The following is a 60948-nucleotide window of genomic DNA, read 5'->3' on the forward strand; positions in this document are numbered from 1 at the left end:
TAAAAACAACAAAAACAAATTAAAAGTATCTAAGGTGATGCTTATGGGTTACTTCGTAGTTTGGAACTTTTAGCAGCCCAGTAATATTAGACCCTATAAGGCACTCAAAGGAATTATGGTTCAAACACACATTCTAATTGTCCACAAAGTGAATTTTGCTTTTATTATTGGTGTTGCAGCTCCAGGCAGTGCAGTACTGTAATAATGCAGATTGGAATCATCATTCTGTCCTTAACTGTAGCAGAGGAAGCCAACATACACATGTAATCTAACAATTTTACTTAAAAGGGATTTTTAAAAAATCTGTTAATGACAGATCAGTGACAACACAGTTCAATCAATGGTGTTCATATGAAATGTGATTGGCAATTAACTGATGTGTCTTTCAGCATTAAGGAGCACACTTAACAGTTAAGTGTTTATAATTATCACTTGACTGAAATTACCTTCTGGCAAAAAAGACAGAACTAGAATTGACAAAGCAAACTTTGTGTATCAGTGTGTTGCATGGATGTGCTTTTGTTAAACTGCAGCTGAGAATTAAATCTGTCACTGGGGCTGATAAAGCCGCAATCACATTAACCACAAGAGTTGGAAGAGAGTAAGATTTGCAGTTCAGGTTACTCAGGCGATTTCCAAATTATGTCAATAAAGATCCCCTGTTATGTGTGTTTCTCCTCTTCCCAAAACATGTTTGCATATAAAAGAGAAACTTTAATCAATGCAGTAAATGTTTGAATTCAGTCATTTTTGTTCAGAGCTTGAAGAAGAGAGAGGTCTCACTGGTCCGCTTTGGTTATGGGCAGAGTATCCTCCTATAAACACCACCTCTGGACGTAGGTTACGGTGCAGGACAAGGTGAGCCCTCAGCTGTATATTTAAGCCCTGGATGTTTCGACAGAACTCACCTGTGAAGCTGATAAATCACTGGCAGTGTACACTCAGAGGTGAGTGCGGACAGTAAATCTGAAAGTCAACAGCCTGCGAGCGCTTAACCAAACTGTTAGGAATTCTGTATTTGGCACACTTCCTGTCATGTATGCCCTATTTATTACATACCCTTAATGACTCCAATGAGAGGCATTTGGCTTGGCTTTCGAGAGACCATCACCAACTTACAAGACATACATTTTCTCTGAAAATAAAGCTTGAACCTTGTCCCTCTTGTGGCAATATATAAAAGAGCTCTATTATGTTGTATGTGTTTAGTTTGTTTATATAAATTAAATCTAATTTTAAGTCATTTAAGGTCTTTATAAAACTGTAAATCACTGAAATACTACTTATTGATGCTGTACTTAGAGGCACCTATTGCACTGAGATCATCTAATGACCACTGGGCCACATCTGACCTCGTGGACAACCTGTTTTAAGCTGATAATCAGTATTTTCAGAGGACAGAGGTCAGTGCTACTTTGCCCTGATGTGACCTCTGTAGTGTAGCAATTATCAGTTCATCATGACAATTATAATCCATAATGTTACATATGAATATCATTTGTCAGCCATGTCTTTTCCGTCCCTCCTCAGCACAGAGAAGCTCCTCTAATAGAGCTTTGATTTGCATTGCATTGATTACCCTCACGCTCCCCTCCAGTTAACAGCAGACAATCGTCCTTTGTGTGCCGCTTTGTGTTTTTGACAGTTTTATTATGAGGACTAAAACAGCTGAAATAAACTGCAGATGAACAGCCTCCATTGGCTAGCTTTTCAAAAGGTTAGTAAATTTCACCGTATGGATTTTTTGTGTCTCCCCCAAATGTCATGGCTTAATTATTAACTGTGGGGCCATTTTGGAGAGAGATTTGCACTTTTACAATATTGTTGTGCCTGGTGAGGTTAAGTGTTGAAAGTGCAGGGAAGGCCATTGTCCTTCCTTTGTGTTTAATGAAGATGGATTTAGAGATGAAATGTTGGGTGTAATAAAGACACAATGACCTTTAAGGCCTTACCACAGAAAACATGTTGATGGTCTTTGGACCAGACAAATTATATGCTTTGAGAATTTTAGATTAAAACAGGTTTCTGTGTGAAAGTGTTTCAACTAAGTAAAACTGAAACACACTTGATCAAATATGTACAGTATTTGTTCTATATTGTTTCCATAAATAAAAGTAAGAGACGTCTTCAGGATCCAGGAGCTCTAACTCAAGATTATAACCTGTCACAAACACCAAAGGTTGTGACCTCCCAGAGTGGCCGTTATGAGTAAATATTGATCACACCACCGTCAGTCAGTTAAGTGGAGCCACCGGAGCAGAACAGTCATGTACTGTGGTGTTTTTTGAAAGGAGTAATATCTGGCCTAATCCCAGCTTCAGCCCTGCCCTTGCCCCAGCCGGTGCACTTCTTTCTGCTGTGCATATCAGCATGTACGGCTCTGCTCCGGGCTCAGGTTTCCCAGAGCTCCTGCGTACAGCGTCTGAATAGGCTCCTGAATCTCAAAGTCCCCTCGCTCAGGCACTGACTGGCTGACTCCCAAGATGGTATGGCAGTATCTGAGTTCACAGGTTCCTCACCCCCACCTTCATACATGTCATCAGACTCGCTGTGTTTGTCTCAATGAAAGCTCTCTGTTGACTTCCTCTGCTGACAAGTGAGACCTGACCAACTCCATGGCGTTGAGCGCTAACCACTGAGCAGAGCCTTGAAATAGAATAAGTAAAACTCTGTTATGAAATGCTTTACGTTGCCAAATTCATCATATACTGCCGCTTTCTCTGTTTAAAAAGGAACTTTTTTGGGAGCTGGCAGTGATGTTTGTCCAAACCCACAAAGATCTTCATACGATTTAATGAGTTTGTTCTAAGGTTTTTATTTAGGCATACATCATATAAAAGAGTTCTATTATTTTATAACTTACAATAAAAAAGAATGGCTTGTGAAACGTGCAGCAGTGGTGTCAGCCTCAGGATTGACAGAATGGCCTGAATGTCTTCTTTGGGTTAGAGTTAGGGTTAGGGTTAGGGGAACAGGAGGCTCTTGAGGAGGCAGCAAGCCCTGACAGAGAGCTGCCATTGCACACAGCAGAAACCTACCCACAAACCCTTGCCTGTGGCTTGCCCTTTGAAGGTACATGTCTCTTCTTGATGTTTCTTGTCAACTTGCCTTGGGAACATTGGATTCCATCCTCTTGGTCCAAAGTTTGTGTTCAAACTGTCTGGGCTGATGCAGAGGATATAAACCACTCCGGTGGCTTTCAAAGGAGGCACAAAGTCATTAATCAGTCGGCATTAACCATTCCAAAATAAATGTGTCAGCCTGGCATCCCCGTGTACTGGTTTGACATCCAGAGGTGAAGCTCAGAGCGCAATGATGCAATGTCTTTTCAGTTCATACTACAAAACGTAAATGATGCAATGCAAAGCACTGAGCAGGCTTATTTACTCCTGTCATCACCTTCTCTCTTGTATGCTGCATGCATGAGCAAATAGATTCACACCAGGCCTGACGGGGAACATGGCATATTTGTGTCACTCCAGCAATTGGAACAGAACAACATTAATAGACCATGCAGGTTGTAATACAATTAAAACATAAATATGCAAAGTACGCAGGGGTGCCGCTGCTGTGCGGTATCTGCAGAGACAGGTGCCAGCCATCTTTAGTGTTTACAACAAAGATCCTCCAGCAAATGGCATCACAGTGATCAGACTGGATTAATGCAGGATGTCTGGGAGCTTGAATTTCAGCACGACTTCAGCTTAAAACTATCTAAAACAGTAAATGACCTCAGCAGGAGGAGCCCTGGTCTTCGATAGTGCACTTATCTGAAACGGATACACAGAAACAACTAGTGTTTCCAGATCTGAGTTAACCATCTTGTGCATTATTAATGTGGAACAAAACTGTAAATGAAAAGAAAGGTCCTAGGTTATTACACTGGATAGAAAAATTAAACATACACAGAATATCCTCCTTCATTCTTCCTCCAAATGAACAAATGATTGTTGTCTGTCCACTGTAATATTTCTTTGATATGAAAGGAGGTGTAAAAACCATGTCTGCATGTCTGAACAGAATGCTTTGTTTGCTCCGAGGCAACTGCAACAGAAAGTCAGCATGTTCCAGATAGCGAGAGCTGACAGAGTCCTGTCTGTTGACCTGATTCTGCCCCACTGACATATTCTGTCGTCTTGCAAAGTATTTACTTTCCCTCTCGCCGGCTTTACTCTTGCAGTGTTCCGCCGGTTCATTGAGTCGTTGGGTACAGTTGCCACTTGGCAATTTCCATGGTTGTAGAAAAAATGTCAGTCAAGAAGTGACTGTTCAATAATAAAGCCTTTACAGCTTATATACCTAAGAACCTGTAGGCCATTACAGGGCCATTACCAGTGAAATCCTTGTCTGGACAAGTGGAGGGAAACTAATGTGTTGCTGTGACGAAAGGTTCTCATTGTGAAGGGCTGCAGCCAGAGCCAAACTGGGGAGATGGGATCAATTGCAAATTAAGCAAGTAGCTGTAGGTGTAGTGAGTACTGTAGCATATAGTACCCATCATTAAAAAACAGAGGTGTAGGTCCACCAGTTCCAGCAAAAGCCACACACTGACATTAATCCTCTAGAAATGCTGCAGTGGCTCCCTCAAATTATGCTGACACTTGTATTTGTTCCCATTTGTATCAAAAGTCACTGTCTGCGAAACCATTTACAATAAGATAATGAACATCTCATGACTCACAGATTTGTTTTACATGCTCGACATTTCAGTATCGGCTGCTTGATGAATGCGTCTGACATTAGAGATTTACGGAGTAATTCATACACTCATACTAAGTTTGGTGAAGAAAAAGTGAGGCTTATGTTGACAGCTGCTGACAGCAGAAGAAGAATTATGATTTACATCATTATAATTCATTAAAAAAAAAAACTATGTTTGAACATGACAATGAATCTCAAACCTGATTTAGAAAACTATAGCTACTGTATAATTCTACTCATGCATGTTTCACAGATTGGGTTAATTTGTTTTTGAATCAACACGATGCATTCATGCAGTCAGTTTTTCATCATGAAAATTAGACATCTAGACGGCTTCATCACTGCCACTGTTTCTGACAACCTTAATTCTTGACTTCCACATCTGTCTTTATTTTCCTATGGGTTTGAACTGTCTATCACAATGTGGTTTCCAAATTTGCTGGGTGTTTCTCAACGTACCCGCACAAATCCTTCCAACTCCAATAATAAATTTACTTTAACTTTTTCTTTGTGGTTAACCATGTGTACTTCAGTTTTTCTTTGAGATATTTTCAATAAGCATTTAAAGTAAACACGCAAATGTATTCCAGTTATTTTATTGTAGAAACCATAAATTGCACTGACAGTAGATCAGTAATAACTTTGTGATCAACTAATAGAGGAATTACTTTTATAGCTTTAGAAAATACAGCCCAGTTCAACAAACTTTGAGTTACTAGAAAGGAAAAAGTAAAGCATTTTTCTGTTCTAAATCCTAAATGACCATGACACTAAAGTGTGTCAGCGTTCACTAGGGTGCAAAAAAAAAAAGAAAAAAGAAATGTTGGGGGAGGATCTTGTGTCTTGGATTAATTACGTGGAGGAACTCCCAGTTTGGGGAGCTTAGCATGTGCAGAGTAATGTTTTCTTCTGAGTCTTTTCCACAGGGATAGGTTTGCACTCATCTTTGATAGTTAACCCCATGTGACCCTTCCCTAGAGCCGGTCCCACTCCCACCTCACTGCTCCTGCTTCTCATTAGAGCCTGTCCACTAGTCCGCTTCGGTCTAAGTAGGCCGCCACCCAGGCCATTGACGCATTCGTCCCACCAAAAACAACTCTGGGACTGAGTTTTTCATCCACTTTTACCAGCAACTGACAAACTACTATCTAATCCAAATATGAAATAAATCTAAAAGTCCAATCGTGTATATTCCACTGAAATTATATCTACTTGTAAATATAGCTGAATATTGAAGAGTTAACACATAAACATACATAGACATAAGTAGAAGTGGTTTATTCTATTACATTAAATATCCTTATACACACAAATACACAACCTCTGTATATATGTAATTATACAATTCTGTTACTCTGATGCAGGAGCTGCATTTTCCAAAAGGTAACAAAGTAAAATGTGTACAAAGAAATGTACAAATAAGCTCATTTATCTTTTGCCTAAAAAGATCAATATTAACTGACTGAACCACAGGAGATAAGCTGTTTTGATGAGCATTTTTTACAGCAGAGGCGACGGCGTTGAAATTGCAGCTGAGTCATTACCCTGTATCATTGCTATCTCAGTGTATGATGAGACGTGAATTTGTCTGACCTCCCTGGGGCAGCACAAAGGGCTGAATTCAAAGCGGGGCACCCAGGGGCCAAGCTGGCGGCGGGCCCAGCTGAGGAGCACCAGCCAGCCACCACCTGCATACTGCTGCTGGCCCGGTCTCCCTGGATATGAACCACCCACCCACCACCACCACCACCACCGCCACCCTTCCCTCCAGCTACCACCCCCTCTAACCCCCTCTCACCCTGTCACCCCTCACCCCCTCCTCCTCAGCTCAGACAAACCTCATCTGCATCCCAGTCATATCCTACTCCCACTCCCAATATCTGCCCAGTCAATCTCATCTGTCCATCACACGGCCTGAATTCTATGTGACGGCAACACTATGGCCTCAGCTGTGAACACCCCTTTCATTCTGTCACCGCGCTGGTGTGAGCTGATTTTCAGATTTACTACTGACAATGACCACTGCTATCTTTTTTTTTTTTATCCCCTCTGACTACAAATTAAACAGTTGAGTTTTACCTTCATGTGCCAAATTCTTAACGTTCCCAGATTTTTTTGACTTATAGTTACTGTTCTTGTTATACAATCTATTGCTGTTTTTGGACTAAACATATGGCACCACCTTCATTTTTTGCTTCCTTTCTATTGTATTTTCTAAGTATTGAGGAGTTTTCACCGAATGTTCCTCTTCATGGTGTTGTCATGCTCGTTAGTTTAGCAATTAAATAATAATTATCTTAATATAATTATTTTGTTAAGCCAAAACTTAACTATGTGGCACTCAAATGTAATTTCCCAATAAATATATCTCATCAGATCCCAGAATCTGACAGAGACCTTTTATTCCAGGAACAAAAGGTGCAGTATGATGCAAAATAACCACTGACAAGTCAAGTTTCTACACCATATGATGGCTGCTATCTTGTGAAACTGTGAACATTAACACTACAGCTTCTGAACTATTATAAACATTCAGACAAAAAATCTCCAAGACTGAGAAAGTAAGTGATCAATAAAGGTTTGATTATTTGCATTTAACCTTCCATGTGTTCAAACTACACAGGGCTCAAGTGTTTCTTTCTGGCTCATCACTCTCCAATGTGTTTCTGTCTCAGTTCAATAGTGCCCCCTGGAAAGGAGCTTATGAACTGCAGTCGACATAACTGGATCAGGATGTAAAAAGATGGCAGCCCACTGGACCGATCATTTAGTCCTTGTATCTGCTGCCACTGAAATGGTAACATCTACACAGGAACAATTAAAAATGTGTGAATTTTTGTGAATCTGACAGCTTTACTCAATAAAGTCACACATAAAACCAGGAAAATAAATGAAACATTGAAGCTACTGTGGATATACTGTGAAAGTATTATTTTCCTCTAATGATATGCATACAAAACAAAGGCTCTCTATATCCACTCTGTTTTATTTCTTTGAGTTCCATATGGGATACATTTTCACCTTTATTATGATCAGTGTTTGCAATTCATTTCCCGTCAAACTCACATGTCACAACCCAGGTGACCCCTGCCCTTGAGAAAAATAATATGAAAACACAGAGTGGGGACGACAACGGAGCCAGACAGGGAACACTGGGATGCCAGTTCCAGACAATGAGAGGCAGAAACGGAGGATGGTAGAAATTCTCCTCCCAGCTGCAGACCTTGTCGGATCCCTATCCTGAATTCCTGAGCTGTCTGGAGGAGCCCTCGGGGCTGGCAGAATGGCAGGGTGCATTATGGGAGTCTGTCCTGTTTCTGTAAGCCCAGGCAGGAGGTCCGAGGTGTGGGGGGGGGGCTGTTTGATAACGTTGCATTTTTGACCCCCTCATGTTCCTGCTGTCTCTGCAGCAGTGTCTGAGTCACACAGAGGCATCGGCAGCCCTTTCGACCTGTCCCTTAGATTCATGCCAGGACTAATTCATGGGCTTGTTGTGGGCGACAGTGTCTGACACCCAGCATCAGCTTCCAAGGTGGACTAATGGGAGAGTTCATGGAAGGTTAAAGGGTTAGTGTGCTTTACTACTGCTCTAACCTTGATCACTAAAGTAATTATGAGGAGGGAGGGACTGAGAGCATGTGAATGCCTGAGGCTATGTACACGGAAGAGAAGAATAACACATGTATGTGTGTGTGAGAATGTGCAGCTGTGTGTAAATATTATATGTGAATGATTATTTAAGCATAGTGGGTGCGTGCTCATAATCGCAACACTCAAACAACAACCACCCAATCACTTTTCACACTAATTCAGATTATGCTGACTGTGTGTGTTGTACAGTTATGCCACACCATGAATTTTGTAGGAGCGTCACTGGAAGTTCAAATAAAAGAAAGGCACTGTGACGTAAACCACTAATGGATGCAAATATTTGGATTTTTTTCTTGTCTTGCAAGCAGAAGAAATGGTACTGATGTAAACCAAATCTTGTGGACTGCTGCTTCAGCAGAAATACTGAACAACTGTGAGAAATTATTTTGAACTCACCAAAACCTGTTTTTTTATCTTAAGGTGTCACTTTTCCAGTTCTCAATAAATGCACTTTTGTAAAAAGAGAGCAGTGATGGAAGAAAATATTAATATTCTTTACACAATAGAAAGTTCTAATACTATACTGAAAATACTCCACTACAAGTAAAACCTTTACTGAAGCAAAAGTATGAAGGTATATTCAGCCAAAGGTAAAAACCTGTTGGTCTTGAACTATTAGTTATGATCATTTGGATTGTATGACTGCTGCATTAATGTGTCTCATGCGTTTTACTTTTAACTATTTTATATATTGTTAGGTGTTATGATCTATAGAAATGCATAATATATGTATACATATTGCATATATATATGCAATATGTACATAGAATTTATGACCTGTGAGAGCCACATTTCTCTAAATACTCAACTTTCCATGATCTCTGGGGAAAAAGGGGGCTGTTTTCAGCTTTCAGTTTTCAGTAAGTTCAAGAATGTTTTCATAGAGTTTATTTAAGTTGAAATGGATTTTTGTTGTTGTTGTTTTTTCAAAAGATAAAAGAAACACATAATAATTAAATGTATTCCAAATATTTGCTATCTACACATTTGAAAAATGAATGAAAAAAATTCAGTCTGAAATATAACTAAAGTGGTTAAAAATGTAGTGGAGTTCTAACTACAATGTTTCCCACTTAGATGTGGCGGAGTAGGAATATGAAGTTGCATCAATTGGAAATTCTGCAAGTGCCTGATATTTGTAGAAAATTGTAGTGTTTGTATAGAAGTACTTTCCTTTCCACCACTGACAAAGAATGACTAGAGGGTTTGTTGCAAAGGCAAAATACATGTAAAGCATCATTCCTAGAGGTCTAACAGCCACATTCTTGGCCGTAGACAGTCTTCTTAATCAGTTTGAGGCTGTCACACTGCATGAAAGTTGACATTTCATATCATGTGTGTTCATCAGTACACTGCAGCTCTCCTCTGAGCGCAGACTGCGGCTCTGTGCAGAACCAGCTCGGCCTCTGAGGGGGCGGTTCTGGAGGCGATCCATTATCAGTAATGGGTCAGGGTCACACAATGGGGGCACTTTGTCAGATCTGCTGGGGATGCACTGCGGTAGGCAAAGGGGCTGCTTTGATCTCTAAGAGTATGTTCACCGGAGTGTGCCATGTCTGAAAACCGATCCGCCCTCTGACATTTCCCTCCCATAACCATCTCAGGATCTGTATCTCTTCACTGGGAAACAAATCACGTAGAAAAAAGATGAATATTGCTCCGAATTGACTATGATTTTCAAGGGAAAATTATAGCCCTGTGCTACTAACAACTGATGCAGATAATATCTCTGTCTATGTTATTGTCTCTCCATTGTATCAAAGATAAATGGGCTGTTAACATTTTTGTGTGTGCATGTGTGCATGCAAGTGTGCATCTGTGTGTCTAAGATAGGAGCCTGGACAGCCCAGTGTTTGTAGTTTTTGTAGTCCTGAGCGCCCCTGGTGGGTGTGCTCACTTTAAAGGGCCCAGTGAACTGTGAGGACTTGAGACATGAGACTGTGCCGCCCAACTGGCCCCAAGACACGGGTTCACCCAGAGAATGTGAGCTGTGCAGGGGAACTGGGCCGAGACGGGCTCCCACAAACCTCCACTCCATCCCGACAGACAGCAATCCCATCTGAAAGACTTGGATCTCGCTTGTCAGAGGGAAACTCTACCTTACCATGGTTACTTGTTGAGTTCTGATTTACATCTAAATCTAAGATCTTTGTCACAGTTGCTGCCTTTTGTGCTAGTTTCAGGGCATTTTAGGTGCCTGTTGAATCAGTCATGACATGGTAATATTTCATCCAGTTCTGTGCAAAACATTTTGTCTGCAAATATAAACTTTATAATACTCCAAACATGTATTAACTAGATAATGACTGTAAATAGTGCGGGTCTATTTGGTCCAGGCCTATTTAAAAACTGTACACAGTCTCCTCATTTATTGATAAGCTTTAAATGAAATTGATCTTAGATTCTTCTTTTTTTGTCCATGTTTCAAAGTGATGATTTCTAAACTAGTGACACCAGTCTAATGTATGTGTGATTTATTTTTAGCCATAGAGAGATTTTAAGGAAGCCCTATAGATTGCTCCCTCTCAGGAGAGAAAAACAGAGACTGCAGAAGTAAAGCGAACCCCAGCTGAGTGTCGATATCAGGTTATGATGTTTGCTGTTTTAACATGAGCCTCTTTTCTCTTTTCTCCTGTTGTTTCTTCTCCTCTTCAAGGGTAGACAGGCAGACAGAGCCTGGGGGTTGTATCTCCCCAGCTGGGATCTTAGGTTAAGCTCTGAAGAGAAAAATACCGCAGTTGTTGACTTTTTGGTGCATTTCCTCCGATGCAACTCCACTTCACGGTATCCACCCGGCCAATTCCCATCCCATTGCTGTGTTGCTGTAATTTGGACTGAGGTCACTTTAATTTAACCAGTTCTTTTTTTTTTTTTTTTTTCAAGCAGGTTCATTCTGCGGTCAGGGGTTATAAAAACAGTTCAGTGCAGGGAGCTCAGCTATTGTGGATAATACACAGTTTGTATCATTCACAAGTTGACATTCATCTGTCGGAAAGAGAAGAAACGTATATTTGTTGTTAAAATTCTGACTTTGTGTATTGGCTTTATGTTGTGAAAAGAGCATTTTAATCGAACCTCTATAGGACAATGATGTAGTGAGTAAAAAAACACCAACCTCAGTATCTTCCTTTATGAGCAGCTTTTAAGATGTGCTCTGGGTGAGGTCTGACGGATGTCAATTAAAGGACACTTTAAATATTTAAGAAACAAAGTTTTCAAGTTGTCCCCTGGGTGCAGTTATGGTGTGTGTGTGTGTGAGGGGTGGGGGTAATGCAGACTCAGCTCTCCAAGGAGCAGCTGAATGCCAGGCAGGCAGCGTGGATAGTTGGGGAGGCATCACAGCTAGGGTTACAGTGTGAATTAAAGCTGACACTAAGAAGCGCTCCTCACAATGACCTGCAGAAAACAGCAGACAAAAGAGCCTATTTTAAAGCAGGACAAAGGGGAGGTTAGTGGAGATACCTGAGCCCAGCCCGGCCTAGTCAGCGTGTCTGTGGAAGGACGAATGGCTGGTGCCGAGGGACCACCACAGCTAGAAGAAACACACTCAAAGGTACATTCCTGTACAGCCATAACACCAAGAGAGATATACGACACAGACACACACATGCACACACAGGAATATCAGGCTGCAATTTGTAAGGCATCAATTTTAGTATTAATATCATTGTTGTCAGTGGCTTGACGGGAGAGTTACTGGATTTTTGCTCACACACACACACACACACACACACACACACACACACACACACACACACACACACACACACAAACACACACAATCACAGCCCTACACAATTTCATAAGAGTTTAAAACTGAGAGAGTCTGTCAGCAGTCTGTTATGCTCCCTAGAGGACGTTGTCATCTGAAAAGCATATTTAACCTTTCAGATCTCTTCACAAATATAGTTTTCTGTACAGCCAAACTCAGTCAATCATTACTATAGACATTTTGTGATGAAATTTACATTACCAAAACAACCTCTGAGAAAGCTCCAGCGCTCTCATAGCAACCCTCCGCTCCCCTAACTCTGCCTTTGAATGCTTGTGAATTCCACGGGAGTTTGTGCTATCTCCCTTCATCTGCTGTCACCATGGTCCTCAGCATGCTTTCACCTCCATCCTAATCCCCCACTTCATCTGAAAGTCAGGATGACAGCTCTGGCTCTTGTCCTCTCTTTGTGTGTTTGTGTTCACGCATTCAGTTTCAACAGCATCCACCTGTTCTGTGGGTGCACAGGCTGCAGGTACAAGTAGGTAGTAGTGCTTGATTACAACAACTACAGGTTTGTAAGGATGAAGCACTACCAGTATCCCTCTCCTTCTAAACAGCATTTTTTTTTGTAAATTAATATAATAATAGTAGCATTTGTTTTGTTTGCTTTTTTCCCAGACAATATCATTTGCCTCTGGCTGAGCGACAGCATCCTGGTTGAAGTAATTACTTTCTGCAGACATCTCCTGAGGTACAAAGTGTCCAGATGACAGCTATTCTTAAGCTGACACTCTGAGGGTCACAGCTCTGCAACCAAACCGCACTGCCCAGAATACCATCTGAAACACTGTTTTTATATTCAACACCTTGCTTTCTCTATTAAAGCATCCCACATATACGCCTGACAGTTTTTGGAACATGAAGGTGGAGCTGCACTCAGGATGTTTACAATGTCTACCAAATGCTAACGCTTAGCACTTAGGAAAGTTTGTTTACGCCTTGTGAAAATAACAAGACCATGACACAACTTGCCACAACCTAGACAGATAATTATACCAAATGTGCAGTCGAGTCACTAAAACACCATTTTTATTTAAATGCAGCATTAAATTGGATTTAAAGCAACTAATGCAACCAACAATTGTATGCTTAAAAGATGCGTAAATAAATGTTATGTAATGGAGTGACAAAATGGTTGGAATTATGACACACGATGATCCTATGGAGTCAAAATTAGCACGAAAATGTAAATCTGTACATGCAGTAAATTATTTATCTCTCACTACTACTACTACTGATAATAACAACAACAACAACAACAATAATAATAATAATAATAATAATAATAATAATAATAGTAATAATAATAATAAAGAAAATTCTATCAAAGGTACAAATGAAAAATGTCTACCTAATTAATGACCAATTTATTGAATCCATCAAATTACCGACATTTTTCATTTCCTTGGAAAATTACACAGATGTATTATAGGAAAAAACAAAGTGACCGAAATTATTGCAAATAGTAGTAATGCTTGTTAATTCAGTTTTCTTTATAATTTACAGATGACCACAAACTCATAATAATGGAACTAATAATGGATGAAGTTATATTTGCATGCAGTAAATGCTGTTTGTTATATTTCATGTGCTTTTTTAATATTTTGAAGCCAATAATTCCATCAAATTAGACAAAAATATTAGTGTAGTTGACATTTTAATTTTTTTTTACATTTTAATTTAAAGGAGAAAATATCAACAGTTAGTATTCAGCATCTCAACATTGACTTAACTGATAATGCTTTATTTGAACAGTTAATATTATAGTGATTGATGCATGCCATCTGAGATTTTAAATGTACAGATTCTTAATAACTTCTAGCAACTTTGTATTGACGTGAGTTGCGATATTAAGTAGAAAGCACGCTACGACTGCGCAGTCAGACAGAGGAGGCCCAGCAGGAAACCAGCAGCTTATATGTCTCCGGTCTCTCCTGATTAACATGGATAACTTTGACCCACAGAACGGCTGAGGATTCCTGTCTAATTGAATTACTGTCAGTCTCCTAGCTTCCAAATATTGTCTTGAACTTATACCCCTCTCTGTTGCGAGAGACTATTTACGTTACATATATATGTATGTACTGAAGCCCCCCCCCCACTTTTCTACTTAACTATAATTAAGTCCTAGGCTGTGTTACTGGGAATTGTTGTAAGTTTGTCAACAATGACAATGTGGTATTATTGATCAAGGATTATAAATGATCATGTTACATAATAGGATTGTCTTGAATTTAACACCAAAATATACAGATTTCATAGAATATCATTTATGTAGTTTGGGGAAGAAAAATAAAAGAATAAGAAAGAATAAAAAGTCAGTTTGGCTTTGAACAGTTGGTATCTTCTCAATTCTCTATAAATAAAAAAAAAACAAATGAAAAAAAACAAAAAAAAAACACCTGCTCTGTTTTAGCCAGAAGAAGCAATAAATAAATAAATAAATAAAATAAAAAATGCACTGATTGTGTGTGTCCGAACGGTTTAGAGAACTGCAATGTAGAACGGTGGTCCAGTAGACGAATGTTTGTCCTGAGTGTTGGTCTCGTTCTTATGTTAAGGCCAAAGTTACATATTGCATTGCTCAGAAATGAGCTTCAAACTCCCTCCAAGTCCTTCAAAACCCCAAGGCAGGACATATGTGCAACTTTAGGTATGCAATCCATTTTGCCCCATAGGAAAACACAGATAACAATCCTTCAGCAGTAGAGATCCCCAATGAACAAACAGCTTTGGTCTCACTTGTTAGTATCTAGCAACTGTTCCCTTTTACAAAATGCTTTTGACTTGGACATTCAAGTCACACCAACATGAACATTCTATTAAATATGCATATCTCAAGTGTCCAAGCTGGATTCCAAAGTGGACAGTCTAAGATTTATGGCACCATTGACCCTCATTGCTTTGCTGCTTCCTCAAGAGAACCTGCCACAGGCTGTGTGCCAAATGCTTTAAAATTTAAAGAGGTGATGAAGAAACTATCCAGAGGAGACAAAAACACATCAGTTCTGCCACAATAAGACTTTTCTCTTGTTTCCCTCCAGCCTCTTCTTTCTGCGTGATCTGTTTTACCCTGAACGCTCATTGCCAGCCATTTCAGCTTGCTTTTATATTAAGATAACTGGAGTTTGAAACCCGTGCTTTCATTATGGAAAGTCTGGGAAAATCTGATAAACTCTTGTCCTTAAAATCCCAATAGAACCTCCTCCATATATTCTAGGTGATATTCTGGGTTAGGCTTCCAGTAGATGCTTGAAACAATGACGTGACCAACAGTTTTAGTATGCCAAGATTGCAAGATATTGGAAACTTCATCATTGCAACTACCAATGTGAAGAGAGTTGCTGGTCTCTGTTCACAGATTGCAGGATGGAAGCTCAGAAACATTGATAGAAGAGGGGTTTTTTTTACTTCTTTGAGCTGTTTACTGCAGCCTGAACACCTGCATTCTTCTAGGTTCTCAGGAGGATTCTGAATTTGACCTCTGTGTACAAGTAAAAGGGTATCCAACTTCTTCAAAATGTCAGAATGACACATAATTCCATTGTTTGTGACACGTTCTGCCCTTTGTGGCTCAGATAAAGAAACGCCTTTCGAAGAGCGGCGAGGCGGACATACCTTTCTAAGAGCAATGGAAGATACAAGAACTCCCATATTCTCACAGCAGCCCTCTGATTTGTCCACACTTACTGGTAAACTGATAAAGTACTGTGACAATACCTCTGGAGTGGCTCATAACTGCTTTGTATTGACCTTAAAGCATTTGCTGACCACAAAACAGAACCACGAACAGGGGGGCATTTCTCTTGTGGGTAGGAGATGATTTTCTCTGGCAGGCACACAGGATCACTGTCTGGTACTCTGAGCTGACCTTCCACAGCAGCACCATTGCTCCGGGCTTGAAAATCTCTCCTGTGTAGGATGGATTGGGTTCCAGGACCCTCTCCTCTCCTGGGACTGACCCAAGCAGGGAACAGGAGGCTTCCATGGGAGATCACAGGTGCTTATATACAAAATGGCAATTTTCTTCTTCCATAATTCCATGTTACTGCATTACCAGATCTTATCGTGAGGCCAGTATCTCATTCCTGAGGTTTTAGACGTTAATGAAAGATGCTTTGCCTGCAGCCACTGGGGGCTAAATCAACAAGCCTCGGATTCCTGTTGGCCTTTGTTGGGGAGTAGCAAAGGCAGAGAACAGACTGAGCTGAGGTCACAGACAAAGCAAAGAAGTGAAGATGGAAATGTTGTGCCAAAACAAGCTTGTATACAATCTACAGCCAATTCACGAGCAACATTACATATGCTACTTTTTATTTTATCTTTCCCAACTCATGCAAGATAAAAATCTGCTGTCATACTAAGGTTTTTTTTTAAGTATCTAAATATTAAATTGAACATACTAAAATGCACATTATAGTACAATAATACAAAATTGATGAAACATTTTAACTATTTAATTTTATGCCCTTAGTGTGCCCTGGAATTATACGAAAACAACTTTAACAATATGTGCTGAGGATATGGAATTTCAGCCACTTAGGATCATTAAAAAGAGATCATATTGAATATCACTTCGAGAGAGGGAAAGAGAAAGCGAGAAAGAAATAAAGAAGAGATTTGTTTGTCAGTCAATTCCGACCCACTCAATCTCCTTAGCCTTGTGAAAGAAGGGGGAGAGAAAGGGTTTGGGGTCAGCTTTCTGTAAATCTTCTGATGAAATGTTGACAAAACAGCCAATTTTCTGTAATTTTGCTGCAGCCCTCTTTCAGCGGCTTACTCACTCAGAACCCCTTCATTTCAAACAGCAGCACACTGCGACCTCTGACATGTATCTCATCCCTGACTTCTTTGGCCTGGCAGAAAGACGTAACAGTTGTGCCTTTTAGGTCAGGTGGATGTCGTTTAAGAGCCCGGCTTCATAAAGGATGCCTTTGTCTCTCCAACAGGCTCTCTTGGGCCCCAGTAAAAGGATAAGAAATGTAGTTAATAGCTCAGGAGTGCCCTAATCATCAGCTGCCATTACTGCTCCAATATCAGCAGAGATGACAGACTTATCAATAACAAAGGCCCAGCTGAAGCCTCCACCGCTCTGTCATTTTGATCTTTGCTCCACTAATCAGAGCTTTCATTTGAGCTAAGCACCGGGCAGCACACCTCTCATTCTCTTCATGCTGTGCCAGATATCACTCATCTTTACAAGCCACTCTGTATTCCCTCAACCCCAGGCCACCATTTCCACAAATTGGCTTAATTTCTCAGGCAAATATATGACACATCTGAGAGCTCATTATCCTTGCAATGCAGGCGCTTATTATACTTACTGGTAAAAACTCTCTTAGCTTTTGAGGTTTTGTCTTCACTGGATTTGGTTGGTGCCCAGCTGATTTTGAAAAGAAATGAACATAGATCAAACTGGCTATCATTCTGGCATATAAATATTACATGGTGCATGTGCTGTGTTTGCTTTAATACCCATCTGACTCAGACTGTATAATTCCTCCTTATAACCACATAATTACACACAACAATATGTTGCACACATCCCAAATCTGCACATCCCTAAAAAGGATAACTGGTATTCAGGTAGGCTAAATTTGTTTTACTTCTTATAATGATAATATTTGTCCAGTATATATTGTACAAATTGCTTGTTCTAAATTTGTTTTAATCGAGTGTTTTAATATGTATATGTATTTAGAGGTATATATGTGCGTGTATATACATATGTATGAATGTTTGTTTGGGTTTTTTTGGAATATTGATCATTTCTTCCCTGCTACTTATTCTCATACTTGCATGGAGTAACTGTAACCACATAATTTCCTCTGGGATTAATAAAGTATTCTGAATCTGACTCTGAAACTGTGTGATTCCAGCAACACAAAAGAACTTCATGGCACATAGTTTCTCCTCTTTGTCCAATACAAAGCAAAGAGTTATGAGTGGGTCTGTCATATGCATGATAACCTAGAGATGTGTCACGTAGAAGAACGACAGTTACATTAATAAAATACTGTCAGTCACCTATATGGGATATTATCATTAGCCCCAAGAGAGTGTTATACCCTCATGTACAAAAGTAACTTTAAACAGCTGGTGTCAGGCACAACAAAACCTGGACCTTGCAAGTATTGTATCTTATTTTGGCATTGTTTCAGTTGATGTCATCACATCTATACATGTGCTGATGTCAGCATAGACACAGACAGCATAGATAAATTTCGATCATTATAAGTAAATGGGAAAAAAAAGATTTTAAAAATTCAGAAAAAATTTGAACTTTGACCTACTTTTCCCAAAATGTAACCACATCTGTTCTGGGTCAATGGCAATCTATAAACCCAAATTGGTATGAATTGAACCAATAGTTTTGCTGCTAAAGTGTTTACAAACAAACAAACAAACAAACAAAACAAAACAAAAAAATACCCCTTGCCTCTCTTTCGGGCAGTGGGGTAAAAAGTACCATATATATGATTTTTAAAAGTAATATATACAGTAGTTTAATGTTAATATCTGTCTTGTTCATTCTACCATAAAATACTCCTCCATCAAGGAGAAACCTGAGAGGGCTAAAGAGGTGATCCTGCACCTGGACGAACTGGCCCTTTCATTTACAGTCATGGTGAGGATCAGGCACTGACTGACTCAGACACCTGCTATTGGGAAATATGTTCTCCATCAGTGGGCTATAGACTATTTCTGGACAGGAGTACTGGGAGGCCATTGTTCTGCCCAGCACTGACAGCCAAGGTATTCTGGGACTCCTGGCACACACAGAAGAGACAATGTGTTATTCATGTTAAGCTTTAAAATTAGGCTTCTTATTCAACATTACCAAACAAAGTACAAAGTTACACTGTCTGTGGTCAAATTGTGTGATGGGTTTTAATATTACAATGAAACGATAAAAATGTCATATTCTGTATTAGAATATTACATATGATTGAATTTTGAAATATAATAACTGAAGGAATAAATATAGATGATAGAAAATCTAAATTATTAAACAATATACTGTATGTGTAATAATTTTGTTTGATTTAGTAATATATTATCAAAACACTCTCAAATAATCCCTGCTCCTACAAAGAATAAATACCTATCTTTGATATTATATATATGGGCTCAGGCTTAGCATAAAACAGTGGACCTCCTTATTCCCTCAGTTTGATACATGATATGTGCTCTTTAAACAAATCATCTGGTCTCTGCTTCTATACAGTCTTATACAGGGGCAGGGGGTTTGAGGATTTTGCAATGTCATCTGGGATTAAAAAGGAGCAGCATATCAGAGCCCTGAGGCTACACCACCTGGAGCCCCTATATGATCCCTGGCGCTGCACCACTCAAAACCAGCCCCATTAGCTTACCGCCGAATAATTCCTGGTCAAGCAAATGACACTGAGCCAACAAAGCCCCATTTCAGGAAAGATTACAACTTCAACAGGAAACCCTTTGATTATGGGTTTGTTTGAAATGTTATCAATACCATGATCATTCCTACGGATCAACAAAACCATCTCTAATCACCATACCTTGGCTGCACCTTCAGCTGTGCATCAATCTCCTGGAAAAAAAAAAAAAAAAAAGCAAATCACAGTCGAGAATAGAGGAGTGACTTGTTTAACAAGAAGCACGTGCAATGACAAAGCGATTCTTTTCCCTATGTTGATCACCCACCTGCACACAGATTAGGTCAGATATTCACCTGAGCTGCCAACCTGTCACTCACACTCAATAAAAAAAGAAACACACACAGCATGCATTCATTCCCCTCCACTACAAGTACCACAGATAAGTGTGCCTAACAGTAGACAGCACACAAGAGTTTATTGTTCTTTTTTTACAAAAAGAAAGACAGGCATCTTAAAATATATCAAAACTTATATGTGATCTAAAGCACAGCGGTATACAGAGGCAGCTTTTATCATGATGGCTATTCCTGGTAGGTCAGAATAATATACAAAACTAAATAAAATAAGTATGACTGACACGAAGGTGGATAAACAAGCCTCCACAGTTTACATGAAAAAGCACATGAACAGAGAAAAAAACAATTTTTCTTCACTGGGCAAAGGCCAGAGCTAAATTTAAGCTTTGTTTTTATAGCTCAAAGACTATACTCCTATCCTTTTTTTTTCATTAGATTAATGGAAGATTTGTGTAAATAATGGGAAATATGTCTGATTATTTATTTATTTATTTATTTAAGTCATCATTTCCTTCTTTCTACAGTTCAATTTTAATTAAAGTGTTGAAACCAAAATATCACACATTTCTTATGTTTTTTTTTTTTTCAATATTTGCATATCACAGAACATATTTGTGCTCTGTGATATGATTGGCTGAACAACACATTGTCTTATATTTCTGCTCAACTTCAACCTGTGGGGGGAAAAAAAATCTCAACGTGTGGGTGGAACTGAATTCAGAGTCAATGCATTTATTGTCAATTTAGTCTCTGGCGCCCCCCAGTGGTGGATTTACAGAACTGAATGAGTACTTTAGAGTTCACAAAAACATTTTAGAGATTATGCAACTCATCTCAAAACTTTTATTAAACAAGTGGAAGTAGGTGATTTGGACTGAAATGTGGCCACATGTGGCTGTGCACAGTGACAAAAAAAAAATTAGGATTTAAGGGTTTGTGCGTGGGTGCAGTGTTTGTGTAGGATGTGCAGGATGGAGGTGGAGGGCATGTACAAATTAACATCATTTAGTCAGATTTTAATGGGTTTAAGAAGATGATATTAAAATAAAGACAACAAACACTGCACTGCAAAATCAAGAACAACAAATTTCCTGAATTTAGTAGTTTTAAGGCTACTTCCTGCAGTCAGAATAGTAAAGCAGATTGGACTGACCGGTGTTTCTTCCCGTGGCGTGTGCTGAATATTCTTTAAACCATTCACTGGAGGATTGGAGGACTTTACATTTTTTGCGCCTGCATACGTCCTCCATTACGCTGTGTATAAAGTACATGATGTCTTACTAGCCTACATAACAGTGACATGAGCATGGGAGGGGCTGCTGCAAAACACCCTGATAGAATGAATGCAAAGAGCCAAAAGAACACTTCCTGTTGATGCAAAAATTGCAGCAGCAACTGTCTGACACATCTGGACTGGAGAGGGGGGGAGGCCTGGCTGTAGTGTTAGCGAACTACTGAGGGGAATGGACAACGTTTAATGCTAATCTGCAAGACGGTGAGTTTAGTGGAGTTTAACATTGTCACGTACGGCTGACCATTATGAGCTGGAAATGTAGGTGCGTCTTTGCGCTTGCTGTAAGAATCGGAGAAACGATTACCTGCCACGGTACGCTTTCAAGTAATTGCTAGCTAGCGGTAGCTGCTAGTTAGCATTCTCTGAGCTAGCACGGCTAAGCTAGCGCTAAGTGTAGAGGCTAGCTAACAGGGCAGCATTTTCATATGACAGCAGACATAGTGTCGACGCTGTAACTTGGTCCTTTTCACATAAAACAATTCCACGACTGTATTTGAAAACCTTTCTGAAACATAAACGAGCATACTAACTGTAAAAGTAGTAGAATGTCAAAGTTAGCTACGCGTTTTTTTTCTGTTTTTGAAATGCTTGTTCGGGCTTAGGCTAGCTATATAGTTAGCTTATACTTATGTACTCCCTGTAAATGGGGTATTTCGGTCCTGTCAGCTGATGCAAGATCCTTAATTTGCGTTAATTCCCCCAGTTTACATCACAAATCATAGCGGTGACGACCAACAATAAATAGAGGGTTTTTGATGTTGAGCCAAGCTAGCGCTAACGTTAGCTGCCCAGTGCTCAATAGTGTAGACCCCCGCCCTCCGCGATTTTTCGCTAAGAAACAAAACAGAATGGTTTGTAGTGAAGTTTGAGACTCCTAATATTTTCTTGGTTGTGTGTTGGTATTTTATTGATGCATAATGGAGACAACGGTGTGTTCTGTTGTCCACTCCCTTTAGCCTTGAGTCGATGCATGATTAAGCTAACACTGGTAAACGCAACTCTGAAAAGTTTACGTACCAGCAAAATGTATAAGAAACACTTGCAGCCTTAAGCCTTATTAGTGTTTGTGTATGCATTGTGTAGCAGGGCCCCTGTATGTGCAGCTTTTCCTAACCAATTTGTAACTACAATGTCCTCGTTTATACTAATGTTATGGTATGGGAAGTGTTAATGCATTTGGGATCTGCGTTGTTGTATGTGATCTTATGGCAGGAAAAGGACAAAGTGCAGCTATATGACAGGTTATTCAGTACACCTGGGTCTACTTAGGTCACCAAGAGCTGTATTTACGACCATTTCTGTGACATCCCTTTACATTTGACGTGTCCTGTTGTACTGCATAAGTGACAGAATGGATCATCCTGTAACTTTTTGCATTTGGAGCCTTGCTAAATATGTTTTACAAACAATTTCAGGTCTGAATGGAGCCAGACTAGTTAAGACTATTAAATGAGAGGACATTATGGTTTTCCACCCATTCAACCTCTTTTTTTATAGTTTGGGTTCTGTTTGGGATATGCAGTAAAACAGTTTTTTTTTTTTTGGAACCACCAGTGTAAATTCTGTAATGTAAGGCATAGGCTTTTATGGGAAGTTCAGTACAGGAAATGGTAAGTAATGCATTGTGACAAAGGAGTGCTACAAAACCTGTCATGTTATAATCTCAAGTCTGAATCTGATGGGGTGTTGGTCCTATCTATGGGAACATAGAACATACTTTGTGTGCAGTGTCAGAAGCTCAACAGAAGGAAGTAATTCTCTTACCAGGGCTGTATTGTGTTGATGATTGCACAATTTGTTTTTTTTTTCACCTTTATACATTTGTCAATCTTGTTACATTTTCCTTTACACTTTTTGCTGTATTTATCACATTATTTAAAAACGGACAAAAAATACAATCAACATTAATCACACCATCCTTTATGTAGATTTTCTATCATAACTCTAGTAGTCAAACTCAGTCTGCATGACAGTTTCTGCTGTTGAGTACAAATGTATAGTACAATGTAATTCTGAGCAATGTTTAACAGGTAATAGGTGTCCAGACTTGAGTGGAAATTGACAGTCTGCATGAATTCTGTTACACCTTAACCCAAATCTGTTAAGAATATGTTGTACAGTGTATCTCTGCCAACTGTATTTGCACCAGAGGAATCACTGCAGGGTACGCCTTAGGAGAAAGGAGAATACAATGGATAATAGGTGCAGATCCTTGAAAGCACTTCTCAAACTACTAATAAGATTTTTGATGATTTGTCAGTGTGGATAAGAATCAACACAGGAGAGTTACTGCAGGAGGCAGAACTGTGTGTACTGCTATTGTGGCTCAACTGGGATTTGGCAGATTTCTTTTTAGTAGTTAAGCAACATCTGAGTGTGTCAATTTGTGCCTGAGAGGAAGGCACATCTTTGTAAAGGTAGGAGAATATTTAGGTGATGTTATGGATTAACTATAATGTATAAAACCCTTTTCACTGGCATTCAGCCTGTGGTGTGAACTACAGCTAGACAATAGAACGTTGAACATACTGTTAGTGTAGGTAAATACTGGCTCTGATATGGACAATAGTTGATATTAGGCTTTTTAAAAATATTTATGTTAACTGCTTTTATAATTGCTTTTTGTATTTATAATTCTGGGCACTTTACAGAGCAGAAAAACAAAATTTTGTTGCACTGTACAGTTGTATTTTTGTAATGATATTAAAGCATATTCCAGTTCCTATTCTTATTCAACAGGACTCAGTCAAAATGATAAAGATGAAATGAGCAGACATTGCTCTTATTTGTGTTTTTGTATAGACAGGTGGATGCTCTGTTTAAGATTTTTGGTTAATTCCACTGAGTTTGATAGACAGTGATTTATATATATTTCTTTCTGTTATGTATTTAAGCATGTATAATTAACATTTACTCATTCACTAACTGATAACCTGTTTCTGGTAGAATATTATTTTTCAAGGGTCATATTAATTCATTTATTTTTCATATTTAGAATAGGGAGGGAATTTGGGGTTTATTCAATGTATTAGTTAAAGCCTTATATATGTCCCACTGAGCTCAGTAATTTACACGTTATTCACATACCACAAATTGTTCATACGTTCGGTGTATGAACAATCTTGTCTATTTTTATCAGTCTGTTTTAAGTTGCTCTCACAACCATTGCTTGTTAAGCACTTCTGTTCTGGGTCCAACCTGCCCCACAAGCTGTTTTTCAAAGTAGGTAAAATGCTGCTGATGACAAAGAAAGCATACAATACTCACTTGCTGACTCTTAATTTTTCTTCAGATGTGTCTTGTGCTTATTTATTAAGTAGCCTCGTAAAGTAATAGACTCAGAGATGTTAGATGACATCTTCCACATGACTTATGCTGAACACTTGAACATGCTGATAAGTACAGTGTACTTAGGGTTCTTTACTCTTAGCTACCGCTATTGATTATGTTCTTCAGTTTGATTAAATGATCATTTGAACAGGCCACAAAATACTCATGAAAAAAAAAGTAAAAATGTTAAGTGAATTAATGCCTGAAAATGACAACTTGTCCTTTATTCCAGAACCAGTGGAAACAGCCACCAAAAAAAGTATAAAGTAAAAGGATATATAAAAATATCTCTGTAGAAATAACAACAGTATAAAAGTATAAAAATATCTGTAGACATATAGAAATAACAAGAGTAACATAAAGGTATATATAACAATAACAAACAAGTCAAATGACATCTTCAAACAATATGTGGACTGCAGTCTTCAACAAATTTGTATACAACTTACTAATTTACTGACAACTTACAATGTAAGAAATAACTTGTATACAACTTTGTGGTGGTCCTGTCATCATGTGCATCACAGTAAGCATATGTGTAAACCACAACAGCAGAACCAATGTTTAGCAGCAACCAAATTAAGGAAATGAAGCTTCAATTCCTATTTGACCATACATGGGGTTGTCAGATAGGTTTGTTACCAGGTAGTGGACTTGAGCAACTGATGCAATTTTGAGCTCAATTTAATCATTTTAGGTTTATCCATGTGAGGCGATTCCGTGACCAATCTCCATGTGTGCATCTCCGCAATCGAGCATGCCTTCTTTGGCTGCCCTTCAACTTGGCGCCGTTCAGTATATATGCTGTTGGCAGCCTTCATCTGATATGTTTTAGTGTATGAACATTCTCTGTTTGGGGGCTGGAAATGGGGAAGTTGAAATAACGTATAGCTTTTTCAGTTTTGTTGCATTTATTCCTCTCCTGTGCCAAGTTGAGAACATATGGTTTGTTGGACAGGTGTCTTGGCAATTGTAGAAAATGTTGACGTTCCCAAAGTGCTGACAGGTGACAGTGCAATGCGCAAAAGATCATGCTGAATTGCCAGCAAGGGGCAGGGAGGAAGGCAAAGAGATGCAGATGGAGTCGAGAGAGAGAGAGAGAGAGAGAGAGAGAGGATGAATGAGCTGGAGAATTTTGCATTCAAGGTTTGAAATAAACCTAGAATATATGAGCATTTACCTGTAAATATTTTATCAGCCATCTCCCATCATGTATCAGTATATTTGAGAAATAGTTTTCTACAGTTGGATACTTAATGCACTAGGATTATTAACCATTTAATTTTGCTGCTAATGGTTTAGTCAAAGCTCAAGCGTCGATGCTTTGGTGAAAACATCTGAATGCAGAAAGAGTAGGTTGTCAGACAAGCCAGTAAGAATGACAGAAGATCAAAAGCATTTTTCGAACAAGAAGTGACTTCAGTGCTACAACTGAACACTTAATTGTTCGACAGAATTAAATAAGCCTTAAATACACCTGGCGTGGTGCTCACTTTCCAAGAAGAACCAGATTTTCTTCTTCCTCTGCCAAATGCGTTACATACACACCTTTTTGGCTCCCCTCATGTGACTGTTATGCTTCAGAGTCAGTTTATGTAGAACACCTGTACATTGTGTTCAGTGGTTTCATCTCTCTTTTTTTTTCCTCAGATCATGAATAAGAAACATGTATGAAACATTTTGTTCAGACTCATTATTGAGCTTGTACCAACCTGACCCTGTTCTTTATTTGTCGTCCCAAATAACAACCAGTACATTTTCCAATGTGATATCGTGACTCGCATTAATATACACGCCACTTTTAATTGGCGCGTTATCTGTACTCATTATAAGCTTTCCGTGTGTATGTTCATGCTGTTATTAGCCCCCTGCCCAACCTGAATCGATGCAAAATGCCACGCACTGAGGGTTAGGGGTTTGGGTTATTTGAACTAGAGATCTTGGTGTAAATTCACATACGATCAAATGGCATTGAATAACATGCGAAAGGTCGAAAATGCGTCGGTATAGCATGCCAAATGCCATAAGAACTGGTGTGACATACAACACTATTTCTTGAGATCAGTCTCACATTTTCAGTGTATGTTATTTGAGCCTCTGTACATAAAATTAACTCTACTAAGGAGCTCTACAACAGCCATCTTGTCTTAACGCCGCTGTATATAAACAACTTTTATATTTTTTTAATCTTATTTTGTGTTGTAACACAAATAGAGATACAAGAGTTATGCTTAAATGGTCAAACTTAGTAATAATTATTGTCATTATAGAGTCCTTATACAAGCCACTACAGACTGTCATTATAAAAGTAAACCACTGAAGCTGGGATTTACATTATTTATATTACTTATACTTTAGGCTGATATGTAATTGTTGTATTGATAAGTGAGTTATTGAATTGGATCACATGTGCCATCCAACTTCAGGACACTTCAGAGTTTTTTTGCATTACCGCTATGAATAAAGTGCTCTGGCATGTCATTTGTTGCATTACGTTTGTTTATTAACAGTAGTGCTGGGCATATTTAAATGGATATAGTGGTTTTAATCTGTTCTGTATAAATTTTTCATATACTGCTGTACAGTATATTGCTATATGGCTGATACAACAGCTGTGTCAGTAAAGGCAGCACATTCTATTATATTTTTGACCCTTAGAAGTCCTACAGGGTTTTGAGAGTGGACTCCTGTAAACCACTCTGCAGATTAACTTGTAGCTTTTATAGCCCAGAGATTACCCATAGTATGCTTTGTTTACAACATTACAAATACAGTAACAACCAACAGCAATAATCATATGCAAGTAAGGTCTACATGGTCTGTACTACAAATGACAAACAATTTTATTTTGAAGAAGGACCAGTGTTAAAGTGTTTGGCATAATTACTGAATATAGTTTCTGTATTTACAGAAAAAAATTGTTTACATTCTTCAACATTTTCAAGCATATCATATTTTTCAAATCCTTTTACTTTATTTTGCATGAATAGAAAATGTTTTCATATTCCATGTAATCATTACAGTAGAATCAGCCACAAACCAATATGATGTCCAGTTGTGCAACAAAGAAACATCAGAATACTGTAATACATGTTTAGGGGGTTCTTACTTTTTATTCTTCAAAGTAATATAGTAAATATAGCAAAGCATAGCAATTAATTTCACATACTACTACTAGTGTTCTGCTCTCTATATAAGTTCAGATGATGATACTGCGATCTTCTTAAAAAAAAAAAATTGAATGTTTTGTTGTCTTCTTTCTCTTTCTTGTCAGGCTGTCGACAAACTGGAGAAACACATTGAAGACATGGACGACGGCAGCTACATCGAGTTTGATGTGCCGGAGTTCAGCAACACTGTTCTGACCCAGCTCAATGAGCTGCGGCTACAGGGGAAGTTGTGTGACATCATTGTTCACATTCAGGGCCAGCCATTTCGAGCCCACAAGGCGGTGCTGGCAGCTAGCTCACCCTACTTTCGTGACCACTCAGCTCTCAGCACCATGAGCGGCCTTTCCATTTCGGTCATCAAGAGCCCCGAGGTGTTCGAGCAGCTTCTTGCGTTCTGCTACACAGGTCACATGTCCCTGCAGCTCAAAGATATTATAAGTTTCCTCACCGCCGCCAGCTTCCTGCAGATGCAAGCCATAATTGATAAGTGTACCCAAATTCTGGAGAGCATCCACTCCAAGATCAGCATCCCAGTCGGTGTCTGCAGCCCAGAGAAGGAAGACTTACAGAACAGCCGCAATGGGGTCAATGATAGCAACCTCTTTGTAAATCCTACCCAGATCTCCCCCCCTTACTACTCCCGGCAGGGTCAGGCAGGACATGAAGCACGTTTGGAGCTGGCTGGAAAAGTCCTGAGCCGTGTGCGACAGCAGCAGGAGGAAGGCCAGTCGGACCGAGGCAGTAGCGACAGTATCTCAGAGCATGAAGCTCCCATAGAGGGAGAAACTGAGCAAGTGGAACTGATCGGGAAAGACGGTCAAGTAACAGATGTGCATGTGAAGATAGAGAAGACCGACAGGCCGACTTACTCAGACAGTTCCTCAGCTGGTGATGATGGCTACCACACAGAAATGGTAGATGGAGAACAGGTATTAGCTGTTAGTGTGGGCTCTTATGGTCCTGTCATTCAATCTGCTGCCTATTCTTACTCAGGGCTGTCCTCCCCATGCTTTGTAAACCTTAGCAGCTCCAGTCCCTCCCGCTCCATGCTCAGTGGGTTCAGAGGTGGACGAGCTAGGGCAAAGCGTCCTCTGGCCATCCCAGCCGGGGTGTTAAGTCATATCAAACAAGGGTCAGAAGACAGTGAATCAGTCGTGGGACCTACAGGCCTGGAGAATGACGTACGCGAGCGCAGCCTGCGAAGCCAGTGGTATCCTTACAATGAGAGACTCATTTGTATCTACTGCGGAAAGACCTTCAATCAGAAAGGGAGCCTGGACCGCCACATGCGCCTGCACATGGGAATCACCCCGTTTGTTTGTAAATTCTGTGGCAAGAAGTACACAAGGAAAGACCAGCTGGAGTACCACATCCGTGGCCACACGGACAACAAGCCCTTTCACTGTCAGATCTGTGGCAAATGCTTCCCATTTCAGGGCACCCTTAACCAGCACCTGAGGAAGAAGCACATGGGAGCATCAGAGAGCAGCAATCATGTGGACTCTCCAGAGAGGACGGAGGGAAGCTCGGGGCAAAAGGACCAAGAGGATACGTCTGAGGTGATGGCCTTTGAGGCACAATATGCAGAAGAGGCACCGGCCGATGATATAGAGGAGAGTTCAAAATGCAGTCCAGAGGAGTCTCAAGCATCTAGATGTGATTTTTAAGTCCTGCTTCAGGTTAAGGAAGCTTTAAGAAATGTTAATTTCAACTCAACTTAAAGGACTTTTTTCTTTTTGAATCAGCTCCCTGTATAATGGACATATCTTGTGTCGAGGGTTTTTGTCAATTTTGTGAAAGTTAGATGTTGAATGCAGAGAGCAAATGGGTGCTTTATAGAATTTTGATTCTTTCAAGCAAAGGGAGTAACAACTTACTATTTTTGAGGAGGTCCCAATAATCAAGGCCCCCTTATTGATTTATCTTTTTATCTTTCCATGTTTTTTAAAACATATTTACAGAGTTATATAGGCATGTTGCAATAATTGATAATGTGAAAGCTCTGGTAAGATGCTTGTCATATCACCTTTTTACCTGACCTGTTTTTGCACATGTGGCCATAGGGGGTCACTAACTCACAAGGAATGATTTTTCTGCCAGTGCAAAGCTTCGTGTGACATATCCGCTCAATACCTCATGATGCAACTACATATTCATAATAGACAGTATTTAAACTTAAACTCACCAGGTTCTACCTCATAGCCAAGAACCTACCAGGCACCCGTGTTCACCGTTAAAAATCCGTTTTAGGTTGTATGTACCGTATCTTATTGCCAAACCCTGTAAAGAATATTCTCTTTCAACACAAAGCCTTGATACTTAGGGGAAATATTCCTTGCTGATTGTATGGATAGTGGGACAAAGTCCTTGTCAAATGTTTCATGGTCAGCCAGGTTAAAATGATGATTAAGAAGGTGCTATGCTAGGAGTGCATTAAATTTGCTAGCTTATATGTGTTTGTTTTTTGGAAAATGCAGAGAATAGAGTAAGAGAATGGCCCTGTATACTTTCAAGGTAGGATTTTTGCCGTCTTACAAGATTTGTCTACAAAACACTTAAGGATTTTAACTCATCACTACTGCGGCTCTCTCTCTGTTGGCCAAAGCGTGGTTTTTCAAGTGCTGTCATCCATGTAATGGGTGAATTACGTCCATACAGTGAAGTCATTTGTATTCCTCTATACTCTTACGGCAGATTTATACCGAACTATTGTATGTGTAACTTGTTTTGTCCTGAGGTAGGCTTCTGGGTTAATACTCGGTGTCTAACAGTCACTAGAGTATACATCGTCAACTCAGCACAGTAAGAACAGGTCTGGATCTGTTCACATAAATTAATAGTACACTAGTCTGAATAATATGCAAATAGAACGAACAAAGGAATCTCAGCCATTTGACATGTTTTTCTTCCATAATTTGAAACATAAAGACATTGGTTGTTTCCTTTTATTGTCCTACCTTTTTGGATTGGACAATTGATCTGTGGTCTTTGTCCTCTGCATGGTTTGGGGTCAAACTAGCAGACTTCAAACATATTTTCCTCACTTGTCAATCCAGCGTTATGGTATTGGCACAGCATGGTGGCTTAGTTAGATAAGTAGTAACAAGTAAATGTTTTCAGAAGACGCTGGTGATCCAAAGTATTGATGCACTTTGCAGAGTTAGTGTCGGGATAGGTGCTATTCCGATGGGTCAATTTGATAATATCCGTCTTAAATCTGATGCCGCAGTAGCAGTGTCAGAGTAGTACTTGCTTCACAACAAGTATCCTTCTGGCTGAATACAGTACAACTGAAGACTCTGCAATCACATAAATACTATTGGCTAAGTCTTGCATATGACATCACTGTATTTTATCGATACTATTTGAAGGATGGGTGATATAATAGGGGTGCTTTTAGCATATAGTGACTTGATTTTATTTTCATTATGATTTTTAAGAGTCTACACTCACATGAACACATACAAGGGCACTTATGGGGCCTCATTGATTCACATTTTGCTATTTTAAAGCTTAGCTGGGTGGTTCCTTTTGTGCTATCCTGCATTGGTTTTTACTATCCAGCTGTTTAATGCCTTTTTGTAGGAGCGCCTCCTGTCCATTTTTATTTTTGGCCCACCTGGTCAATGCTGAACTTGTGTCAAAGAATTGAGTTTAATTATTCTACAATTTTCATATAATTTTCTACTTTTTGCGCGGTTTGTGGGAGAGTTTTATGTTTTTGTTGCTTATGTCTTATGTTACATCAAGAGTGCAGTTCATTTTTACACTGAATGTGCAGCCAACATCTTTGCTAATTTAAAGGCCTGATAGCAAACCAAATTTTAGAAATTTTTTTGCAAGAATCAGTATAGCTAGCTTTTCGTTATCTTTTTGTGTACAAATTTTTATCCAAACCAGTTTTCGTTACCATCACCCAGAGTCTGTCAACCTATACAGTACTTTTTAGATGAATGTGTTTACTAAGTCAAGATTATTTCTGCCAGATGCTGATGTGATGTGCTCATTTGACAGCGGATCTGACCTCACCAAAATCACTTGCTGAATCATTAGAATCTGCCTAGGATGATTCGTGTCCTTCATTTAGGAAAAAGAAAGTAATGCATACCTAGGAGTTTTGTCAGTAATGTTTAGCAAGCAAAAGCATTCAGACTGCTTAAAAAATTTTGTGCCAAGAATTCACACCAAAGACAAATAGGTGATTTATAAAAGTAACTTTTTGACTGTATTTGCGTAACTGAATGCTTATTAAGATCAGTGGGTTGTTAATTTAATGTAGGCATAGTTCACTGCTATTTGAAAGGAATGTACGTTCCCCCGCTTAAAACAATCACTTCTTTAAAAATTGAAATAATTAGCAAAAGGCGTTAAGCAGTTAAGTCATAAGTAACATCATTTAGTAAGCCATAAAAAGCTGACATTATAAAAGTTGTGCAATACGTATTGTAATTGTTAAAAGCCAATGTTAACAAAAGACAAAATACCTAGCAAAAAGTGGCATCTTACACTTAGTGCCTTGCCACAAGCTTTACACTTTAGATTCTGGCACTTAGGTTTCTGTGCCTCTTTCCTATTGATTGAATATAGATTATAAGAAAATATGGCCACATAATCTCTTGTAAAGTGGTAGTAAGAATGAATACTAAGTTGGTCATGTCATTTTTGTCCCTTTTGTAATTCTTAAAGCTCAGTTCCTGCCCGTTTTTTTTTTTTTTTTTTTTGGTTTTGTATCATTTTATTACTTTTTCTTTTTTTTTTTTTTTTTAATTTTAGCAATGGGACATACTGATTTTATAGTAACATGATTTTGTAGCAATCAATTACAATCAAATAAGGCAGACCTGTTCCCTGAATGATACTGCCTCATGTTCAGAGACTACTGTATCCTCCGTCACTAACCACTGAGGACAATCTTAGCAGTGTATTGTAGTTTTAATAATTTCAACAGAGGGAGGAGGCGCATGAGAAACACACATGTACTTCCTCTCACTTCTCTCAGAGCATCTGGCCAGGGAACAGCTGCTTGGGTATTTAGCAGATAATAAACAGAATATTTGTGCAGAATCAAGCTTACCCTCTTATACTGTAGCTAAATTGCACGATGCTAAATCACAAAATTGTACAAAGTTGCCAATTTTAATTTTTGACTTGACTTCTCTTGTATTTGTCATCGATTGTGCACTTAAAGCTTTTTGTTATCACATACGTACAGTTCCATCCAGGAAGTCTTGTGTAAATCTGTAGTTACCCTTAAGGGACTCAGCTATAATGGCCTCAATCACTTTAGTAGGGACATTTTCCCCTAAATGGTGCTTTTTAGACTAGTCAGGTTTTTGTTTTTTTTTTCCTAATCAAAACGATTAAACAAGTCCATGTATTCATCTTAGGTGAACGGAGGGGGAAATTGTTTATGCTTTTCTTGAACTATAGTTACTTATAAGATAGTAAACACACACACACACAGAACCAACTGAACTTGACACACACTCGAATAAACTCATTGTCAACTCTTGGTTCCACATTTCTGAGAGGAACAGGAGATGCATTATGGGCCACAAGTAATCAAAAGGAAGTGTTTACAAGGAAGGCTGTCAGACTACTTTTTTGAAATAGCAGCTCGTCCTATTCCTTTTATAATAAACTCATTTCAGGTAGTTTACGAACACTGATACAGGCTTAGAAAAAAATCTTAAGTCTTCCATAGCTTTTCTGTCAGTTTCTGTCCACTGTGTATTATTAAAGAAAAAAGCAATAACCTTTTTAAAAGTGGTGTATTGGGATCATCAAGCCTATTGAAATATTGGCCTGTCGTATATATTTCAAACAAAACGAATGTCAGGGAGCTGTTGAATTGAAGTAGGATCAGGACAGTTTGATATTGATTGATTTGATTGATATTTTTTAATATATTTTCTGGAACTTTGGACAGGTTGACTTCCTCGTGAGATTAAAAAAAAAAAAGTGTAACTGAAAAACTAGTGTTGCTTGGCGGCGTTCAAAATGCTAATGGTAGTCTGTGAACTGCAACACAAGAACTGAGCGTGTGGTTCAGTTGTAAACTCAGTGGAACTGTTCAGAGTTGCACCTCCAGCTGTGTCAAAAAAAAAAAAGAAAAAAAAGAAAGGGAATCTGGGCTTTATAGCCACTGTTTAGGAGCGAGCGATCTGTTGTCATGGTGATGTTCAGTGATCTCCTTTGGCCTCTCAGGCACCGAGGCAATAGCTGCAGTTGTTGGAGATCAGAGGGGAAGCATCCAAGCCTCCGGGACTTGTTCCTTTTCCTTTTACAACTCCTCAGACTCTGCGCTATAATGCCTCTTGCTCAAATGTATTTGGTGAAAGGGCAAAAAACAACTTAGAACTCAGGGTATATAGTGTTAAAAGTGGTCTCATTGGACATACTTCTTATGTCCATAGTATAATCGTGCACTTCTCTTCAGGTGGGTCAACAAGTCCTCAGTCAGTGGTTCCCAAACATTCTGCCTCAAGGTCTCAATGAGCCCATATTTTCCACAGAGCTGAAGCTTAAGGACCACTAGAGACCATGAATTGAGCCATGATAACAGATTTGCCCGACACCTGTTTTGTCCACTCTACACACAACCTCACAACCCAACTGTGAACCTCAGAACTCTACTGTTTTGTACAACTATGAAGTAAATGAAGCTAGCTAGAGCTGATGTTGTATCTATTGCCATTTATGAATTTATTTTATAGCATGAAATAAAGTATATTTATTCAAATTATATATTTTACTCATAATCATTCTGTGCTGCTTCATTTTGGTTCTTAAGCTTGTAAATTGCTTTTTTATTATATAAAAAATGTCAATAGAATAATGCGTTTGTTTGTAAAATAAAGACGCTGATTTGGCTCTGATTTGTCGTTTGTGTGTCCAGAATTTATTTATTTGATAGTTTGTATTTACATGTGGATAATAGCCCAAATCAACCAAGCGAAACACGTCACACTTTAAATACAAAGAAAATTCCTTGCAGTAATTTTCACAAGTGAGATTTTTTTCTTCTTACTAAATATATGAGGTACATATTAAAATGTGCTGAAACCTGCATGTAATTCATAAAAGAAAATGGCCTTGAATCTAAATAATGGATATATTTTAGTCTTAATAAATGAGAGTAGTTGAGCAATGCATGATACATGTCCTGTCAGACCCTCCAGAGGGAGCTAAAGAATAACAAATAGAACACAAGAAGGTCTGCTCATAAGGATTTTGTCTGGCTTTGGTGTAGAATAGAATAAGCTTTATTGTCACTGCAAAAGACTTTTGTACAGGGCAACAAAATTTGGTTTTATGTTCTGTAAGGTGCTGAAGTAAAATACATACATTTTAAAACAGTCAAGATTAAAAAACGAAAAAATTTTAAAAGTCAAATAAAAAAGACAATATAAGTAAAAAATGACATACACACGCACACAAAAGTGAGTCCAGTGTCAAAATGTGCAGAATATATAGGTGACAGTAACACCTATCATGTTAAGTCTTTTTAAATAAGTTGTTATATCTAATGACAGTGGCACATACAGTAAACTATGTGCCAGGTTTTTGTTTTCTTTGCAAAAATAACCAGGACCACTAAATACCAGTGTAAAAAGCTTTGAGTAATTAACACTGATTTAATAAATGTAAGTCAATTAACCTAAGCTTTTTAGTAGATTGAAACATTAAACTAGATCCTCTAAAAGATTTTTTCTACCTGCAATATGAAAACATCTCTTGAGACTTGAAAAATATTTGTTCTTGCTTCAGTGTTTTTACTACAACTTGTGTTTGTGGAAAATATGCCATTCAAGAAAATCACAGTAGCCAGGCTGTAGAATATGAAATAAAAAAAGCACTTTAGTCTCCGAGGGCTGAGCAATAAAATGAATTTATCACCTAACAGGCTTCTCTTCCTGCTGGATCTCCAGTCAAATTCTCTGCTTAATCCACGGTACTGTTATTGCTCCTGTCCCCACTGTGTTAAAAAATGCATCCAAAGGGAGACATATATATGAAGTAGGCAGCTGTGCAGCAGCCTCCAGTAGTGTTACCACTGTATGTGTGGCTTTCAGAAAGTAACACCATAAGGGAGTAAAATGAATAATGAACCACCAAACTGGTCTTCTGCATGTTTGTCTGACATTTTCTTAACTTACAGCTACTGTGTGTTGTAATTTATCCTGAATTCAATAAATAATGTCACAGTGATAAAAGTATATTCATTGATAATTCTATATTTAACCCATAAAGACCCAGTGCTACTTTTATGTTAGTTGCCAAATGAAATTTTCTCTATATCCAACTTTTCTTAAGTGATTCACCATTTGTATATAATATTATCCTCTGTATTTTGTATTTTTTCAGTATAAATCAGGTATTTTCCTGTATTTAATTTACTGATCATGTTGATGTTCATAAAAGCTCAGATTAAAGTTGAGGGTTATTATATCAAAAGCAGAGAAAAGTGCAGAAAAAGTGACTTTTTTATTCAAATATATCATTAACTGAACATAAACCAAGTGTCTCCATCCACTGTCATTGATCCAACTCCATGGGTTTTACCGGTGAATCAATGTTGTAGAAGATGATGGGGTTTCCACGGTAACTATGGAGCCTCTGAACATCCAAATGAGTCATATCTGATGACCATGAAAAGATGATAAACTGCATTTTACACCAATTATTTACATGTATTGACAGGATTAGTGGATCAACAGGTATTAAACAGTTCATATCAGTGGATGGTTTTGTTCGGCGGTGGATGTTTGGCTCTCTATGGGTTAAAAACTATCAGGTCAAATTGATTAATATTAGTTAATAGCAAAATATTTTGTAATGCATTACATGATGCATCACTTGCTACTGAAAGCTCTAATAAACTATATGAATTCTTTAAATGACAACATTATGAGACTGCAGAGATATCTGATCCCAAAATAATAGGTTAAATTGCACAGTACAGTGGAACATGAGAATAAAAAGAACCACAAAACACAAGGCCAAGAAACCCGAAGCAGTTATGTTTCCACATGGGTTCTTTAAATGCATTCTACAGCTATGATGTATTCTGTCCCTTAACACAAAATCTACCACCACAGTAACAATAAATAATGGTAGGTGTAGGTAAGTGATCCACACAGTTGTTTATTTGGGCTCTCTGGATGTTTTATCATCCACGTGTTGGTAGTTCTGTTATAAGAACACGACTAGGGGTTCTTAAAATCCCATCACACTGAACTTTGCCATCAGCTTGTTTGTCTATTTCAGTGTAGCAACGATCCAAGTCTTGTAACAAATAACTCTCTGACTTGTATTTGGATAATGTGACTCATTTAATTGGAAAGGGATGTAGTGAAATATTTGTAATTTTTGTGTTTAGAATAACACTCTCAAACCTCATCACCATCTTTTAAAGCTGCCATGATATGTGTTGATTGTCTAAGAACTGTTCTAAGTCACTCATTTTGGGGTAAATATTTTCTTGATGAGAGATCTGTAAGGTCAAACTCACCTGACCCCAGTCCCAATATGGCCGATTTGTTTGAGTAAATGCTGTGTTAAAGAGAGCTGGGAAAAAGTGTAGCTTAAGAGAGAAAAGAAGTAGAGGATTTCCACATATGCAACAGAAATCATAATTTTTGTTCACTGTGGATTGTTTCTGCAAGAAAATTCAATGGAATGTCTCTTATTTGCGTCTTTCCATGCTTTTAGTACACCTCTCAATGTGACATTTTAGGGAAATTTTTCCAACAACCTCCTTTCCGGACATTAAATGCATCATAATCAGCATGGCTGCAGGGCACAGGTGTGTTCCACCTGTGAAAGTGATCAAGGCTCTGACACAATGGAAAAACCACAGAAAGAAACTAAGCTAACTGTTTAACCACTGAAACAAGCAGGTACGTTTTTATGTATTTTGTGTCTTATTTGCTGACATATTTATTTATGATATAACATTTAAAGCTGATTGTTTTCATGCTAGTTATTATTAACTAGTTACTGCACTCCAAGCAAATACTTAGCATTTCACAGAGGAACATTGGTCAGGGGTTAAGTAATAGTAGCTAAATGTTGTTGTTTTTGTTTTGTTTTTTTATTGTTATTTTTTACTGAAAAACTTTGACTTAATGGAGGCACTGTCGGTTTAGCCTCCAACTAATAATGTACTATACTACATGCACATATCTATTACTTTTTAAGTGAAACATGCTCTTAAAAAGTGCTACAGGGCACAGGAATGTTTAAACAGTTTATTTGCCTACCATGCAACGTTGAGGATTAACAAACTAGTTCTATGATACACCATCAGGCTATCCATATAATAGTGCAATTTTACCAACTAAAACAGACTGAGGAATGTATTTGAGCATTAGACTCTAGACTTCTAAATGAATTTTCTGTACATCTAACCTTTCTTAAGTGATTTATCACCATTTTTTAAATATTACTCTCTGCACTTTTTCAGTCTAAAACAGGTATTAAAGCTCAGAGTAAATCCAAAGGCTATAATATCATGACAGAAAAGAACTGAACAAAATTGGCACTTTCAACAAAATTCATCCTTAACTGAACAGAAAAACAACCATCTAACTCAGTGTATTTCAACCTTGGGGTTGGGACCCCACATGGGGTGGCCTGAAATTTTTTGTAATTGATTAAAAAAAAAAAAAAAGTACTAATAAAAAATATGGGGAGTTGAGGGAGACAGTCCCAATCCGTAAAAGACATGACAAACTTTGAAACTGAAGCACTGTGGTACTGTTTATCTTTCAAATGTTCATTTTGCTCGGTTTCAGATGCTGCAGCTTTTTCATAATTCATAGTTTGAGTTATTGTTTGTTCAGTATTAATTGTCAGCCTTGTAAATTCAAGCTGGACTGACTGTACATATCCTGACCAAGGAAAATAAAGTTCTCACTTTATGCAGTATAATCTACACCTGGCTTTTCTGCCTCCGTCCATAATAATATACATTATATAGACTAAATGTCGTCAGAAATTAACATTTATTTGCAACATAGTATAGCAAACTATTATATGATCAAAAACAAATTAATTTTAGCAAAATAATGTATCTGTTTTGAATGTCTGGGGTCGCCAGAAATTTGTGATGTTAAAATGGGGTCATGAGCCAAAAAAGGTTGGGAACCACTGATCTAACCAAAGCCATTTATTAAACTACATGGATTTTATTTGATGAATAAATGTTGCAGAAGATAATGGTGTGTTTACATTCATTACAGTCACTGAATGTCCAAACGGGTCACATCTGATGCCACTAAAAAGGTAAGAAACTGTATTTTACCAGAATTAAAACTAATTGATAGAATTAGTGATTCAAACATCATTAAACATTTTAGATAAGTGGGGGCTTTTAGTTGCAGGCAGCTGTTTAGGTCTTTGAGAGTTAATAGTGCTGAATTGTAGGGTGCATTTCTGTGTTTTCATGAGTAAATTGGGCATCACCCTTTAATAAAACTAAAATGAAATGAACTTGCCTCCTTGTGGTGAAGGTTCACTTGTGCTTGGTCACTTTGCCTTTGCTGATTTGGCATGGTGTACAAACCAAAGCTCCAATGAAAAAGGAACATCTGTGCGATTCTGAGAAACCACTCCTTTTCCCCAATATAAGCCTTTTCATGTTGTTCATATTTTCCTTTATTAAACTGAGTCAATCTGTTGCACTGGAGTTGATCCAGCTCTAGTAATTTTGACTCACAGGCGAGTATTGGTTCAGGGGCCCATGGTTTACTGCTGCTTGAGTAGCTGGAGACCTGTTTTGTGCAGGATGCAAAATAATGATACGCAGGAGTCATTAACCACAAGACCTTATCATTTCGATTTGCTTCTTGGTGATTTTCAGGTTAACTGCTGCATTATTGTTGTCCTATTTAATGTGCTATTTACTGTTATTGCTTGCTAATTACCCTTTCTGTGTTGATCTTGTGGTTAAGGGTTATTTTGGCTTTTGTAAAGCGAGATTTCATGATGTACCAATCCATAATCAGACTGTTACTTACATGAAATGAGTATGTGTCCAATTTGGAGACACACACAGGAGTGCAGAAGTTGAAGCTAAGTGACTTAATGCTGTAGAAGTGGTAAACCAACTGGATAATCTGGAACTGGGACATCATTCTGACATGGGAAATGAAGCCTAAAATATTAGAACTGCCTCGATTAGCTTGTTTGTCTTAACATACTAATTACAATAGGATTCACTGAGCCAATACAACAGACTGTGTATAGTTACCAGACAGAGGAACCGTGGCCTCTCACATTGGTTTCTGAAGTGCTGTTTTGAAAACAGTAGTTTGTGATTTGACAGTTTCCTTGTTTTGGTGCTGAAAGTGACTATATTTAGACAAAAGGGGTGGGACTACCATCTGTGAGGGGTCATTGGTGAGCCAACGCTAAATAATATCTTACTGACTTGGTAAAATAGTAAACCACACCAAGATTTGTCTAACTATCTTCTTGTTTAATCCCACATTTTTGCTACAAAAAACAATCTTATGAATACATTGCTGGAAGAATTTTTTCAGACGCATTGCTCTTTTTATTCCTATTTATAGGCATCAGTAATCTGTCACAATCATTTCATGAACAGAAGTAGAAACATTTTATTTCAACTTTACAGGCAATGGTATAATTCAGCTTTTTATAGACTGTCAATTAAAGCTGGCAGATCTCATGATTGCTATCAATCTTAAATTATTATAGGATCTTTTGTGATGAGGATTTGTATAAAACATCTTAAAGGAGTGATATTTAGCTTTTTTTAAATGGAATCATGCATTTTGAAACATTTCCCTGTGGTCTACATAAACTGTAAATGCTATACTTGGGTCTGAATTCTACGTTAATTAAACTCCACAGGTCCATCTTCAACCCTATTTCTGAGTAATGACACCAGAAAGGTCCTTTTGAGTGCTGGCCCTTTAAATGCACATCAGCCACTTCACTTCCCACCCCCTACAGGTTGTCGACTCTGCTGCTCTGTCCCATTCAGCCACTTGTGTTCGTTAGTCCAACCAACAACTAAACATTTTAGGTAATCAGCTCAGTTTGGACATATTTTCAGTATGGACTACAACCACTGCTGCTGACAAAACAATTATGGCGTACTCGGAGAAATGTTGTAGGAAGTCTTGACCTTATATGTGCAAATGTCGTGATGTAACTATAGACGCAAAAAATTAAGCAGGAATTAAAACAGGTTGTAGAAATCCACTCGATTTTTGCCAAAATAAATATAACAAAAAAAGCACTCGGAGAGTGCAGACCTCCGCCAAGACAGATCTGCTGCCCCCCCCCGTGTTCATTTGTTTGTTTGTTAGCAAGATAACTCAAAAAGTTATGGACGGATTTTCAGGAAATTTTCAGGAAATGTTGATACTGGCACAAGGGAGAAATGATTAAATTTTGGTGGTCAGTGGGGGTGGGGTGGGGTGGGGTGGGGCGGGGGGCACTGATCGACCCTGGCGGAGGGCTGCGTTGTCTTTTCAAGAAAAGCACTCGGAGAGCACAGACCTCCGACAAGGCCAATCAGTGGGCCCCCCCAATCACCACCAAAATTTAATCATTTCTTCCTTGTGCCAGTATCAACATTTCCTGAAAATTTCATGAAAATCCGTCCATAACTTTGAGTTATCTTGCTAACAAACAAACAAACACAAAGCAAAGCGATCACAATACCTCCTGGCGGAGGTAAAGATAGCTCTGCACCACCTGGAGCGTTCAAATTCAAACGTTATGAACTATTAGGGTCCAAATACCTAAATAAATGTACCAAAGACTACTAAAAGTAGGTTTAGCAAAATATGACCCCTTTAAATGGCCAAATACCAGCGTAATTATGATATATCTCAGAGAGCATTGCACGTTAGTTTTGCAGCATTAATGTTGCTAGGCTAGTGCGCTCATATAAATCTGTGTATAATGGAAGTATAGTGTCTGTGATGCATTAAATTCTTTGCTTTTAGCCTGCTTTAACTTGCAAAATATGTGTAAAATGTTGTTTTTCTGCTGCTGAACAAAATAATGACAGAAGTAATGATGACCTGACACAGTGTACAATTACCATAAGTGCAAGAAGCCAAACATTTTCTGGTCTGAGTTCTAAACTGTCATGTGCTGCAAGTCTGTTGAGCTCTGGTGCTTTAGAGTTGGAGTGTAAAACCATCGTTGGTTCATTATAAAACTCTATTAGGTTAAAGTAAGACACAGTCAAGGTAATTAGTGGAAACCGTGCAGCTGTCACACATGTATACAAGACTTGTGTTTACTCTGTTTGTGTCATTGTTGGCCCAAAAATGCAGAGTTTTGAGTCAGATAACACCAACAAAAAGCCATCATACATAACAGCTTGATCTGCTGGAAACTTAAGGCAACTTAGTATAGTTTGGATGAAAGATAATTGTGAGAAAAAACAAAAACAAAACTGTCACATGTTACGTCCAGATGGCCTTGCTGTATTTTCAGCACATTATTTTGTAGAGCAAAAATTCAGTCATATAAATTCATGGAAAAATGAAAACAACAGACTAAATAAGCAGCAGTATTGAATACTATGATATTTACTGATACTTGATACTGATGTTCATGCATAAACCAAGACGTAACCTATTAAATCATCCAAGTCTGAAGATGGCGTAAATGAAAATATCTTTAGTTCCCTGTTTGGAAGGGCAGGCAGTACATCTTTACCATTGTGTTGTTGGTTATATTCCTCTATGTTCTGCTTTACTGTGGACACATTTACACACAGATACACCTCCCTAAAAATAACGTGCTGCACACTAATACCCCTCGGCCAGAATAGACAAGACGGATGGACGGACAGACAGATGGACAGACAACAAAACGATTACAATATCCCTTCGGCTCAAAGTTGGCCGAGGGGTAAAAAAACCCAATCTAGTCCTTGAAACAATTTCTCCAAAATGAAACATTTTGCTCTGTTATTTTTTAAAATTGTAGCATAGTTTCTTTTCTGTGGTCATCATTCCTGGCTGTAGTGCAAAATGGCTTCCATTTAACTGCCTGAACTTCTTATTCTAATGGATATGTGAAATAATGCCAGATTTAAAAAAAAAAAAAATGTGTGTAGTGTTCTGCATCCAGATTTGTTGAAACAATTGTGTGACTGTAATTGGAAAAAAAAAAAGCTGTGAAATGAAAACAGAGTGAATTTGGCTTTTTAAGGTCACAGAGTGCACATGAGGGAAAATGTAACTTGACATCCAGTTCCCAAGGTCATTACATTACAGTGACTGTAAGGCATTTTATTGTGTAAACAGCCAAGATGCCTTTAAAAAAAAAAGTTTGGGTGAAGCAGTGAAATAGTGCAGCACCTGGATAGACAGGATAGATAGTAATACCTTTGTACAAAATAAAAATTCCAGTGTGCTAAGGAAAATTCCTCCTGTGCGTCCCAAAGAGATTTCCTGTAAGTTCCCTGCAGAGGAGTCAGACGTTTTGGAAGAACATGAAACGGTGGTCATGGCATGTGGCTGTAAAGCTATAAGCAAAGCTGCACATCCCCACAGTTGGAAATCAACTCAAATGCTGAGCTTTTGGAAAACGGAAAAACTTGAGTTCAATAGTTCCACTATGTAAGAAATAAACAATGAAGTGACTATTCTCCTAAAGAGAAGCTTTCCTGCATTATTATGTGTTTCTATTTATACACATGTCTTAATAACTCCCATATGCATCACAATCATTTTACAGCAGCACTGGTGAGTGGGCTGATAAAAGGCACTGGAAAAAGATACCAGTTTTCTTTTCTTTTCTTTTCTTTTCTTTTCTAATGCAGCGTTTTATCAGATATGAATGTTTAGTCTTCCATAGTGTACTTGACAATGATGGTTTTGCTCAAATAACTGTGGTGTCACCTCAGTGGAACACTCCATTACATATATATGACAGAAAGAGTGAAGCGATCCAGACACTGAAAATGATATTACAGCTATGTTACCCCAAGATTTTTATCGTGACTGTCGAACAACCACTGGAAAACTGGGAAGGGATATAGTGGAAAATTGCCTCCCCAGTGGAGTCCTTTTTTAATGGCTCTGCATGTAAAAGATAATATACATATTTAACATGTGTAGTTCACAAGTAGTGAGATTTTTGGTTCGTGACTGTTATAAGATTTAAGTAAATATTTTTATAGATGAGATGAATTAGTCTGCTGGAGTTGCAGTGTATTGAAGTGTTATGAAATTGTTCTAAAGCATTTTTATTTGTCCAAATAATTCATGTAATAAAAACCAATATTTTATAGTTATGTGCCATTACTCGTTGTAGGTGTCCACAGTAACGGCATGAAAACTGTGATTTCCTTTTTTTTTCAGTGGTTTGTAATTGACTCTTAACCTTGGGTGACAAGGATTTGATGGAGCACAGGAAAGTTAAAACGGTTTTATTCTAAGCACAAGGACATGGACTTTTACAGATGTGAAACAATACGAATCAGTTTGAAGGTTCAGGTTTGACGGCTCAGGAAATGCGGTTCCCTTTGTGCTGAGTGTGCACGTTGTCAGCTCATGGTTTTCCATGTTGGTTGGAGAGTGGGGGCTGCACAGGCCACCCTTACTGAAGGTTTTCCATGGTGGTGAGTCCACAGACATACACGGCATCCAAAGAGTCTGTGTCTCTGTTTATGGAGACGATGAAACCTTGTCCTCTGTTTTACCAAGGTCAGGTTAATTGACAAACCAGACGTGAACTAGTTTTAATACATAATTGTTATTTTAAAATTATATTTCTGGAAAGACTGAAGGATTTGGCATAAAGTGCATTTGACTGTCCCATCCATCTTCAGTATAAAATCCAGCTGACAAGAATGACAGCGTCAGTGATGAATGTCTTCCTTTGTCCTGTCCAAAGCCTCTTTGTCTCGGGAAAGAGCACTTTTTAGCTTGTGAATTATGGGCCAGTTGTGGCAGCCAGTGTTTGTCAGTTTAATGTAGGACAAGTGTTTTGACTGCTCTCGCATAAGCATCCATCTTAACTTTGGCAGTGAAAAATGCTAACATAGTAACTTTGGTTTTATTCAGTGCAAGGGATTTAAAATGACACTTTTAGTTTTACTATTTTGGTAATTGCTCTCCTTAGACAATTTCAGATAGTCTTTTTAAAGTTCTCAGTCATGGGAGTTCATATTAAATTGATTTCAAATGCTCTCTAATATATCTAAAGCTTATTCAGTTCAAGGCTGGTGAGAGAATATGACATTAATAGTGACTGGTTCAGTGCTGCGTTAAGTCATTTTCCTGTGTTTTCCAGCTGTCTTTGGAAATCTCATTGACACATAGTCAAGTAAAGGTGGTTTCTGCTGTCAGAGGAAGGGGCTGCTGCATGCATTAGTTTTACAAGCCTGTCACGTTTCATTTGTCATCACGTAGTGTGCAGACTCTATACCCCAAACACTCTGTATGATAGTGTTTGTGACAACTTGTTGTTTTTCTTTTCCTGGTTTCAGACTGTTAAATTTCGTCGAATCACGCGTTTGCTTGAATCTGCGGTAGCTGCATTGACATGGAGGCATGCACTGAAGGTGTGAGTGTACTTGAATACAGTACACTACATCTCTGGAACTAATATTTATGTTACTACTTTTAGAGAAGTAAGAAGAAAACTCCACACAGTGAATCAGAATTATATTCATGAGTCCTGTTTATTTTATAAAACATTTTATTTCTACTAAAAGTATGACAAGCACAAGCAAAATACTACTAATTACTTGGTAAATAATTGCTAGTAAATGTATAAAAATGTTTCTTTAGGTGAAACTGTTGATTGTTACAGTATATTGTCCACAGCAAGAGACACATGAGAAAAAGACACAAGCTGTACATATTTTATTGCAACTTAATAGTGACAGTAACATGTTTTTAATATATTATATTACAAATGTCTTATGTACAAACGCAATGTGTTGGATCTATTGACATCAACAAACCACTAAATTTATACAGTAAATACAGTGCTTGATTCATACAAGCAAATTGATAGTTCAAGCAATTGGTGATTTCCAAACTACTGAGGCATGAATTTGAGGAAAGTGTTGTGGCAGTGAGTATATTTCTGTTCCTAAATGTATAAAATATTGTATAAACAAACTGTTAATAAACATAAACATGATTCATTGGCAGAAAATTGGGTTGTGTAGAACAAGAAGATGGTGCCATCTCTGTAAATATTTTCGACTGTAACTGGCCTGTGTGTCAACCCGCATCAGAAGTCTCCACAAATGTACCCTTAAATTACACTGAAGAATTTCTTTAGGATGAAATTAAAAAATAGTCACTGGATAGGTTTCCTGTGTCGTCATCATCATTTGCTTTTTACTGTAAATACAGTTTTTACATACATACTAAATACATTGTAGGGTTCCTTTCTCAAAGCAAACACACTTATCTACTCTTATTCTGTCAGATCAAGTTTCTTTGTTGCAAAGTTTAAATGAAGGCACTGTCATTATCCTTTTTTTTTTTTTTTTTTGTAACACAGACGGTGTGACACAACTCCTGAGCGATTACATCTTCACTGAGTCAAAAGGGAAAGTAACAGTCAACTAAAGCAACAGTGCACAGATGATTGAATTTTTCAGGAGGCCATATGTTTTCATATTGCACATTTAACACTATCTTCCTCTTGTCATGCCACTCAATTGAACAAAGAGATAAAAAACAAACAAACATGGATTTAAGGAGCTGTAAAAGTTTCAGTTGGGTGAGGGATGCTGTGGGTCTTTTTAAATTTTTTTTTTAATGGAAGGTGTTTGGATTGGGACGGATCATCATGACTACTTTCTTCAGTGAATAGGCTCCACCTCTGAATTCAGCCCAGTAAACTCCATCCTGGTAGCGGCTGCGGTAGTGTCCTCCTCTGTACCAAACGCCGTTCAGGTTAGAATGGGCACAGGAGTTGTACCACCAGCCTCCTTTCTGATAGTGCGCACAGTTTCCTAAAAAACCCAACAGATAAATACAACAACCAGGCTTCAAGCATTAAAATAATTGTATTATTAGTGTAAATATTAGTAACATTTTTCAGCTGATTTTTACCTGTATATGCATCATGATCTCTGTCCAGTGTTGTGAACTGTTTGCCGTTATGCCAGGTGAGGGAGTCGCCTGCGTTGCCATGGTAACGGCCTACCCGTAGCTTGTAGAAGTCGGCCTCGGGCTCCAGTCTGAAGCTGGCGTACTCTGCAAACACCTTCCTCCCAGACCAGTCCTCCAATGTGACTAGAAGTTTGTAGTTGCCCTGGTTCGTGAGCCAGTGGATGTTCTCCAAACCTAGCCAGTATTCTCCATCAATGTTGCCAAAGCCTTGCTGTAAAGCGCAGCGATAAAAGACACCGTCAGTTCAACCGGAATATTGTTTCTGAATGGCTTTGAACAGTGAGTTTTGATGATTTAGGATCACTGGTCATGAGATAATTATGACTTTAACTCTTCTATAGTGGTGATTGTCGTCAAGGAAAGTTATAATAAATTGACCGCTGAGTCAGATTTATAGCTAGCAGTAGATGTCCAGATTTCCACCATTATTTTGTTGAAAACAGCGGCATGCAGTACATATAATATGAAGTTGAACAGAGTATATGCAGCTTCACTTTATTCTGGCTCTGACCGTGAAGTTTGGTTGTTGTATCTGCTTGCCTGCACATGGTTTGAATTATGAAAACCCCTTCTGATGAATATAAGCATGCAATTTCAGATCTCATGCGGTTTAAAGGTTTTGAAAAAGCCTATGAAATATCCATTTTGTTGCCCTCAGCTGAAATGTAATCAGGACTTTTGCAAACTATTGGCTGGCAAACAAATGTTTACAATTGTTTCCCTGTGTGAGGGGTTTCCCAATAAAAAAATAAAAAATAAAAAAAAGCAAAAAGATTTCCCTTTCCACTCCTGATTTCTCTACATCATCTTAGCTAACTTAGGAATCTGTCCATTTAAAAGATCTGCTTCGGTGTAATATGTATATGATGTAGTTATTTTTCATGAACATCTGCGATACTGACATAATCACCGTCTGTGACATTTCACATCAAATAGTTTCACACTTGTATTAATGAGTCTTAAAGCTGTGGGTGTGACTGACACAGGCAGTACTTCAGACATTTTGCACAATTACTTATTCATCACTTGCACACATCTGGTTAGTGTCGACACAACATGCATAAGCCACTCTCTTCCTTCCAAACTATGAGTTCCTTGATTCGGTGTGAAGTTGTCACACCTTGTATGTCTCCCAGTTCCTGAAAAAGTTGACAGAGCCATCCACTCTCCTCTGGATCACAGTCCAGCCGCCTGGGTCGTGTCTCTGGTCACACCACACCTGCATGAGCCGGTTCGCGTTCTCCGGCTTCACCAGATACATGCCGCTGGTAGTATGGCCATCCTCCAGAGCCTGCAAACAGTCCTTAAATGGACCTAAAGAGGACGATGACAACAGGACATTTGAAGGATGTAAAATTAAATCTGTTAATGGAGTAAAATATGTAGCAGCATGACTGGTTTTTATACAGAACCATAGGGAATCTCATTTTTCAGCAGAGGCTTTCATTTTAACAGAAGAATTGACTTTGGCTGCTCCTCTCGCAAGGGAAATGGCTCCTTTCGGTGCAGCCAAAAGCAACACTGGCATGAGGGCAAAGGGAATCCTGACTACTGAATGATGAAACAGTAGCAAAAACCTTCAATCATCTCTGATGCTTCTCAGGGCAGGAATATTATTTTACAAACTTGGTTTTTATTCTAAAGATTTAATTCAATAGTGGCAGTTAGGCTTTGCATCATACTCAAAGAGGATTTGTGGGACTAAATCAAATGAATAATAGCTTTTAGATCCTTGTCGGATATGTATTTTTTAGTATAAGTTGTGAAGTTATGTGTTGGTTTCTGTGTCATGTAAAGAGATGCTGGAAATGCTGTTGTGTGTATTCTGCATTTTAACATAGACCTGAATGAAAGATTTAATTTTACTTCTTGTATTTGTGGGAACTTTTTGTCCTTTACCATTTCAATTGCTCCCTAAAATTCCATTTTCATGACTTGGAAAAACACAAAAAGGGCAACTGGCTCCTCAGCTTCAATTGGCTGTGAAAGTGTTTAAGTTCTCAAGATTTTACACTTGGTACGGTTGGCCAACTGGCCCACTGTACAAAGTATTTCAACCAAAATGGCGGTAAATGAAAAGAGTATACATTAGTGTTTTGAGTGTCACCAGGGATCCATCAACAGTTTATAGGAAAAACTACAGAGAAGGTATACAAGGTGTGAAAAGCACCTTAAAGCACCTTGTATGGTCTATTTTAAGGTCTTACTCGGGCAACGAAAGTCGTAAACATTCCACAGTTAGGAATAAGGTTGTTTTTTAGGTTTATGTAATCATTCTGGATGATATCTGTCTGTCAGTTCTCTGCCATCCATTTACTCTCAGGAATGTCTTTGTTGAACAGATACAAGCCAGTGAGCTGCCCTGCCCTGCCCTGCTCTGTTCTGCCTGATAAAGTCTGCTGCTTTGGTGGAACATATGACTGATTCTTGCCTGGTGCAACTGGAACAAATGACATCACTGACTCACGGTATCTCTGTCTCCATTTTTTTCCCCCCAAACCACATCCTCATCTCTTCATGGCTTATTCCTATCAGGTCCTCACTTCCTCCCTCTATCCCTGCATTGTGTAGGATTTTGTGTTCGTGTTGAGGGTTTATGTAACTTTTGGGGTGTTAGTTGAATGGCTGTGGGCAGGAAATTACTTGCCTCCTTTCAGACATTCCATACAAAGGCTACCGTTCACATGCAGCCTAGTGAAAATGGCAAGCAGTAGCAGAAAATGTCAATGGAAAAAGCTCCAACTGGTCATGGTGAGAATGGTCTGTTCATTTTTCCACTGTTTAAAAACAGTAGTCTGGTAATGAACTGGAACTTCAATAGACTATTCACTGCAACTGAATCCCTGAAATGCCCCTCACATCAATAAAACTTTATCATCCACAAACATGTGTTTAAACACCAGTGAGTTTGGAGCCAAGTATCCATTTAGGCCCATGTATTTACCCTTTTGATATGCTGTGTGTTGTTGTGTGGGTGGAATCATGGCAATTAGATGATATGCATCTCAAAGGACCGTAGACAACGGGATTGTTGTTCTCACTGAGCTTTGCCCTAGGAATGTGTGGGACTTATTTAAATTGGCTCTGACTGGGAGAATGGGTCCACGCTGTTGTCTTATGATTAATTATTTAGAGATTGATAAAAGAGCTGCACTTTCACAAGTACAGACACACGGTCCTTTGTTTATTCCCAGTGTTTGGGATGGTAACTGGTGTGCCTTGTAAGAGTGTATCACATATATAAATTTTTGCCTTTGTTAGACTCACCGGAGGGCTTATCAGTGGTGGAAGGGCTGTGTGTGCCAGTAGGCATTGGAAGGAGAGGAGGCGACTTTTGGTCGCTTTGGATCTCGTTGGTGATTTGGTTGTTGATACGTGGAGGGCTGGGTGGCTGATAAGGCTTATTCAGAGGCGGTGATGGTGGAGGTGGCTGAGGTCGCGGTTGGGGGACTGGTACTTGACGAGGGGGAGGGCGACTCTGGCACTGCTCCTCCAACAGGGCGATAAGAGCTGACTGGTTTGTGGCCAAAGAAGCCAGGTGCTGGTACTTATGCTCAAGGTCTTTGTATCGACTGGTGAGCTGTTGCATCTCAGAGGTTTGGTTGAGAATCTTGTTCTCCATCTGAGCTAACTCTAGAGCATTGTCTCTCTTCCTGATGATCTCATGGAGCAGCTGCATGTACAGCTGGGTGACTCTGGAGTTCATGTTGCGGCTCTCTTTCCTTAGAAGCTTGACCTCATTGACGATACCTCCATCCACCTCTACCAATTGCTGCAGGGTCTCAATCTGCCTCTTTTGTTTCTGTAGCTCCACATTCAGCAGTTCCAGCTCCTGTTTGTTGACCCGATTCTCCAGCATGGCCTCCGGCTCCTTTGAGTTGACACAGATGGCTCCGGTCACTTTCTGTTGAGGCACTATGAAAGTGTAGGAGCATTTGTCCTGCTGCTGGTCAGCTGGAGCACGTTTACTCCTCCCAGCATAGAGAAACTCTCTTTCTAGACCATCATCACTACTGTCAAATTCTTGTGTCCTGTCACTGCCATGGCCACTGTCAGATGGACTCCCTTGAGTCTGCTGGATGCCACTGGCTAGTCCGTATGCTAGCAGGAGCCCCAGCAGGACCAATGGACGGGGCTCCATGAGTGTGTGTCCAGCTCAGCCTGAGGAGAATGAGGAATAACATGTAAAACAGGATTTTCAACAAAAACTGTAAACTGATTGAATCTGTGCTACCGCAGCGAGTAGGCAGAAGCATGTACGACTATTTCCTTCCACTGTACTGGTTTGGAGCTGCTACAATCGCATTTCATGCTCATTTGACTGAACATCAATGAAGTCTTTCATGACTATGCTGATAGAACCCAGATAAAACCTACTGAAAAATGGGACACTGAAAAGACTGAAGGGGAAAGGAAATCATTCACTTAGCCTGCTGAGTGTCACAGTGGATGCCATGACTATAAATTATTTCCACATTTAATGTATAAATTTGGAATTTCATGCTTGCTACACTGTGTATTTCACTACCATCATGAACACATACTGCAGTTTTCCCAATGGGTTTTATGTGTAATCCATGGAATACATCTGGCCTTCATTTTGGCTTGGTTAATCAGCTTTCCACTATCAAAGGTATGGTATTTAGCCTGTTTGAAAGTCACTGATCCTCTGATGGCCCCTAAGACAAATATTTCTTTTGTGTAATGATGTTCTGATCTCTCTAGTCAGTTACAATGCTGGTTGGGGACTGTGTTTAGCTTAGTCTGCTGTCCTGGCTCAGGTCCTCTTTGGGTGACTGCCATTCCTTGTCCTTGACACACAGAAACACTCCTATCTGCTCCCTTCTGCAGGCCTGGACATCTTTTGCTCATGGAAAATTTGAGACATTACCAGATGATGCTATTCATGGAACTGTTTTAAATATTGATGTTGCGTCAGTCCTGTACACGCCGCTTACCGAAAGAGGAAAATAATATAATCCATTTATTATTTTTTTGTTTTTGCTTTTGAGCAAGTGTTTAGCTAAAATCTGACTTTATTTATGCGTTATCCTAATAAATTTTTACTATGAATGTTTGACCTTTCTGATTATTTATTGCCATAGCATTGGGGTATTTGTGCTTGTTAAGATTACAGTTTCTCTTCAAAAAAAAGCTTTTCCTCCAAACCCGTAACTTTCCTCAGAAGTTAATGAAAATGCTTAGGTTAAGAATTTTTATTAGAAAAGTTAGAGCAGGCAGTTTTTGAAGTGATGTGCTGTTATTAGAAGTGGAGGGGATGCCACTGAATGTGGAGGAGAATGTAACTCCTGTATGAGGATAACAAGGCCTTGAACTCCCAGGGCACGTTAATTGAAAGCTGCTGCATATTGAATTACAGAGGGGTCCTGTGTAACACCTCCCCAGAGTCAGAAGGGGCCCATCTAATCAGAAGGCATTATAGAGAGGCCTATATTGGCTTGGTTTTCCAGAGCTGCCTTCGGATTTCCAATCTTAGAGGTGCTTCCCTCACATAGTTGTTATCCTTTATCTCGGTGTGAAACACAACCTGATGTTATGTTCAGGACAAAATTAAGAAGAGAGCAGAAATGTTTTTGTCTTGTTAATCTGGGCGTGCTGCCAGCGCATTAGGTTGGAGACATGGAGAAGAGAAATGCAGGACCTTGCAAGAACATGACCCCTGGCACATTCGGCCCTTTGGCTTTATCTGTCTAGGAGAGAATGTGTAAACACTTTCTTTGCAGAAAGAGTCGCTGCACATTTGCATAACCCATCGGTATTTTTGATGTCATAGTTTGCCTTTGCCAGATAAAAAAACCCACCCACATTAGTAAATAGGAATGCAAGGTCTGATTCTCCTGTTTATTTGCTAAAAATGAAACTAAAAGTGGGAAGTCGGCAGCATAAACATGACCTTTTATGAATCAAAAACCTTCAAAGAAGAGTGTAGTTTCTGTTTCAAATTTACCATGAAACTGTCTCCTGTCAGCACAGTATGAGGTCTAGTTCTGCCAACAAAGCTTGGCTGTATGACTGCACCTCAGGATTTTGATGCAGTAAATGTAACATCATCAATATTTTTCAACCGTGCAAAGAGATACTTAGCAGTTGTGACAAACAGTTTTATTTTCTTTATGGATCATGTCCTAAATAAATCACCAATAAAAGCTTACAAGTAAGCCATATCAAGATAATAAGGCAGCCCAAAGCCTGTCCCTTGTAATGTGCTGATGACTGTATTTGGCCAGTGGCTCCTGTGGTTTCTCCCCCTGGAACATGAGCTCTGTCTCTGAGAAATGCCGTGTGATTTACCCCTGCTGTGGAAGGAGTCCCATGTTGGACGTTGTTAGCCCGGAATCTCCTTCTCTAGGCTTCACTACACTTCAAAGCTGAGGAGAAAATGTTTGCAGCTTGTGATGAAATGCCTGTTGTTGTGTGAGTGTATGTGCATGCCTGCGAGTGTTTTTCAGTTAATGTGTGTTTTCAGATAACAACACTTGCTGGGTTGAGTCTCCCAGGGACCGGAGAGAGTCCCATCTGCCCTGACAGAGACAGCCTGTTATTAACCCATCTACAGTCTGCCAGAGGGAACAACAGAAAGCCTCCACCTCCTCCTGCACTGTTAACAGCCCCACAGCTCATTATTGTCTGAACATCAGTTCATTTTAACAAGCTACCATTGACTGGCCAATGGCACCAGTGATTAACTGGTGCTGAAGTGTCATATAAGTCTGCACTGCTCTGTGCTTAATGACAAATGACAAGAGCTGAATGAACTGCCCTTCTGCACCTTGAAGAGCAGATTTCTTCAAGTCTGCTTCACCCTAAAATACTTTTTTGTCTTTGGTGTTCAGACTGGATTTATGCTGCTTCTGTATTTTACTTGATGCTGAATCGAGTGTGATCGGTAGGTGCAGCTTTCAGTGCCTCTGACCTGCACTGTGCCCTAGCCTTTTGGTCAAGCTCAGCACATATTAATTAGAAGGTGGGCAGACTGGCTGATGTGTCTCACTCCAGCCCCTCTCATTTCAGCATGAGCATGGCATTCCTCACATTCTTCGTCACCTCATTAGAGCGAGCTGCCATACACACATGGCGGTGGCATACGGTTAGAGCTAGACCTTCTAGATGCAGTACCAACGCTCCCCGTTTCACTGCAGCACCTATAAGACATCCTGCATCTACTGACCCAGTTCATTCCCCGTGTCCTACTTTCTGTATGAATGCTTCATAATCACATTATCATCCACAACAGGAGATCACAACACCAACTACACAGCACTTCATTTGTCAGTAGTCGAAAAGAAGCGGACACTTTGCAGGACGGCTTTGTACTGCATGCTCAAATTAGTGCCAACTCTGCTGAGAACTGGCAGTGTGTCCAGCATGACACCCAATATGTGTTGGATCAGAGTCAAATTCAATTTGCTCATTGTAATCTGCTATTACATTACCTTGTGGGTGACCTCATTCTTTCCTCAAGAATGTAATCCTTGTAAGTGTGTAACATGACATGTAGAACATAATTAACCGTAACTACCAGCTCAACATGATGGTAAAATATAGTATTTGTTACAATTCCCAACAGAGCAGGGGGATTAGTGTCTTAGTTAAAGTTTAGGTTTAGTCTTAGATTTTGCCTCATGCTGCTGGTACGTTCTTCTGTCCCTCTTGTGATGTGAGTCCGCCACGGGGGCAGGGGGTCTCAGGAACTGTTTCGATAAGTTCCAGTATTCTGCCTCAAAGCCCTCTTATCCAAACACCACTCTGGCAACAGAAACAAAGACAGGATTCAACTGCCTGCTTCTCTGTCCTCATCAGCCCAGGGGAACATCCTGAAGCTGCACACTCCTTGACATAGTTGGGTCATCTTTTTTTAGGGAGTGAATAGTGGCATTTTGTTAAATTATGCAAGATAAAGTGCTCGAAAGGTGTCACCATACAAGCCTTTTCCTGTGCATTTATCAACCTATCTTCACTCTCTTCCCTCCAGATGTGGCTTTATTTAACATCTTTATGGTCCTTCCTTTTGACTGAAGTGTTTTAATCACCAGTGATGAAGCACTTAGCCTGAGAGCCTGCTCTCCAGCATCCCCCTGCGCTGAATCTGTGTCTGTTAGTCATCTATCTGGTTAGTCATCACAAAGTAGAATTCCCTTTAGGCAAGTTTAACAGTGTAACGACCTCTGAATTTAAGATCAGCCAAAACTATTATGGTGAGTGCTTTAGTTTGAAAGTGACAAACCCAAGACTGGCTTCAAAATGACAGAAAAGCACAACTGCGTAACCAGTGCCCTTAATATTCTGAATGTGTCACAGCAGCAAAGGTCATCTTACGTCTTTACTTAATGACTTGTTGCACATACAATTTATTACAACAGAATATTAAAATAACTAGCGAAGCACAACAGTGTTTATTCATGTGTATGCTCATAACCTCCTGAGACCCAGACATGCATTTTTGTCCTCTGTAGGGGACAGGAGTTTCAGTTTTCTGTAAAAAAAAAAAAAATTCTGTCCACTACAAAGGAGATCCTATAAAATAAACAGATAAATAAATAATGCATCTGAAAAACCTGTTGCATCTTGCTGTTTCCAATCAAGGCTGTTTCCTGGGTCTCAGAAGGCTAAATAGTCCATCATTACATTAAAGTGTATACGGTGCTTACTAGATAAGCGTAGAATATTGATGTGGCTCCCTCAGTTGCCTTGCCCTCCTGGAAGAGTTGATTGAAGTTTCTCCTGGTAGAAAGTCATCCCAAGTTGGAAAGCTGCACTTCTGCGTCCTCCTTCCCCTGCACTCTGCCTGTCTAGTTACTCTCTCTGTCACTTTAGTCCATTCCAGCAGTGAAGAGTAGCAGTGTTTTAAAGCCTATTATTAAAAGACTGTTATTAGCCCGGCAGAAGCTCAACTGGCAAGAAAGTCTTCAGTAAACATTGAGCAATGTTTCAAAAATATCCTCTTGAAAAAGTTAGGACTCTGTCAAGAGATGTCAAGGCAGAACTGGTGACTGTAGTTGGATGGAGGAGGTAGTTTCCTGATAAATGGTGTGAGTCCAGGGCAGGTTGTGTACTGCCTGTGGCCCGTTAGGAGAAGACTGTCACTTTTTTGTGGGCTGAATCCATCACTTCTGCCTCACAGCTCTAAGAGGCTGTCTCTCTCAAATGCACCTCTCTCTCTTTCTCCGTCTTGCCCCCCCCCCCTCCCTCTCTCTACCCCCTCTTCTTGGTGCTTTTAAATGATGAAAAATCCTCTCGCAGTGTTTCAGTGGGCAGACAAATTGAGCTCAGAGCCTCCCCCTCTCCCTTAAAATGAACACATTCTTGTTTAAAGCAGCAGCCTTTTTTCTCCACCCCCCCACCAGCCCTCCCCATGGCACAAAAGAGGTCAGCAAGCATGCACAACATACGTGAGAGACACACACACACACTACTCAAATTTCCAGACCCCTGCCCCCTGGCCAATGGTTCACCACCACTATTTCTGGGTCGGACACATGGTTGTTCTGGTAGTGGACAGCAGCGATGTTCCACTGATCAGATGCTGATTGGCCGTGAACGGACACTTGTCCCCCCAAGAGACGGAAAGAGGCTGACAGATAGGAAGCAAATCCAGGTGTTTGACTAAGACCAGGTCTGGGTCTCAACTGCTAACCCTCGTTTATAGCCTGGAGGTGTGATGCAGCTTGTCTCAGACACTTTGGACTCGATGCATAGAGCAGCGCATTTGAACTACTTCCTATCGTACCGGGTGACGATTACGCAATTACTTCAAAAGCATCACGTGTTGATACAGGGATATGAAACACGTCGTCATGTCAGAGCATGGACAGCCCTGCCAAGTTTCTCAAGTGAAGACTTGGCTTTGCATACTGTTGCCTTGGCTGTTGTCTGTTGTTTTTGTGTTGTCTTCCTGTTTTTAATAAAAGCAAGATTTTTTGCCCAGACAGTTAGGATGTAATTGGACTTCGTGTTTCTGCTAAGATTTACTATTTCCATTTTGTGGCCATGAAAACTTCAAAGCATCATTTACTGTAATGCTTTAAAGAATTCACATATTAAGATCATTTCCTATTTGGTTTTACTAGTCTTTTCTAGCCATTGAAATTAAATTGTCTGTCATAATAAATGAGCAGCTACTGTATTTTAATCAGACCCTATTAAGTAATGTTTCAGCTAATAAATAAATAAGATGCATCTAACAACAGTCATCTTACCAATCTACACAGTAACAGAGTTTGTGTTGCCAAAATTTGTGCAGCAGAAATTTACTTCAGTGTTTTATTTTGGCATTATTGTTAAATAACAGTTTTAAGTTTGACTGTGCTGTTTGTTTTACAATGAACAGGATGTGTGATTCTCCCCTCAAGAGTATAAACAGTAAATATGTTACAGATGCTGACTTACTTTTATGTGTGTGTCGTTAACTTTAAACTGTAAAGTGTTGGGAAACATAAAATACGACAAGAAAAAAATAATGAATGAGAACGTGAAGCATGTTGCATCTACTGCATGTTAATGCTTTCCCTACATCACTTCCAGGAGGATGTGAAACACTTGGCATTTTAGTGAAAAGACATTTATTCAGCTGTCAAAAGTCAATTGCATCTAAATAATGTGCAGAGTAGAGCATGTGCACGAGTCTGGCAGTTAAAGAATGAGTGTACTCCTTGACTGAATCACTTTTTCTACAAATGCTTTTTAGGTGTGTGTATTTGGCTTTAAAGAGTCAGCAATTTCCATAGTGTCAAAATAAAGATCTGTGGTTTGACTTGACAAAATAAGCAATGATCCACACTAATATAGTCATCCCACTCATACCACAACCATTCATACTGGGAGATTTGCATAACAGTCAGCAGTGAGTAGCATGTGTTCAAAGGGTAAAAGGATCTTTCTTTCGCAATATTTGGTCACAAAATGTAATTACAGATGATTTGATTTCTTTTAAATACTCTCGTGTACAACGACTAGATTATTAAAGCAATGGAAATTTTAAGAAGAGACGTTGGAAAAGGTATCATTTAGGCTATAAGATAATAAACCAGAATATGTTGAAACATGAGGAGCACTGGAAAAGTTCTTCATGTCAGATAGTAATTAATGTCTGACAAAGCTAATAATGTCAGCACTGCTTTACATTGAAGTTGTTTGTTGTCTGGGCTGTGAATCCAAAGTACAGTGAAAAGTGAACTGAATAGCACTCTTATCATTATGAAGTCTGTGTGGTGTTTTAATGGTGTACATTGGATAAGATTTTAAGATTTGTAAACTGGTTAGAATGGGGTTAGAAACTGTATGACTCAATTATTTGTTGTTTAACTGCAATAATTGTGAGAATTAGGAATATGTTGTGTTTTAGTTTCTGTTTTGTGATATTAACCCATAAAGACCCAATGCTACTTTAGTGGCAGTTCCCAAATTAATTTTTCTCTCTATTTAATGTTTCTGAAGTGATTTATCACCATTTTTTAAATAATATTATTTTCTGTATTTAGTATTTTTTCAGTGTAAATTAGGTATTTTCCTATATCTAATCCGTTGATCATGTTGATGTTCTTTAAAGCTCAGAATAAATTCAAAGGAATAAATTCAAAGGTTATTGAATCAGAAATAGGGGTAACTGTAGAAGCAGTGGCTTTTTCAGTGAAATATATCATCAACTGAACATGAAACAAGTGTCTACAAGGGCTGTTATTTATCAGACTCCATGGGTTTTATTGGTGAATCAATGTTGTAGAAGATGACGGTGTTTCCATGGTAACTACAGAGCCTCTGAACATCCAAATGAGTCATATCTAATGACCATGAAAAGGTGACAAACTGCATTTTACACCAATTATTTACATGTATTGATAGGATTAGTGGATCAACAGTTACTAAATGGTTTAGATCAGTAGATGGTTTTGGTCGCCAGTGGATGTTTGGGTCTTTATAGGTTTATAAGTACAAAAGTAAAAATGCTATCAATATAAATTATAGTATTTAGCCCTTATGTTATGAGTTTGTAGAATATCAGTGGAATGCAATTAAGTAATTAAAAAAAAAAGAAACATGTGACCTTTTAAAAGTGCTAAAAAACCTCAAATCCACAAAGTTACAGTAGAAGCAAATGCTTACTGTAGATTTAAAGAATGAAATATCACTCATTCACGTTAGAAATGACTCCTCAGGCGCCTCCTTAATGGAATGTATTTGTTTCAGGTTCATGTATGATTTCTTTGTTCACGGTTGGTTCCGTTTCTCCGTAAGTGAATGGAATCATCAAAATGTTTCCCCTGATGACAGCGAGAATGTACTATTGGCTTTATGAAACAAAGTTCCTGGCAGAAGCTGCAGGACGGGAAAGCAGTGGACACATTTATTTCATAACATTTAAAGATTAAGCCAAACAGAAGGACCAGTCACACATTTGACAGACTAATCCTATAAAGAGATTCCGATCAAAGTAAAAGTGAGTAAACGGTAGCTCTCGTACGTCGCGTACCTTACAAACTGGCATTATTCAAGGTTTTGTACTCCTCTTCAGCTCTTGTCTCTCCTAAATGACAAATGCAGCTGACTTTGTGGTTAACCGGTGAATGTCAGTCTTACTCAGATGCTATGAAGCTGAGCTGCTTCTCGGTATTGAGTGTTTGAGTGACTCATTGGGGCTCATCCAAAACCACAGTGTTGATGCAGTGATTAGTCCTCTTTCCATCTCTAATCCACAGCAGGTGGAGGAACACCGGATCATAAAAATGTCAGGGGGAAAATGTTACTCCCATATTGAAATGGTAACCAATCAATGCGTTTTAAAGCTGAAAGCACCACATGGGAGACCTCACGGAAAGAGGCTTGGTGTTGGAAATGTTTCACAGATGGGCTTCTATGTTGGTTGAATGAATGAGCATGTTGAGTGAGATGCCTTTTTGTTTAGTGTTTGTCGAGTTCATTTGGGATTTGGAGGGGAACGGCTTCTGTTATGAGTGAGATTCATGGCCAATTGAACAGATGTAGAGTCTGGTTTAAGAGGTGATAATTGTTCATTTATAGTGTTTGTTATGGTATCATCTTTTCTCATATCCAGTAAATAATAACAAGGCAATGATATCAAGTGCATGTCAGATTTATTAAAAGGCATTAAAATCAATTACAATATAGAACTCCATAAAACTTGGGATGCTGAATAAAATGTAAATAAAAACAAAATGCAATGATTTCCAATTCTTATAAACCCACATTTAATTTGCAATAGAGCATAGATAGGATATCAAATATTTTAACTGAAAATGTAAAACTTTAAGAAAAGAAATAAAGTAATTTGATGACAGCAACACATCTTTAAAGTGTCGGCAGAGGGTTATGTATACCTCTGTAGCATCCCTTCGTCTTTTAACAACAGTCTGTTAATGTCTGCAAACTGAGACCAGCTGATGGAGAATGTCATACCTGATAACAGGATTGTATCATATGTTGTGTTCCATTGGTAAAAGGTCTGAAGGCAGGCAGGTCAGTTCAGCACCTGGACTCTTCCACCATTTGCCGTTGCCATAGATGCAGTATGTAATTTATTATTGTCTTGCTGAAATGTACAAGACCTTCCATGATACTAATGCACCCTTATACCATCAGAGATGGAGGATTTTAAACTGATTTTCAGCTTGTCCTGTGGGCACTGAATTCTCCAGAATCATGAACTCTTTCAGTTATTTTATATGTCCTAGATGATCATATATTCAAAGTCTTTGCAATTTCACATTGAGGAACATTATTCTGAAATTGTTCCACTGTTTGTAGATGTCATTTTTTAGCAGGCCGGTAAACCTCTGCCCATCTTTACCTCTCCACCGCTCTAAAATGTTCTGTTTATGCCCAGTCACATTACTGACCTGTTCTCAGTTAAAATAATTAGTTGCAAAATGTTCCTCCAGCTGATTTGTCTTAGCACCACTTATGTTTTCAGGCTTTTGTGGACCCTGTCCTAAGTTTTTGAAGACATGTTGCATTATTTTCTTTTCTTGAAATTATATATTCGCTTGGGTTAAACATGTATTTTATGCTCTATTACAAATAGAATATCAGTTTATTAAGTTTGAAAATCTTTTCTTTTTTTTTTAATCTACATTTTACACAACAGGGTTGTGGTATATCTATCAGTGCTGACAAAGACACAAAGTCAGAATGAA

General features: G+C 38.9%; 2 protein-coding genes across 2 annotated transcripts; one reads left to right on the forward strand and one right to left on the reverse strand.

The window, feature by feature from the left end:
• The first annotated feature begins 20976 nt into the window (after positions 1 to 20976).
• zbtb34 (zinc finger and BTB domain containing 34) lies at positions 20977 to 33772 on the forward strand. Its single transcript, XM_030143571.1, has 2 exons — positions 20977 to 21339; positions 27743 to 33772. Exons 1-2 carry the CDS (start codon positions 21322 to 21324, stop codon positions 29303 to 29305), a joined length of 1581 nt encoding a protein of 526 aa, XP_029999431.1. The 5' UTR covers positions 20977 to 21321; the 3' UTR covers positions 29306 to 33772.
• Positions 33773 to 45496: 11724 nt separating this feature from the next.
• On the reverse strand, positions 45497 to 55978 carry angptl2b (angiopoietin-like 2b). Its single transcript, XM_030144287.1, has 5 exons — positions 55450 to 55978; positions 50048 to 50941; positions 47901 to 48094; positions 46721 to 46991; positions 45497 to 46620 (listed from the first exon to the last, which is right to left on the reverse strand). The coding sequence occupies exons 2-5, from the start codon at positions 50919 to 50921 to the stop codon at positions 46421 to 46423; spliced, it is 1539 nt and encodes a 512-aa protein (XP_030000147.1). The 5' UTR covers positions 50922 to 50941; positions 55450 to 55978; the 3' UTR covers positions 45497 to 46420.
• Between the last annotated feature and the right edge of the window lie 4970 nt (positions 55979 to 60948).

This window comes from Sphaeramia orbicularis, chromosome 9 (assembly GCF_902148855.1).
Source record: "Sphaeramia orbicularis chromosome 9, fSphaOr1.1, whole genome shotgun sequence".
Lineage (NCBI taxonomy): Eukaryota > Metazoa > Chordata > Actinopteri > Kurtiformes > Apogonidae > Sphaeramia > Sphaeramia orbicularis.

What these genes read in the sequence shown, in the direction of transcription:
- angptl2b (XM_030144287.1), bottom strand. Translation starts at nt 50,921, where the DNA reads ATGGAGCCCCGTCCATTGGTCCTGCTGGGGCTCCTGCTAGCATACGGA. An exon ending in GGAACTGGGAGACATACAAG is followed by an intron (nt 46,992 to 47,900) that starts GTGTGACAACTT and finishes TGCGCTTTACAG; the next exon opens with CAAGGCTTTGGCAACATTGA. An exon ending in AGATCATGATGCATATACAG is followed by an intron (nt 46,621 to 46,720) that starts GTAAAAATCAGC and finishes TGGGTTTTTTAG; the next exon opens with GAAACTGTGCGCACTATCAG.